Source organism: Propithecus coquereli, unplaced genomic scaffold (assembly GCF_000956105.1).
Source record: "Propithecus coquereli isolate 6110/MARCELLA unplaced genomic scaffold, Pcoq_1.0 Scaffold124, whole genome shotgun sequence".
Taxonomy (NCBI): Eukaryota; Metazoa; Chordata; class Mammalia; order Primates; family Indriidae; genus Propithecus; species Propithecus coquereli.
The window spans coordinates 3,092,612-3,153,474 of NW_012136525.1; the positions used below are offsets into that span (position 1 = coordinate 3,092,612).

General features: G+C 53.8%; 3 protein-coding genes across 3 annotated transcripts in view; 2 read left to right on the top strand and 1 right to left on the bottom strand.

Moving 5' to 3' along the window:
* The window catches only part of SCNN1A (sodium channel, non voltage gated 1 alpha subunit), a 24,862-nt gene extending 19,930 nt beyond the window's left edge, over positions 1 to 4,932 (top strand). The window contains exons 8-12 of the mRNA XM_012637882.1: positions 2,395 to 2,473; positions 2,598 to 2,655; positions 2,810 to 2,865; positions 3,013 to 3,088; positions 3,563 to 4,932. Of these exons, the coding sequence (XP_012493336.1) occupies positions 2,395 to 2,473; positions 2,598 to 2,655; positions 2,810 to 2,865; positions 3,013 to 3,088; positions 3,563 to 3,949 (656 nt within the window). The 3' untranslated portion in view covers positions 3,950 to 4,932. The remainder of the gene's footprint in view (positions 1 to 2,394; positions 2,474 to 2,597; positions 2,656 to 2,809; positions 2,866 to 3,012; positions 3,089 to 3,562) is intronic.
* Positions 4,933 to 9,039: 4,107 nt separating this feature from the next.
* On the top strand, positions 9,040 to 21,064 carry TNFRSF1A (tumor necrosis factor receptor superfamily, member 1A). The gene is made up of 10 exons (XM_012637884.1): positions 9,040 to 9,346; positions 16,453 to 16,606; positions 16,819 to 16,947; positions 17,156 to 17,317; positions 17,479 to 17,557; positions 19,077 to 19,150; positions 19,257 to 19,370; positions 19,680 to 19,708; positions 19,870 to 20,125; positions 20,216 to 21,064. The coding sequence occupies exons 1-10, from the start codon at positions 9,308 to 9,310 to the stop codon at positions 20,521 to 20,523; spliced, it is 1,344 nt and encodes a 447-aa protein (XP_012493338.1). The 5' UTR covers positions 9,040 to 9,307; the 3' UTR covers positions 20,524 to 21,064.
* A 217-nt stretch (positions 21,065 to 21,281) lies between these two features.
* PLEKHG6 (pleckstrin homology domain containing, family G (with RhoGef domain) member 6) lies at positions 21,282 to 35,424 on the bottom strand. The gene is made up of 15 exons (XM_012637883.1): positions 35,220 to 35,424; positions 33,838 to 33,993; positions 32,786 to 32,950; positions 32,318 to 32,413; positions 32,011 to 32,061; positions 31,586 to 31,735; positions 30,570 to 30,680; positions 30,286 to 30,435; positions 29,980 to 30,117; positions 29,528 to 29,647; positions 29,072 to 29,204; positions 28,836 to 28,951; positions 22,995 to 23,140; positions 21,655 to 22,371; positions 21,282 to 21,486 (listed from the first exon to the last, which is right to left on the bottom strand). The coding sequence occupies exons 1-15, from the start codon at positions 35,355 to 35,357 to the stop codon at positions 21,477 to 21,479; spliced, it is 2,397 nt and encodes a 798-aa protein (XP_012493337.1). The 5' UTR covers positions 35,358 to 35,424; the 3' UTR covers positions 21,282 to 21,476.
* Between the last annotated feature and the right edge of the window lie 25,439 nt (positions 35,425 to 60,863).

Sequence of the window (60,863 nt, forward strand, 5' to 3'; positions counted from 1 at the left end):
AGCCCAGGAGTTTGAGGTTGCTGTGAGCTAAGATGACGCCACGGCACTCTAGCCCAGGCAACACAGTGAGACTCTGTCTAAAAAAAAAAAAAAAAAACCCTCAAGCCAGACCCAAAGGGTGCAGTCTGCAGGCCTCTGAATTCTTATAGCTTACTCTTACAAGGGTGCAGAATGTCAAACTTGTTTTAACCGGTCCATACTTGAATATCTTTAATCTCACCAATGGGAGCCCGTTTCTATCATTTATCTTATCAAATAACAAGACACATTTTTATCCATAAAAGCCCATTTTTGATACCCAGAATGGTTATTAGAAAAGTCTAGGTTGCTGATGGAGACACAGAGAGCAGAAGGATTGGTCATAGCCACCTGTGGAAGGTGTTCCTTCTTAATCTAATGCCAGCCGACCACTCCTTGACTGTGCAATCTTCTCTCCACCCCAACATTTTATTACAATTGTCGACATACAGAAAACCTGAAAGTATGTACAATGAACACCAATATACCACCAACTACATCAGTAGTTCTCAAGTTTTAGCCACTCTCGGAGTCTCTGATTTAGTGGATCTGGCCTCAAAATGTGAATTTCTAACAAGTTTCCAGGTGACGAAATAGCTGCTGGTTCCTGAACATCACTTTGAGAAACACAGACCTTAGTTCTGCTGTCAGTAGTTTGCTGTATTTATTTTATCACACATCTATCCACTTATTCCTCCCTCCCTCCCTCCGTCCATTCATCCATCTTATTTTTTGATATATTCCTAAGTAAGCTGCAATCGGTACACATTACCCCTGAACCTTGAACATGCATATCAGTAACTAAACTCTAATACTTGTATATGGATTTTATTTTCAGGTCAAATTTACCTATAGTGATGAAATGTGGCACGACAAACCTTCCTAATTTGCAGGCCACTAGATTGGGGCAGCTGTAGCACTTTAAATTCCTATGCAAGCAAATGGAAACCCAGTATAAACAGTAAAATAAAACTGGAGACTTAACCAGTCAGAAACAGCCAACTAACCTCTCACTAAGGGACTTTCCACTTTAAGCCATCGGTACATTGTCCTCGTCTTGCTTCCTGAACCACCTTCTGAAAGCGTCCTCGCCCGGCCTCCCGGGGCGGTGCTCGCCCACTCGCCCTCTGGTGCTACCCAGTTCGCCAATCGCTGAGTGCTCAAATGAACTCTAACATTTCATCGTGCCACTGTTATCTTTTAACAGTGGACTGTGCAGTCTTTTTCTTTTTTAAGTTTGTTGAAATATAATTTACATATGGTAAAATTCATTCTTTTTTGACTTTTGACAAATACATAGTTAGGCACCGCCGTCAAGATACAGAATGTTTCCCTCGATATAAAATGACCCACCACACCCCTTAGTAGTAAACAGCCCCCCTAACTCTCAGTCCCTGGCAACCACCGATCTCTCTTCCACCCTTACAGTTTTTTTTTTTTTTATTTTTTTGAGACAGAGTCTCACTGTGTTGCCCAAGATACAGAATGTTTCCCTCGATATAAAATGACCCACCACACCCCTTAGTAGTAAACAGCCCCCCTAACTCTCAGCCCCTGGCAACCACCGATCTCTCTGTCTCTAGACTTGCCTGTTCCGGACGTGTCGTGTAGATGGAGCCTCACAATATGCGACTGTCTGTGACTGGTTTCTTTCGCTTAGATGGTTCTTCTGGGTTGTAGCAGTATCACCACTGCATTCATTTTTATGGCTGAGTAGTGTTCCATTGTATGGATACGTTTTGTTTGCCCACTTACCAGTTGATGGACATTTGGGTGGTTTGTGCTTTTTGGTTACTGTGGCTAATGCTGCTGTGAATGTTCGTGTACAGGTTTTTTCGTGGATGTATGTTTTCAATTTTCTTGGGCGTATACCTGAGAGTAGAATTGCGGGGTCGTACAGTAACTCTGTGCTTAACCTTTGTGAGGAGCTGCCAGACTGTTTCCCAAAGCGATCGCACGATTGTACGTTCCCAGCAGTAGTGTATGAAGTTTCTGATTTCTCCACATCCTTGCCGGTTCTGATTATTGTCTTTTTTCATAATAGCCATCCTAATGGGGATGAAGTGGTATCTCATTGTGGTTTAATCCTCTTATTCTTACACAACAGTTGTTCCCATTTTGCTTTCTGTCTTTTAAGTGCTTGCCATATCCTACATGTCTTTACATGGGTGTGTCCTGTTCTGTTTTTTTTTTTCTTCCTGGCTTAGCTTAATTTCTTAAACACTTGGTGGAGTTGCTGCTCACGAGGGAGGCACCATGGTAGTGCTACCTGATGCTCTCGTAAAGCGGGGCCCGGGGATCTTGGGAGACCTCTTGGGTGTGGGGTGGAGAAAATCGAGGTGCCCTAGGAGAGCAGGCACCTCTCTGTACCCACAGGCTACTGCTACTATAAGCTTCAGGTTGACTTCTCCTCGGACCGCCTGGGCTGTTTTACCAAGTGTCGGAAGCCATGCAGGTGAGTGTCCCCTTCCCTCAGGCACAGGTTGGGCAGTGGGCTGCTTGGCTGGGTAGAATACAGGGTGCCCAGCTAAGCCTTGGGGGATTTCCACCCCAGCACTGAGTGCCTTTCTTGTCCCCAGTGTGACCAGCTACCAGCTCTCTGCTGGTTACTCACGATGGCCCTCGGTGACATCCCAGGTAAAGGGGGAAGGGAGGGGTGGGGGACGCAGGTGTGCATGTAGTGCTGCGCCCTTCTCTGGGTAGGATGTGTATGGGTGTGTTTGCCCTGATCCCATCCCTGTAAGCCTGAAGAATATGGGGGTGACCTTGGTGACACCCCATTCTTTCCCAGGAATGGGTCTTCCAGATGCTATCCAGACAGAACAATTACACCATCAACAACAAAAGGTCAGTCCTGCCCTGGTCCCATTCCCAGGAAAGGAATCCTTGGGAGGGAAAACAGATCTGGGGAGAGGAATTGATGCAGTTGATTGGAGGATGGTCTCAGACGTTAATTCTCCTCCCTTTCTTCCCACTCTCCTCTCTGTGCCAAAGAGACGGAGTTGCCAAACTCAACATCTTCTTCAAGGAGCTGAAATACAAAACCAATTCCGAGTCTCCCTCTGTCACGGTACGTCCTGCCTCATGGAGGCTGTGATTCTCTGGGGGTCTTAGCGGGGTGGCTGTCAGGGAAAACTAGGGGTGGCCCCTGTGGGGCCAGAGCATTTGGGCCTCAAATGTAGGGGGCCAAGGACGAGGGGAGGGGGTCACCGGCGAGGGTGGAGTGTTGAAAGGAGGACCTTGGCTGGGGCATGAGGTCTTGAGGGTGGTGGGAGGGAGGGGTGTGCCAGATGCCGGCAGAAGGCCCTTGAGACATGCTCCTGGCTGTGGCCCAGTTGTCTGCGCTCTCTGAGTGACACCAGTCAGGAGCTATGTGCTCCCAAGGGAAAGGAGCAAGGCAAGGAGCCCGGGCTGCCGGGGGGCTGAGAGGGGTGGGGCCCTTGGGGCGAAAGGGAGATGGCTTGGTCAGGAGGGATGGACGCTCCTCTGCCAGAGCCCACCCAGGTTCCTCTGCCCTGTGGTCATGTGACGGTCTCCCTCACAGATGGTCACCCTCCTGTCCAACTTGGGCAGCCAGTGGAGCCTGTGGTTTGGCTCCTCGGTGCTGTCTGTGGTGGAAATGGCCGAGCTCATCTTTGACCTCCTGGGCATCACCTTCCTCATGCTGCTCCGGAGGTTCCGAAGCCGATACTGGTCTCCAGGCCGAGGGGGCAGGGGTGCTCGGGAGGTGGCCTCCACTCCACCATCCTCCTTCCCCTCCCGCTTCTGCCCCCACCCCACATCCCCATCCTTGGCCCAGCCTGGCCCTGCTCCCTTACCGGCCTTGGCAGCCCCTCCCCCTGCCTATGCCACCCTGGGCCCCTGCCTATCCCCAGGGGGCTCAGGCTCTGCAGGGCCCAGCTCCTCTGCCTGTCCTCTGGGGGAGCCCTGAGAGGGGACAGTGCTCCTCCCACCAAGGCAGGTGCTCCCCCTGGAGGGAGGAGCCCACCTTGGCAGGATTAAAGGATGTTAGGGACTTGCTCTCAGAGCCACCAACTGCCTTTGGTGTGGGAGGGAAGCAGGATGGGTGAGGGGCTCCGGAAGTTGCCCAGAGGACAGTGGCCAATGGAGCTGCCCAGAATTTGCTTGGCTCCTGCCTGCACCCCTTGGTCCTGCCTCCGAACAGGATTTCCCCACCCAAGTGCAGACCAGTCTCCTTTTCCCTTGGATCAGCCAAGCCAAACTTGGAACTTTGACAAGGAACTTTCCTAGGAAACGACCGATGACCTGAGCAAAACACAAACAAGAATACACAAAGGCATGCGCAGGTTTCCTACCCAATGATGACTAAAGCCAGCCCCAGATTGGCCTGGACACACTGCTTTCCAGTGACACGGATGTCTGCTCCTCTTCTTGAACTTGGGTGGGGAACCCCACCCAAAAGCCCCCTTTGTTAGTTCTTGGGCAATTCCCCTTCCCTCACTCCCTAGCGCCGGGGCTGCAGCAGACCAATGTGGTAAAGGCTTGGCTATTCCCAGTCGGTCCCAGGATTCCTCTAGCCTCATACCCCATCCCCCACAGAGCCATACCCCAGTGCCTCTGCTCTGTGGTATGTCTGCTCAAGCTATTTCTTCAGCCTGGAAGCTTCCCCAGCTATCTGCTGGAGAACTCCTATGCATCCCTCAGAACCCTCCTTAGACACCACAACTTTTGTGAAGGCTTCTGCCCCAGAACTAATCACTCCCCTCCCCTGGGCTCCCACAGCACACTACATAACATATACAGGAGTGCTGATGTCACCTTATACCTTCTTGTTCATTTGTGTGTGCCTTCCCAATTAGACTGTGAGCTCCTTATGGTCAGGGTCTGAGTCTTGTTCATTTATGTATGCTCCAGGTCTAGCCTAGCATCTCGCTTGGAGCAAGTAGGCAGGTGTTCAATAAATGTTTGTTGCACAAAAGCATGTCTGGAGAGCTGGATGGGACACGGTGAGGGGATGCATGTCCCTGCGTCACTGCCCAAATTGCTGGGAGGTCCTGGGCTGGGGGTAGGGGACGGACTCCCATGCCCCTTGGCTTCCCTGTGGAAGTGACCATGCTGCAAGGGCCTTGGGAGAGATCAACGGTCCTGCAAGGTCCCCCATGGGCGTCACTGAGCATCTACTCTGTGCCTGTCACCGTGTTAGGGTGGAAGGGGGAAGACAGTGCCCTCCTCTCAGGCAACCTATCTTGTACTGTTGGGGAGACTTGCCTTCTCCCATGTCTGAACCTTCTTTTCCTTCCCAACTTTAGTTACCATCATCATTTTTCTTTTCCTTTTTTGAGACAGGGTCTCACTCTGTCGCCCAGGCTAGAGTGCAGTGGCGTCGTCATAGCTCACTGCAACCTCACACTCCTGGGCTCAAGCGATCCTCCTGCCTCAGCCTCCCGGGTAGCTGGGACTACAGGTGTGTACCACCACACCGGGCATCACTGTCACCATTAATCCTCCACTCCATTTGCTGAGGCCCAGTCACCACCAGCTGCAGTGTGACTGTCATCTGTCACCCCCATCAGCCGCCCCCTAGTGGTGGGGGAGGAGGAGGCTCAGGCAGTCTCTTCTGGAAACTGGAAGCCTTCTATAGTCCTGTTTGTACTTCATCACAGAGAGGGGAACAGAGGGAATCCTCCCAGCTTTAATAAGGGAGGAACCGAGGTCCAAGGAGAGGCTAAAAGATGTCTGAGTGGAACCCCAATTTGGCCCCCACTCCAGCTGGATCCCAGAAGTGACCTTTTCTCATTGTCTCTGGGGAGTCTTCCCCTGTGGGCTTGGTCTTATTCCTCCTGCTTATGTCTCCCTGTCCTGAAGGAGAAAGGGATTCTCGGGGAAAGAGGAAAGAGAAGGAACTGGTGATGGGGGGGGCGGGGGACAGGGTCATGACCAGGAACGACGTGATGTGACCACTGCTGACTTCCCCTTCCTAGACTCAAGCTGATGAGGGGAAAACTGGTGTCTGGTGTCGCAAGTGTCTTCTGTCAGAGCCCTCAGGTGCAGCCTGCCCTTGGCTGCCCCTGCCACAGCCTCGGCCTCTCCCGGCTCCCCCCGCCACCGGTCCCCAGCACCCTCTCCCCTGGCTGGGGTGGGAGGACCTGCGGGACAAGGCCAGATGTCTCATGGAGGACTACAGCTGCCTCACCCCATGCTCCTTTCTCCTTGCCTGCAGGTGTTTCCTGATCTCCACCCCCTCGGCTATGGGTTACTCCTGGACCCTGGGGTTAGGAGTTGGAATCTGGGTGTTGCAGATAAAAGCATTTAAGTTGCCTCATTTTCCTTGTCAGGCTCAGTAAGGCGAAGTGACTTACTCAAGTTCCTAATTCTTACAGAACCAGTCTTGAACCCAGGGCTCCTTCTGTGACTCACCTTGCCTCCCTCTGACACACGCAGTCTGAAAGGCAGGGCCGGGGCTAGAGCCCACGTCACCTGGACTTTGAGTCCAGTGCCCGTTTGGGTTAAGCGCGTGCCTGTGTGTGTGCGCGTGTGTGTGTGCGTGCGTGTGTGTGTGTGTGTGTGTGTGTGTGGTGTGTGTGCGCGCGCGTGCGCGTGCATGTGTGAAACGTGGTGGGGGAAGGAGGTCACCACTATCTGAAGCTCTTTTCTTCACCTTTTGCCCCACAAACCCTAACGGCCAATTCTGTCACCCCCAGTCTGCCCCTCTCCCGTTTCTGTCTCTCCCTTCTCTTTCACCAGGAGTTTTCTCCCCCTGGAGGGATGATGGTCGCATTCTCACCTCCTCCTGCAAACTAGTTAGCTTTGCTAGTCCTAGATTCACCCACTTCTCAGCGTGTTTTCTTTTTTTTTTTTTTTTTTGAGACAGAGTCTCACTCTGTTGACCTGACTAGAGTGAGTGCCGTGGCGTCAGCCTAGCTCACAGCAACCTCAGACTCCTGGGCTCAGGTGATCCTACTGCCTCAGCCTCCCGAGTAGCTGGGACTACAGGCATGCGCCACCATGCCCGGCTAATTTTTTCTATATATTTTTAGTTGGCCGATTAATTTCTTTCTAATTTTAGTAGAGACGGGGTCTTGCTCTTGCTCAGGCTGGTTTCGAACTCCTGAGCTCAAACAATCCGCCCGCCTTGGCCTCCCAGAGTGCTAGGATTACAGGCGTGAGCCACCGCCCCCGGCCCAGCATGTTTTCTTTTTTAAAAAAAGCAATTTTATTGAATAATTTAATACCACATGTCTCAAAGCTTTAAACTTATTGAGTAAATAAGCATTTATCCTAAATATTGAAAAAATTCTCCTTTTGTGTCGGGCTATGTGTAATGGCTTTGGCAGTTTGCACAGACTATTAGAAATTCCTTGTAACATTAAAAATAGGACATTGAAGCTGTTATTAATTATTAATACAGTGATTAATATTGCTACCACTTGTCGAATGCTTCGCATATGGCAAACACTTGCTAAACACTTTACATGCATTTAGTTATCAAACCAGCTCTGTGAGGGGCTCCAGCACATGTCCCAATTTTCAGATGAGGAGGCTGAGGCTGTCCTCTCTTCTTCGTGTTGGAAACTTGCACTTTTTTCTAAAGACCCTGCATCTTCAAGAGCCCTGCTTCGAGCCCACCCCTGCTGTAGCCGGGCCTCCCTGTGCGCTGGTGGTGAGCTCTGTGGTCCTGCTTTAGCCCCCAGTTCCCCAGAAGTGGAAGATGGGGTGAGGTCAGCTCCCGCTCTGCCCTCAGGATGAGAGGGGGAGGCCAGGAAGAGCCAGGGAGCGGGGATGTGGGGCTGGGAGGCCACCTCCGAGGGAGAAGCCCTAGGACCTCAGCCTTCTCTGATCTCCCTGCATTTCCGGCAGCCTCGGCTGCTGGAGGCCCTCAGGCTGGGCTGGGTGTAGGAAGGTCCTTGTGCCCAGAAGGTACAAGTGAACATTATACCCTTGCTGCAGGATTCGCTTGGGAGATGTCCTGCACAAATGGGGATGGCGTAAAGTACCCAGAGTCAGGGTGTGCGGTTTGAGTCCAAGGGACAGAGAGAAAGGTGGCAGTGCATCTCTCATAGCCCAGGCAGCCCTCGGACCGCAAGGCGGGGGTCTGGGGTTCTCTGCCGGCTCTGCCTCCTGCTTGCACGTGTCTCTGGGTCTCAGTTTTCCCATCTATAAAACCAGGGGCTGGTAGACCATCTCTGAAGTCAGTTCTGACTGATGTATCAGAGTATCTGGGGAGAGGGCAATGGGAACGGACAGTGATACCTGATGAAGATATCTTTATTTCCAAAGCGTTTTCATGGATGTGGTCTCATTGATCCTCGGGGCACCACTCCCCCCATGTACGTGGGCAGACATTGTTGCCTCCATTTAATAAATGAGGAACTAACCAATGTTGCCCGATGTCCCACGATTGGCAGCAGAGCCAGGATCAGCAGGTGGGGACCAAGCCAGGCAGAGACTAGATGAGAACCAGGTGGGGGCGTGTGTGGCCAGGGCCCCAGTCAGGGCAGAAAGGCTTAGCACTTACTCTCAGGTTTGGGTTGGACAATTAAATTCCCACGAAGTGGAAGGTTAGGGGCCCCCGTGGAACTCTGGGGTAAAGGGAGAGTTACGGAGGAACGCTGAGTACTGCTGTGTTGGAGACTTATCCGTCCTGTCTCAACAAATCCTTACAGCAACCCCCTGAGACAGGTAATCTCCACTTTGCAAATCAGAAAACAGAGAGGTTGGGTTATGTGTCCAAGACCACCCAGCTAAAAAGTGGAGCATCCTGAACTGGAACCCAGTAAAGTTGACTCCAAACCTCTGGGTCTTTCCATTTGCTGTTCCACGTGGGCAAGGCCAGTGATGGGGGAGCAGGCAGGGGGCTTACTGCACCTTGGTGCTTGGTGGGATGTGGTCAGATTGGTGGGCTGGGGGCACCAGGCGGCTGATCTGGGAGTCCCGTGCCTCTGACTGGGCTACAGAGAGTTAAAGAAGCTTGGCCCCCTCCTCCTGCCCGCCTCTTCTGGCCTCCTCCTCTGGCTCTTCCTGTCCCGCTGCTGTTGCAACATCAGCCTCTGCCACTCTCTCTCTTCCCCTCCCACCTCCTCTCTCCTCTGTTTAATTCTCTCTGAGTACCCGGGACTCAGGCTCCAGTTCTGGCCTTTGGGGTTCGAGGTCACTGGGACTGGGTTGTGAGCTCCACCCCTGAATCTCAACCCCCAACCCCCTAACCCAAGGCACTCGGGACCTCCCGGACGGACGGACCTGAGCTTCCTAGGACGCCCGCCCGGCTGACGCTGCTGCTGCCACTGCCCTGAGCCCAGATGGGGGAGTGAGAGGCCACAGGTGGCCGGACATGGGCCTCCCCACCGTGCCTGACCTCCTGCTGCCACTGGTGAGTACAGGGGCAAGGGGAAGAGTGGGCTGGTGGGCGAGGTGCCACCTGGTGTGGTAGGCCCCCCAGGAGGCCGAGACTCCCTGCCGGGCCTGGCCTTGGCGCAGGCCTCAGGCCTGAACTGCCTGGGCGGGGAAAGGAGAAGTTTGAAAGGGAGAAAGTAAAAGGAAGCCCTGGCCCCTGACAGCCATGGAAGTTTGCGAGGTGTCTGCGATGTGGGGGCCGGCGATGGGCCCAGGATGGGGCAGATGTGGTGGGCAAGGAAAGCAGTGGGAGAAGGAAGGTCGGTCCTCTGGAAGCCCAGACGATTCAGCATTCCGTGCCCTGCTCAGCTGGCTGGCCTGGAGTGTGTTGGGGACGAGAGGCTGCCCGTGGAATCTGGCCGATAAGCCCTGGAGGGGTGGCAGTTGGACGGCTAGTGAAGTGGGGAAACTGAGTCCAGGAGAGGGGTGGGTTGGTGGGGTAGGTGTGAGATGCTATGTGGCGGGGGTATTTGGGAGTGGAGTGGGCAACTGGATGAGGACAGGGCAACCAAGTGGAGAGCGTCCCCAGTGCCCTGGCCAGGCCCAGGGCCTCCTGCCTGGGACTTTCTTCTGCCCCCTTTTGCCTCTCGCCCCGCTGCTAGGCAGGTGGCCTCTGTGAGGCTGACCCTTGCTAGGTAGCTAGCACCACCCCCACCTGGTCAGTGTCCCTCTGCCTGTCCTCCAGCTCCCCCAAGCCCCCACTGACCTAAACACGGATTCCTTAGTTTCTTATTCTACAGCTCAGTTTGGGGAAGTTGGTAGAGTTGTTTTCGTCACTGGAAAATGTCCCTTTCTCTGGCTTCAGCCTTGTTTCAGTGTATCCTTGATCCTCCTCTATGTCCTGGAATCATCCTGTCCAGATGCCCTGAGCCCACCTAGTTGGGTGGATTTTCCCTGCCCGTGTTGGCTGCTGAAGGCTGCGCCTGCCTCCTCCTCCCACCACTCCTTTCTTCCCCAATCATCTCGAACCCTTTCTCTCTAGTCCCCTTGTGCCTCCTCTCTTCTCTGCTCTGGCCTGTCAGTTCCCAGGCAGCACTTCTGTCTGTCTGTCATGGTCTCACTCTTCTCCTTCTCTCACCTCCTGCCTCCCCAGCCCCACCCCCTCTTCCCTCCCCCAGGCCCTCAACACCCGGCTGCCCTGGCATCTGGGGCCTCTGTTCTGTCTTTGGGAGTAGATCACCTGGATTCAAGCCCCCCCCTCATGTCACAGCTGCATGAACTTGAGCAGGTTATGTAACCCCTCCATGCCTTTGTTTCTTTATCTCTAAAATGGACATCATAGTCTATTGTTCTGAAGATTAAATAGATTGATATATGTTAAGTATTCTTTCAGTTTATTAAGTGCCTACTCTGGGCTAGACATTGTTAGGTGCTGGGATTACAGCAGTGAGCAAGATCCCTGCTCAGAGAGTTTACAGGCCATAGGAGAGTAGGGGACAGCAAACAGAAAGCACTCAGTAAATGGTTAGCCTTTATATTGTTGCTAGCAGTAGTCACAGTGGTAATTACTGGGTGGCTACCTGTGTTTGGAAAGCAGAGGGTAAAGGTAGCCTGAACAGGCAAAGGAAAGTGTCTGGGGACAGGGGTGCTTCAGCCTAGGTGGGGATGTGACTCCTAAGGGACAGAGCCCAGCCTGGAGCTGGGGGAGGGGAGAACAGGGGAGTGCATTGCCTGGATAGGGCTGTCCAGGAGGTTTTCAATTTCTCACCATCCAGTGGGCGATACCGAGCACACAGTGTGCGTGTTGGGGGAATGGGAGGTGGCGGGGGGAGTAGGGAAGGATGATACAGGAGAGAGTGTGACAAAGCAAACAGGATTTTGCTGCTTTCAAAGAACTTACAGTCTAGGAACCAAGACAGCATACAGCAAAAAATGATTTCACAACAGTCTGGAGGAGAATATCCATAAATGCATTGTGGCTCAGGCCTGTAATCCCAGCACATTGGGAGGCTGAGACGGGAGGATCACTTGAGGCCAGGAGTTCAAGACCAGCCTGAGCAACATAGTGAGACCCTTTCTTTACAAAACAGAAAAATTAGCCAGGTGTGGTGGTGCGTCCCACTAGTCGCAGCTACTCTGGAGGCTGAGGCAGGAGGACCTCTTAAGCCCAGGAGTTTGAGGTTGCTGTGAGCTACGGTGATGCCACTGCACTCTAACCTGAGCAACAGAGTGACACTCTGCAGGCGCTTCCCCATGCTGTTTCAGGTGACCTTAGCCACGAGCCCAGAGCACTCCCTGCATAGATCTTAGGGATCTTAGGGTCTGCAAATGACTGTCTTGGACCTAAGTAAGAACTCTTGAGAGCACAAGGAGTGTGTTATCCATCTTGGCATCCCCAGCACCCATATGGGACCTGGCACATAGACTGTGCCCCTTAACTATTTGTTGAATGAAATAAGGAACAAGGTCAGATGGCATGAGGAAGGGAAAGCCTCATAGAAAAGTGGATTTGGAACTGACATCTGAAGTCACTGCCTGGCAGGGAGGCTAGAAAGGAGGGAGGCAGAAGAGACTGTAGACTGATTTGAGGGAGAGGAAAGGAATGCAGAGATGGGATTTTGTGTTGATCGGTGGGGGTGGCAGGAAGCAGAGCACCTTGGCAGGAGTGGAAAGACCACGTTGAGGAACACTAAGAAATGGGAATGTGAAAATTGGAGGGAGTTGGGAGGGGATGGAGAAAGAATCTTGAATATGGTTCCAGGTAGAGGAATTCATTCATTAATTCACTCAGAAACTATCCTCCGAGGGCCCGCTCTGTGCCTGGACTGTGTCCAGAAGAGAAACGAGGTATCTCTGTAAGTGCTCCTTTGGGTCATTTCCATGACCCATGGAAATGATGTTTGAAGTCAGGGCCTGGAGATGGAGAGGCAGATTCACACACCTGTGGGTGCAAGTCGAAGCCTGAACGCAGATAAGAAAGTACGTAGGATGGATTGGGACGGGAAGGAGTCTGGAAGGCACTTGCAATATTGCAGGTGTGAGGTAAGCCAGGGACGTGGAGAGATCACAGGGGAAGGATTGGCAAGATGAACCGGCAGACAGGTTGGCTCCGAGGAGAGAGGGTGGCAAAAGTCTTGGCATTGAGCCGAGCTCTGTGGCTTGAGCCTGTAGTCCCAGCTACTTGGGAGGCTGAGGCGGGAAGATCGCTTGAGCCCAGGAGTTTGAGAGCAGCCTGGGCAACACAGCGAGACCCTGTCTCAAAAGACAAGGAAAAAAAGATATGCTTTGGCGTGGATTTTTAATACTAAAAAAAGAAGTAAAATTAAAGAAAAAAGGTCTTGGTGTTGGTGCTAAGAAGTTGGTGGTGTTACATTTGTCTGGGCGAGGAGATTGATCAATTCTATTTGGGACGTGTCAAGGGCCCGGGGAATAGCCACCTGGAAGTGTGTCTCGCAGAGACCCTCAGGCTGCGTTCTGCCTTGCTCACTTGCTGTGCTGCCTTCACTCCTCCGTGGTTTACAAAAGGAGGGGATCACATGTCAGAATCTTCAGAAAGGGCATGTGTGTGTATGTGCATGTGTGTGGGAGGTGGTGGATAGTTTGAAACCTCTTCTCTGGAGATAAATGTATTCCTAAAGGGCATGGTGCAGTGGGAGGTGCTGTCTCCCCACCTCCCCCTTTGGGAATCATTGGCTGCCACTGGAGTGGAAGACAGGTCAGTCATTAGATCAAGCGATCAAATCATACACATTTTTTAAGAGGTGGGGTCTCGCTATGTTGCCCAGGCTGGAATGCAGTGGCTTTTCTTAGGTGCTACCATAGCTTACTGTAGCCTGGAACTCCTGGGCTCACGCCATCTTCCTGCTTCAGCCTCCAGAGTAGCAGGGACTACAGGTTTGCGCCACCATGCCCGGCTAAATCAATTCGTGTTTATCTGCTCCTTCAGTTCTGGAGGCCTCGTTCTGGGTACTGAGAGAAGACCAGGGAAGGATGAGACACTGTCAGATCAAGACACTCTCTGATCTCTCATCTCATAGAGTTCATGGTCAACTTGGGGAGATCATATCTACTCATTCAAAATAACCATATTATGATAACAGCCCAAAGTAGATAGGGTCAATTCATGTGATTCAAGTTCACCCAGGGCCCAGCGGTCTAATGAGCTTGGGGGAAGGCGGGTCATCACTGGAGGGCTTCCTGGGAGGGGGCTGGGGACTCAGCTGGGCCCTTGAGGAGAGGCTGTCCTGAGCTGCCCGAAGATCTTGACATTAAATGAGCAAACACATTTTAACTTAGTGAACACATTCACGCAGGGAAGGGAACAGCTTAGTGGGTCCATGCGAGGTGGCTGGGTCAGGGTTAGACCACAGGGTCGTCTTAGCTTCTCCACCCAACTCAGCAGCCCCAGCACAGGAAGTCACACTTTAAAGCCTCCCCTGGCGGAAGTTGTGGGGGAGTTGGAGGTGTACTGGGCCGCCCCCTCAACAGTCTCTCCACAGGCACCCCTGGCTTCCTGCCCTTCCTCTGCTCCAGGCTGCGGTCTGGGCTCCAGAGCTCACCTCCTGTTTCTGCTGGTCTGCTGCACAATGCCACCCTCCCACCCTGGTGCCCACTGGTGGGGAGCCCGAGGGCCCTGGCTCCCAGCGGTCAGAGAGGGCTGGGGAACGGTGCTGGGCCCGGCTGACAGCCCTCTTGCCTGCCCTCTCATTCCTGGAAGTGGGTGTTCAGGGCTTCGCAGATTTTCCTGTGCTGCAGAGAGCTTGGGGGAGGGCTGTGGAGACTCAGAACTGGCCTTATTTCCTAAGGATTGTCTGGGGACCCCAGGGAGGCCCTCAGACCAGCCAGGCTGTGGGAATGCGGTGAACCCAGGGTGGGAGGGCGGCCTTGGTTTGCTTCCTGCTGGAACTGGGGAGTGCTGGGGGCTGGAGGGAGAGCCCAGGGAAGGGGTTAGCAATAGACTTGCTGAACCGAGAGGAGGAGCCAGGCGGCTGTTCTAAAGGAAGGATGCTCTGGGGCCAGGAGCTGAGAGGCCCTCAGGGAGGGGTGGGTACTGACTTGGTGTCGGAAGCCAGGGTCGAGGGAGACTTCCTTTGGGATGGAGCGGGCAGAGGGAGGCATTTCCTGGAATACGAAATATGTGGGCCTAGTGGGACAGGGGTCCACGTCCACCACCTGGCTCTTTTAGGGGGAAGGGGATGGAAGGGGGCCCTGAGAGGGGATGGAGGGAGGGACCGGCCCACAGGAGGAAGGGATCAGATGGGGTCCCACTGCTGGCTGGGCCCTTCTGCCTTTCTGCTGACTCATGACCCTTGAGGAGCTGGGGAAGCTGCTAGTTCCCGCTCCCTCCCTGAGATCTGCCTCCCTCTGGCCTGAGTCACTGGGGCGGAGCTGCTGGGAAAAGATTTCCCTTTCCCGGATCTGACTTAACCCCCACAGTGCTGGAGAGGGCGGGGACCACATGGCCTGTGAAAGCCTCTCTCCCCACCTCCCTGCAGGGAGGCTGTCCCTCACTGGTCAGAGGCCCCTGAAAATCTCCCTCCAAGGCTGTCCTGCGACTGGAGCCCCCGGTTCTTCCTGACTCTGTCTCTACCCGTTGGCTCTGCTCCAAGCCCCCTGCAGGGGATTCAAAGTGCCAATGACCTTAGGTGCTCCAAGTTCCTCTTCTTCAGGGAAAGGATTCCCACTTTCAGGATTGGGATGTTCTTCCCATAATCACCCCAAACCTTCCTGTTGCCCTGGAAGCCCCGGTCCTGTTCTCAGGGGAGGTAGCACAGTGCTGGCTGGCGTGGGCTGGGGAAGGTCGCTGCCCTCAGAGCGGGGAGCACACCCTGCCCTCGGGGGCTGCTGCTCCTTTCTGTGTGCAGCTTCCCTTGTTTGTGGCTGAGGCCGGGGCTTCTGTGCCTGCCCAGCTGCAGCTGCAGCGGCTCCCAGTGGGTGACTCAGGGTGAGACCAGCCTGCCTGTCCTTGTGGGCTGCCTGGCCTTCCTTTCCTGCTCTGGGGTTTCTGTGATCTGATTATTCTGTTGCTCCCCAATGTTGAACATACTTTGAGGACATCCTCTTATCCTTATATAAAGTGGCTCTTATAGCAGAGGAAAAAAAAAATCAAGGCCCAGGGAACACCAAAAATGAAGCTGGCAGAGATCAAAGAGCAAAGTCTGAGTTGGAGCTAAATACTCACTCCTGGCTTTGCTATCCCCGTGCTGAAGCCAGAACAGGGCAAGCTATTTAGCTGTTGTGGGCTTGGCCTGAGGCTGTAAGACATGCCTTCCAGAATGCCCTGGGGTGCAGAGAGCTTCAGGACTCCCTGGCACAACCGGAGCTGTGACCTGCAGGTCATTTGCGCCAGGCCACCAGCCTCGGCCAGCTCTAGCTGCGTGTGACCTGCCTGCTTTTACCCTCTCCTGCCCCCACCTCAACTTTGTCACCCACCTACCCCATCCGGGACCCTTGAACTCTCCCTTTTACTCCCCTCCCCATTTGCCCTTGCCAACCTGGGGTGTCTGTGTAAATTTGCAGTGGAAGGGGCTGGGGCACAGAGTGTGAGGGCAGGATCCGGAGTAAGGTTTGACACAAATGTGTAAAGAAACTCTTCCTTTTGCTCCTTCCCAATCCCCAGAATGGTGCCCACAGGAACCTCGGTCTGAGTTTTTCAGAAAACTTTTTAGCGGTAGAACATAACCCAGGGGAGCGCGCAGATCCTAGTTGTTCTCCACTGTGAATGCTCACGAAGCGAACACACTGGGAAGCCAGCACTCGGGTGGAGAAACACCAACCCAACCTTTAGGGCTGTATGTTGGAAGAAAGGGCCATAATCGAAGTCACCTGCCAGTTCCCAATGGAAAAAGCATCCCTTGAACATCCAGCACTGTTAGCTGCCGAGGGGAACTCAGAGTAAGGGGAAAACGCAGCTGGGCCTGGGGCCCAGCGGCCTTGGGACAGCTAGAGAAGAAGCAAGCACGAGATCGTGGTGCCAACTGTCTGAGTTTCAAGGAAGAACTCTGAACTCAGTGAGCAGGGGTGGCCTGAGGAGAGTGTGTCACTCAGGAAGGACTTGCGCTGGGGAAGTTTTAGCTTTGCTGCCTCTGGGACTCCCACCCCTGCCTCTCCTGACGGTGTCCCCTTTATCTGGTTCCTCCCCAGGTGCTCCTGGCTCTGCTGGTGGGAATCCACCCCTCGGGGGTCATTGGACTGGTCCCTCACCTCGGGGACCGGGAGAAGAGAGATAGTCTGTGTCCCCAGGGAAAATACAGCCACCCTCGTAATAATTCCATTTGCTGTACCAAGTGCCACAAAGGTAGGAGAAAGCAGAGACCCCAAACACCCTGGGTTACGGGCCCTGATTCTCCCTTCGCTTGTTCGAGATGTCGTTTCCTAGCTTTGCTGCCACTGCTGGGCTGAGGTTTTCTCCCTCCTTCCTCTCCTAGAGCCTCGGGGAGTTGGTTCTCCCCGGCGAGGGGCTCCTCCCTTGAGCTCTCACCTGAGCCTAGCCTGCTCCCCGATTCACAGGAACCTACCTGCACGATGACTGCCCAGGCCCGGGGCTGGACACGGACTGCAGGGAGTGTGAAGACGGCTCCTTCACCGCGTCAGAGAACCACCTCAGACACTGCCTCAGCTGCTCCAACTGCCGAAAAGGTGAGCGTGCGTGGTCTGGAGGGTCAGGTGGGTCTTAAGGGGTGTGTGTGTGCAAATCGGTGCGTACGTGGGGCAGCGTGCTACACTGTGCGTGCTGCAGAGACACACACGGCGGGGGCGGATCCGGAGGGGACACAGGGGAAAGGTAAGCGGAGTGAATGTGGAGAGGGGCACGCAGGACTCACACCCCATCTCCTCCCCTCACCAGAAATGGGCCAGGTGGAGCTTTCTCCCTGCACTGTGGACCGGGACACCGTGTGCGGCTGCAGGAAAAACCAGTACCGGAGGACTTACGGGAATTCCAGGAGCGAAAGCCTGTTCCAGTGCCTCAACTGCAGCCTCTGCCTCAACGGCACCGTGCATCTCCCCTGTGAGCATGGCTCTCCCACCCTGGGTCGGCCCATCTCTCAGGAGGAGGTCTCCACCTTTCTGCGCGCCTCTCCTTGAGGCAGTCCTCCTGTTCCTTCCCACTCCTGGTGCCCCCCGCCCCTTCCTCAGTCCTTTAGCTGGGCTGCGCTTCTCTCCCCCCAGGCCAGGAGAGACAGAACACCGTGTGCACCTGCCATGCAGGGTTCTTCCTGCGAGGAGACGAGTGTGTCTCCTGCAGTAAGTGAGTATCTCTGCCAGCTTCTGGGCACTGCGTGGGGGGCGAGGGGCGGGATGGGGTGGCTGTGGCCAGGAGCAGGGCAAAGGAAACACCCCAGGGTGCTCAGGCACCTACTGGCCGAGTGGGAGACACTTCATTAAGATACCAGACAGTCTCTCCCCCTCCCCCTCAACTTGTTCCTCAAATCTTAAGAAGTCTTTGGGGACTAAAGATCACACCCCGAGGACCTGCAGTCCTTCTAACTTAGATATTCAGATTCTTGGGCGACAGGGTCTAATATAGTTCATTGATTCTAGGACACACACTTTCACATCTCTGAAATGAGACCACATCTTCCAACAATTGATGATCTGTCATGGTTTAATTGGCAGCTTTGTGTGTGTCTATGTGATATGTAAACAATGGTGCCTTCTGTTACTGACGGCATCTGAGGTTGGATGCGATATGATATTTCCTCCCCAGCCCCTTTGACCAGGCCTCCTCACTCCTGGCTCTGCACAGGCTGTTCTGGTACATTCACTTGCAGAGAAACTCTGAGGGCTCTTAGAGTTGAACTGACCTGGGTTTGAAGCCCAGCCTAGCCACTGTGTGACCTTGGGCAAATTCCTCAACATCTCTGAGCCTTATTACCCTTACTTTTAAAGTAAGGATAGTCACATTCATTTGGTGAAGTTTTGAGAACCACAAAAAATACCTACGATAGTGTCTGACACAAAAGCTATTTATTTTCTAGTTTTTCCACCAAGCTTCATTTCTTCTTGAAAGTGCTTTTACGTCCATCCCATGTGGTTCTCTTCATGAACTTGGGAGGTGGGCGGAAGTGCCCCTTCCTGCTTTCAGTTGCTGTTGAGAACTCCCCTTCTCAAGGTCCTTCCAGCCGCAACCCCCGCCCCCCGCCCCTGCATGTAGTTCTCACCCCCCCACATCTGGAAGATGGGCTGGTTCCAGAGTGCTCTCTGGCTGCCCCTAGTGACAGGTGTTTTTATTAATAACATGTTCACATGCATGTTTGACCCGTCCCCAAAGTCAGGTACTGTAACTAGCAGTGTCCTTTGAGAAAAAGCCCTTTAGCCTCTTTGCCACAGGATTCTCATCAGTAGACAATGATAAAATAATTCAATAACAGCTACCATCTGTGGAACACTTACTATGTCAGGCATAATTATGTTACTTAATGATCTTTGTTGTACTGATGAGAAAACTGAGGCTTAGAGGTTAAATGCCTTCCTTAGAGCCAGACTGCTAGCCAATGAATGGGCTGGAATTTTTTCCTTGACTTGACTGCTTTTAACTTTTTGCTATACAGCCTTTGAAAAAGTCCTTCCAATTCTAAAATTAAATGATTCTGTGATTAACTGTGTTTCATTTTCTTTTGCATCAGTTCCTGGGATAGGTTAAATTTCATTATATGGAGAGACAGTAAAAACATTTGTAAAGCAAAGGATGTCCAACAATCTGTGTTCTTTGTCTGTGTTCCTCCAGTGGTAGGGCCTCTGCTCACCAATGCCATCTCTTCTTTTAGCTGTAAGAAAAACCCGGAGTGCACGAAGTTGTGCCTGCCCCTAACTGAAAATGTTACGGGCCATCAGGACCCAGGTGAGGAAACATGACTGGGTGCCTGTGCCTGCCGACACCCTGCCTCACCACCCTCCCCTCCGCCTACCCACCCCTGTCCTCTGACGGCCATCTGCTTGGTCTCCAGGCACCACAGTGCTGTTGCCTCTCGTGATCTTCTTTGGTCTTTGCCTTTTATCCTTCCTCTTCATCGGTTTAATGTGCCGCTACCCGCGGTGGAAGCCCAAGCTCTACGGCATTAGTGAGTGGGGCCCTTGGGAGGGGAAAGGTGCTGGCGGGGATGTGGGAGGAGGTGGGTGGGTGAGGTGGACACCGTGGAGGGAGGTGAGGAGTGTCCCCTTCGTTCCCTGCTGAGGACCCTGTGGGCAGGAGGTGGCCTGGGCAGCTGGTGCGAAGTCATGCTGCATCAGTAGTTCTCTCGTCCCTGGGGCCACATAGGCCCTGAGGCATGTCACCACAAGTCCCCATTGCCTGCCCCAGTACCCCGTGCCAGGGCTGAGAAGGGAAGTGAAATTTACCATGTCTTGCTTTTTGTCCCCCTCCCCCTCAGTTTGTGGGAAATCGGCACCTGAAAAAGAGGTAAGAGTGAAACCAGGCACCTGTCCCAAGTCCCCTGCCTGTTCCTTATAACCTTGTAATACCAAAATCGCTTGGAATCACCCTTCATCTGCGCAGCTCCCCGAATTCCCTCTAACCCAACCCCCGCTTCCCCCACTAATGCTGTGCCGTCTCTCTTTCAGGGGGAGCTTGAAGGAATTACGACTAAGCCCCTAGCCCCAGCCCCGGGCTTCACTCCCATCCCCTGTTCCACCTTCACCTCCAGCTCCACCTTCACCCCCAGTGACTATTCCAACTTCACGGCTGCGTCACTCCCTAAAGAGGTGGCCCCGCCCCACTTGGGGGCTGACCCCATCCTCGCCACCGTTCTCGCCCCCACCCCGATCCCCACCCCCCTTCAGAAGCCGGAGGACTCCACGCCGCCGCCGCGCGCAGACGGTGAGTTCCCCGCACCGACGCGCTGGGGGTGCGGGGCGCGCGTGGGGGTGCGGCCGCCGCCCGCGGCTCACCAACGCGCGTCCTCCGCAGCCGACCCCGCGACGCTGTATGCCGTGGTGGACGGCGTGCCCCCGTCGCGCTGGAAGGAGTTCGTGCGGCGCCTGGGGCTGAGCGAGCACGAGATCGAGCGGCTGGAGATGCAGCACGGCCGCTGCCTGCGCGAGGCGCACTACAGCATGCTGGCGGCCTGGCGGCGGCGCACGCCGCGGCGCGAGGCCACGCTGGAGCTGCTGGGCGGCGTGCTCCGCGACATGGACCTGCGCGGCTGCCTGGAGGACATCGAGGAGGCGCTGTGCGGGCCCGCCTCCCTGTCGCCCGCGCCCCGCCTCGCCCGGTGAGGGCGCGCTCCCACGGGCGGCCGGAAGGACGGTCCTGCCGGATGTCCCCGGGACCCCGTCGTCTCCTGGAGAGGAAGAGTCTCGGAGGGGCAGGCATGAGCCGGCAGCCGCTTACTTGGCGCTACCCCCGCGGCGTACATAGCTCTTTTCAGCTGCCCGAGCACCGCCGAGAGTCAGCGGGTGCGCGGGAGAGAGGCGCGCTGCGGGCCGTGTGTGCGGAGACGCGGAGTGTGCTAGCTGCCCGAGCGGGTGGCTGCGGGGACAAGGGGCGCTATGCCTCGTACCCATCTTGGGTGTGAGGGCCCAGCAAGGCTGCTGGGGGGGACCCTGGCTCGTCCCTGACCTTTTTCACAGTAGATAAGCAATCTTTTTTTAAAAAAATCAATTATGTTACACTAATAGAAACTTGGCACCCCTTTGGCCCTTGCCTGGACGAGCACAGAACAAGCTGAACTGTCCTAAGGCGGGGGCAAGCACGGAACAATCGGGCCCCGGCTGGAGCTGTGGACTTTTGTAAATACACTAAAACTCTGGAATTAAAGCTCTGTCCGTGGAGGGAGCGGTCTGTCGGTGGGAGGCTGGGGCAGAGGCAGGGATCCGCAGCGGTGGGATGGGAAGAGCCCTGCGCTAGGGCAGGCAGCCCACCACCAACACGCCAGCTGACAGAGGTGGCCCCTGGGAACCCAGGTGCTCATTCTTCCCACCCTCCTCCCACACTGGGCAGTCATTTTTATGCACAACTTTATGTAGGGCTCAGGGGTGTCTATGGTACATAAATTTACATAAATTTACAGTTCTTGATCCCCGAAGTCTGGGGCAGGAGGCAGGGTGCCTGGGCCAGGCTTCTTGGTGGGAAATGTGGTCTTTGAGGTAGAGTCTGGGGTGGGGGTGGTGACCAGCACTCCTAGGGGGCGATTTCCTCCGGGAGAAAAGCCGGAGGTCCTCAGCGTTCCTCACACCTCTCTGAAAAGACAGGACACAGGTGTTAGGCAAAGGGCGACAGCAAGGAGGGAGAGACACTGAGGGCCCTCCCCTGCCTGGGCCCTGCTCTGGCATAGCCCTCCTTCTACACCGCCCCCCAGACAGCCTCCCTCGCACCCCGTCCTTCTCCAGTGTCCCTTCGGCACTTACGACGTGGAGAGGGGAGTGTCCAGCTGTACGACGTCGGGCCCCCGCATCCTCTGCAGCTGGGCCCAGGTCAGCTTCCGAGGCCTGCTGTCCCTGGGCTCTGGGGCCCCCTGGATCCTTTGGGTGGCCAGCTCCTCGCGGATCTCTCTGAGCATGTCCTCTCTGAGCATGTCCACCTCCTGGGCCCGCAGCGGGTGTGGGGAGGGGGTGCGGCCTTGTCCCAGGAAGAGAGGCCCCTCATTTTCCTCGTCCCCTGAGGACTCCCAGGGGCTTTCCCCGGCAGAGTCAGTGTGGGCTGGAGAGTGGGGGAGCTGCCCCCGAAGTCGGGCCCGGTGCAGGGTTTCCACCACCACGTTCCCTCCCACCGAGGCCCCATCTTCTTCCTCGGACCAGGCCGGTGGGTCTACCCTGGAAAGACTCCCCCCTCTTCGGATCCCTTCGGGCAGTTCGGGCACACTTCGGCGTTGAGGAGCTTGGGGGTCCGGAGGTTGGGGGCGCAAAGGAACATCTCGGAGGTCCAGGGTGGAGAAGGTGAGGCGAGGGTCCCGCCGAAGGGCCCTCTGGCGTAGACGACTCAGTGGGGAGGGCGACCCCTTGGGGGAGCCTGGGATCAGAGTGCCGTAGCCAGAGTCTGAGGTGTCATCTGGTACAGAGGGAGCGTCTTCATCTGTGTCTTCCGTCACCACCAGGTGGGGGATGATAGCCGAAAACACAGAAGTCCTACGATTAACAGCAAATAGTGTCAGATGCTTCAGGTTCAAGTTCAAGTCCAGGAGTCTCCCTTCCCTGTATCTCCTTCCCATTGCCCTGGGATTGTTGTTCTCATCTGGCTGGCTATGCTGCAAGCTCCTAGAAGAGCTCAGGCTGCCTCTAAGCCATTTTATCCACAGCACCTGGTCCAGGACCTTGTATCCGGTAGCTGGGCAGGCATTTGCTGAGTGGTTCCTGAGCTCCCTTGAGGTCAGCCCCCGTGACAGATTCTTCTTTTCTCCTTAACCATCCTGCTGAGCAGCTGTGTTGTCATGGATGAACAGCTCACACTCTGGGGATCTGGACTAGCTGGATCCTGGCAGCTCTGATACTCTACAAGGCCATACCCCACTTCGCTGTCCAGCCTGCTCCTCAGGGAGGTCACATGTTCCCCGAGGCTGGCCGGCCCTGTAGCCTGTCCCACATACCCCTTCACATGGCTGGTGCCAACCTGCAGCCTGCGTTGCTCTGCGTATTGCCAATTCCTCCCAAAAACCGTAGTGCCATTTCTCAGCCTTTTGTGTTCCTCCTCTCCTCCTCCCTGCCTGCGGGCCCCCTACTTTGGGAGACCGAGTGGTCCGTGTGGGTCTTACCTGCCCTCTGCGCTGCTCTGAGAGCCCTCCGGGGAAGGCGTGGAGGGCCGGGTGCTGGGGCACTCCCTGTCCTGGTCCCGAAAGAGGGCCAGGAGCTCCCTCTTCTGTTGGACGTACTCCTCTGCTTTCAGCTTCTGTAGGGTGACCTGGGGCAGGGACACTTTCATTATTAAGAGCTCTTATTTATTGAGCACTTGCTGTATGCTAGGCACCATGCTAAGTGCTTACATACATTATCTTATTTAATCTTCACAACAACTCTGTGAGGCAGGTATTTTTACCCCTGCTTTACTACTGAGAAATGGAGTCTCTAAGGTTACATAACTGCCCAGGGGTACTTCTTACAGTAAGAAAGTGGGGTGGTGCCAGGATTTGGTGGAGCCAAACTCTAGAGCTGGTGTCAGGGCTGGGTGGGATGAACAGAATGCCCCTTTTCCTACCTATACAGTTCTTCCTGCTCCTCATGCCCCCTTGGCAAACCCTCTATCAGCTCTGCCCCCTCCTTCAGGAAGCCCTCCTGGATTGGTGGTGATGGTGGTGTAAGTGCTCTGGACTCGTACTGGGTCCTCAGGTTGCCCCTTCAAGAGCATCCCTCTCCTACCACCTGGGTCTCTGCCCTGAAGGTGGGAGGAGAGGAAGGTAGGTGGGCAGGAGCAGGCTTTGTCTTGGGCTGAGGACTCTGCTGTCCTTCAGAGGGACAGGATTGCTGTCCCTAGAAGGATGAGGAGAGGACACATTATATCGTCTGTTTTCCTCCCTCAACATCTTCATGCAGGTGCCAGCAGAATAAAATAGTGCCATCTGAGTAGTGCTTTTCAAAGCACCTTCACATGCGTGTGGTCACTGAATACACGCCATTGCCCTGCAGTGTGCAAAGCGTGGATCTTCGCCCGCTTTACAGATGAGAAAAGTAGACTTAGAGCGATAAAGTGACTTGCTCAGGCTCCAACAGGCAGAGAGAAGCAGAGCTGGGACTGGGCCTTGCTCTTTGAGTCCCAGTTCAGCAACCACACCGCTTTTGAAGGGCAGCCCTGCAGGGTAAAGGGTTCCTGAAGGACAATAGCTTGGGGAGGGGAGAGAAGGCTGTGGAACCCGAGGAGAGGAGGTAGGTGGAGGCTTGGCAAGGGGAGGCAGAGGGGGCTGCTGTGGGCAGCACTGTTACCGGTCCTCACTGCTATGGCCGTATCATCGTTAAAGTATTGAAATGCTTCCATGCTGGCCAGGACATGGCTGCTGCCTGGGCCTCCCCACTTCCCGGCCATCCCCCACCCCCACCCAGTAATCTAGCAGCTAGAGGGCTGACACCTGGCACAGCAGAGGACCTCTAGCAGCCCGCCCCTGCACGGCGCTGGATTCTGACTGGCTGGCGCTCAGGCCGTCCTAGTCAGATATGTTTAACCTCTGCCCAGCTTGACGGATACAATCCAGCAACTGCTGGCACCTGACTTTCCCAGAAACACTGGGGCAGCCGGGTCAGGACAGCAGACGTGCTGGGGAAGTGCGCGGACAGGGATAGGAAGATGACATCAGTTCTCCCTCCCAGGCTCTCCAGTCACTCATCTTGGGAGTGGTGGTAGCACGAGGGTCCTCAGCAGCCTCAGAAGATGTGGTCTGTTGGCTGGAGCAGGGGGTGGAGCTGGGGGCAGGAAACCAGCAGGCCAGGGCCAGGCCCCGACTCCCCTTCCCTAGGCTGCATCTCCCAGCTCAGTGTGGAGCAAGAAAGGGGGGTGAGCAGCTGGAGTGGCCTGCTCGTCCTGCCGACGTGCCCTGCCCTGTTGCCCCCCAGGGCCCAAGTGCAGCCCCGTGTTTGGGATGCCCAGGACGGAGCTAGTGTGCGGAAGAAAAGAACGGGAAGGCTGGGGGCTTTCTGTGAGGACCAGCAGTGCCAGCATCTCCACTAAACTTGTCACATGCCACCCTACCCGGGAAGGGGCGGGGAGGTTGGGGGAGCCTTGTGCTCTGGGGGCCTGTTTGAAGTGCCCCCAGCCACCCCAGAGCCTCTCCAGCAACCCTGGGGAATCTTCTCAGCTCAGATGGGTAAGACGAGAGAGGCACATGGGGGAGGACGCCAGAAAAGGAAGAGGAAATTGGTGCCTGAGCTGGAACGCGATCCCCCCTTGAAGCTGGGAAGAGGAAGGGAGGCAGGATCCTTCTTCCTTTGTTTGGTGACAAGGAAATGCCTCCTCTCCCTCCTGCCCTTGGGGCAGTGCCCAGAGTCACTCGCTCTCCCCGAAGAGCTCCCCAGTGCTGAACTAAAACTGATCTCTAGAAGGTGCCCCCTGAGTTCCTGAGCGACAGACCCTATGCCCTTCCCCAGTCAGCCTTGGGCCCTGCCCAGGAACCATCGGCCACTCAGTCCAATGATGACAAGGTCGAACATTTGTGGGGTGTCCATGAAGTGCTGAGCGTTGTGCCAAGCCGTTCACCAACACTATCCTCCCGTCTGTGTGGCATGGCAGTTACCCTCAGCACTGAAATTCCCCGGACAAGGCCAGATTCAAAGAAGGGAAGTAACCCCGCCGGGAACGCGGATTACACGGGCCACAGCCCCGCGGCTCAGACCCTGGCTCTTACTCTGGGCTGTCCGAAGAAGACTCGCCTGCTTTAATGTCTTGGCTTCTGTCTCTGACAGCTCTTTCTGTTCCCATCAGTGGTTCCTTTTCCTCTTCCCAGCCCACCCACGTGGGCGTTCCCCAAGATTCAGTCTCTTCCCCCTAGAGAAGCTCATTTTCTCTGAAAGAGCAACCCATGGCAGCTAGACCCACCAGAAACAAATCTACAGGGCAGCATTTCTGCAAGGGGAGAAAACAGTGGTCTGACCCTGGGGATTGCTCTATGGAGGGGCCCAGTGGATATGACTGACGGCTCTACAGAGAAGATCCCCTAAGCATGTGGTACGAGACAATGGCAGGAAAACTAATTGCAAAGTTGCAGGCCTCTTTGTTTTACTGGCTGGGGAGCCTCCATGTACATCTTGGTTATAGATTTCTTTAGACCTTTCCTGTTCACCTGGGGCTGGGCGGGTTGTGCTAAATTATTTTGCATAGGCAATTTTTAGTGGCCGCTGGGGGTTCTAAAGGGAGAAGGTGAAGTGGGGGTTTGTCGTGGGAATCTAAGGGAGAGGAGAAAGTTCTGAGGGTGCCTGCCAGTAATGGGCTCTAGGAACACTGATGCTACTAGCTTCCGCTTTTGTCCTCGAGCCCCGGCCTTCAGGAAATTCGATGAATCACGAGGATGGTGTTAGTTGACAGTCAGTCGAGGCTGGGGAAAGTGTGTTCAGACTTGGGCAGGGGTGGTGGAGAGAGGCCTCTGCCATGCAGAGAGGGGATCAGGAACTGAGCCGGGAGCAGTGCTCAGGCCAGATGGGACCACCCTCTCCACAAAACCCACAGGCCTCCCCTGCTCGCCCCCTACCTTTGGCTTCCTGGGGACTGTCACCATCCTGCTTAGGTATTCAAGGAAGCTGAAGCCCTGCAGGGCTGGAAGACACAAGACCTTGAGGTTCCGGCTTCCATCCTTACTTCTCACCTGAACTGCAGGCCTGTTTCCATAGTTCCCAAAGCCGCTAAGACATCTCCACTTGCCTGTCTCCTGCTGCCTCAATTTCCCAGTGCTTCTGTTTAAAATGAAATATTCCTACCCCGGTCCCACCCTTCCCAGGAAGTAGTGACTAAACCAACAGGTTTCCTTTTCTGTCAGGGGTCCCCTTGGCGATGCAGACTTCCACCCAGAGACTTCAGGAGGCCACTCATCCCCTCCGTCCTCCCGCCGCTGAGCCCCTGAGCACGTGCGAGCGCTGGCTCGGGCTGTGTGCCTGGTCGGGATGGTTTCTTAGAGTCTCCCCTATGGGGCAGGGGATGGTTTCTTAGAGTCTCCCCTATGGGGCAGGCGCTGTTATTGTTTGTATCTGCTTTGCAGCCGGAGAAACTGAAGCTGAGGGAGGCCGCATAATGTACCCAAGGTCACACAGCCAGCACCTGGTGGGACTGGCGTCTAAACTCAGATTTTTCTTTTTTTTTTTTTGAGACAGAGTCTCACTCTCTTGCCTGGGCTAGAGTGCCGTGGCGTCATCCTAGCTCACAGCAACTTCAAACTCCTGGGCTCAAGCGATCTTCCTGCCTCAGCCTCCCGAGTAGCTGGGACTACAGGCATGCGCCACTATGCCCGGCTAATTTTTTCTATATATTTTTAGTTGTCCAATTAATTTCTTTCTAATTTTAGTAGAGACGGGGTCTCGCTCTTGCTCAGGCTGGTCTTGAACTCCTGAGCTCAAAGAATCCGCCCGCCTCGGCCTCCCAGAGTGCTAGGATTACAGGCATGAGCCACCGCGCCCGGCCTAAACTCAGATTTTTCTGAATTCAGTGTAGGCTCTAACCGCAGTCTCACCCCCATCTCTTCCCTCTCCTTTATTTCTTCTTTCCCCCCTCTTTTTTTTTTGGATGTCTCCCTAAGGTACCAAACCTTCAATGTTTCACACAGAAACTAGTACAACAAGCTGCCACCAATCTCTCCCTCCTCCAGCCCACCTATGCACGGCTACCAGATTCCCTGAAAACCCAGTTCAAGACAAAATACGCTGATTTCACCGTGTCATTCCCTGCTCAAGCGTTCACGGCGACTCTCTCTTGTCCGCCTTATTCAACATGTAGGCCACGCGCCACTGCAGCTCTGAGGTCCTATGGGACCTGGCCTCTCCCCACTTGAGCACACAGACCCTGTGCTCCGGACTCACACAGATGTGGTCACTGTCCCCAGAATAAATCCAGCCCAACTGTGCCTCTGATTCCTCTGCTCTTGGTCCTTCCCATCCTTAAAAGTCCAGTTCAAATCTTCACCCTTCGTAGGCCATGCTGCTCCTGTAGTGGCCTGCACAGTGGCCCGCAAAAAGATATGTCCAACTCCTAACCCCTGGAACCTGTCAATGTGACCTTATTTGGAAAAAAAGGGTCTTTGTAGATGGGCAAAAATCCTGAGTTAAGGATCTCAAGATGAGGTCTTCCTGGATTTAGGGTGGGCTCTAAGTCTAATACTGGTGTCTTCATAAGAGAAAGGAGAAGGAGATTTGGACACAGAGACACAGAGAGGAAGGCCATGTGGAGACAGAGGCAGAGATTGGAGTTTTGCTACCACATGCCAAGGAACAGCTGGAGCCACCAGAAGCTGGCAGAGGCAAGGAAGGACCCTCCCCAGAGCCTGGGAGGAAGCTCGGCTCTGCCAACACCTTGATTTCGAACTTCCAGCCTCCAGAACTTCAAGAGAATTCATTTCTATTGTGTTTTAAGCCAACAAGTGTGTGGTATCCGATACAGCTCCATTTGGCTCTCTCTTCTTTTGAACTCCTCCTGCCTTTATCACATAGATCTGCCCATGTCATTGCCCTGCCTAACGCCTCCAGTGACTCGGTCATCTGTAGGACAAAGTTCACATTCTTCAGCGTGGTGTCCCGAGGTGGGCATGATTTGGTGGTACCTACCTGCCAGCCTCTCTCCTGCTGCATCTGCCCTTGTACTTTATGCCCTAGTGATACGGAACTGCCATGTGGCGGTTCTGTCAACACGCACAACTGTTTCACATTTCTGGCCTTTGCACGTTCTGCTCCTCCATGGGGAATGTCCTTCCCTCCCGCTCTTGTCCCCCTGACATACTTGCAAGTATCCCCCAAATGGTGCTCAGACATCAGCTCCTGTGCGGCGGCTTCTATCTCCCTCCCGAGGGCACGCCTGATGGTCCAGTGCAAACCTGAATCCACGGAGCCTCTCTCTCCCCGTCCCCTCCCCCCGGTGCTCTGTCCCTGCACTGCAGGGGCCCTGCCCATCCCTCCCCATGCCGGCCTTCCCATACCTGGGCCTGCTGGGTCTTATCCAGCCACCGGGCACGGTCTGTAGAGCTGGGACAGTGCACGATGAGGGCACTAGACACGCACTGGAATTCAGTGAGGTGGATCACCAGGAAGCTGTCTGAGTGGAGGAGAAGGTCTGCTTCAAGGGCTGGGCCTTATTTGATCCCCATCCCGACCCCTCCTTCCCCTCGCCAAGAGGCAGGGAGAAGGAGAAGGCTCTCCCCGGGGAGCGACCTACGAGGGTCACGCAGGGGTCGGAATACAAGCTTCTCCAGCATCAGAGGGGGCCGGATGACCTTGGCCTTGTCTGCCTTGCGCTGGGGCTTAGTCACCAGCAGCATGTCAGAGAAGAGGAACAGGTACACGTCCAGCTGCAGGGGGAGGCAATGGGAGAAAGAGATGGGGTCGGCTGGGGCCGGCGGAAGGGCTGGTTGGGCTCGTGCAGGCGGGGGCATGCGCAGAGCTGGGGCTCTAGGCGGGAAGGGTGTCCGTTTGGTGCTCTCTTGCTTTGCAGGCCGGGGAGGTGGCTGGCTCAGGGCCATACGAGCAGCCAGAGCTCAGCCAGAACCACCTGCCCTTCCCAACACACGCGCAGCACTCCTCTGCCGTTTCCAGTGTTTCTGATGCCCCTGTGTCCCCCTCCCCCCTCTTCAGTTCGGCTCCCACCTCCTGCACTGTGCCCACGGCGCCTCACCTTCCCTTCCCGGCCCTCCTTCACTCGCACGGGTCCCTCCAGCAGCAGCTGTCTGGTGTGCTCAGGGGCAACCCCCAGCATGGGGGACGTCAGGTCCAGGGTGGAGAATGGACGCAGGTTCTGAGGGACACAGGTAGGGGAGGGGACAGACAGGGTGCCGGCAGGCTGTCTCTACATCCCAGCCAAGGGTGGCTCTGTGTTCTGCCACCAGCGCCACCTTTCTCTCTCCGTCCTCCCCCAGGGGCTGAGCAAGCATCCCAGTGCCTCCTTTTTGCTCTTCCGACCTCTGTCCCTTAGACCCTCACCGCCAGGAAGGAATGATGGATGCATCCCTTCTGTGGCACCCCCGCACAGAGTCTTCCGGCCTCTGCCCCCCATCCCCCAGGCCTCCCTTTCACCCGCATTCCCAGCCCCTTACTTCTTCTGAGCCCCTTCCCTCTGCCCCCTCTCACCTTCTCCACCTCCTCACTTGGCGGCTCCAGCACCTCGTAGGGCCCGATGCGCTGGGCCGCAGCCACCAAGCTCTCCTGCTCCTCGCCCTGGCGGACCTGCCCGTTGATGTGTCGCAGGAACGACTCCACAGCTGCAATCTAGGTGGGGGGTTGGGAGTGAAGGAGGAGGGACAGCTCAGCATCCTTCCCAACCAACGACAACCACAGCAGGCCGACCCGGTCAGGGCCACACTCCCACACACAGGGATCAGTGCCCACTCACCAGCCCCCAAGTCCCCAGGGTCCTGGCCCTGCCGGGGCACCTACCATGGCATTCAGGGCCTCTTGGGCTTGTGTCCCTGGGCTCCTCTTGAGCACGGCCTGGAGCAGCAGTGGGTACTTGGTGACGCGCTGGTGGGGCTTGATGAGCAAGTCCCCGAGCATCTGCCTCCCCGAGCTCTTGTGCTTCTCACACCACTGCCGGGAGGCGAGCGGGGCTCAGGCATCTGCTGGCCCACCTGCCCTACCTGGTGATGAACCCGGCCCAGCGGAGATTGGGATGACCTGGCTGGCCAAGACGCACCCGCCCCTCCCCGGCACCCCCCTCCCACCTGCACGAAGGCGTGGAAGAGAGGGTTACTGTCTTGCTGCTCCCGGGCGTAAGCCATCGTCTGCTTCACTCGCAGGCAGTACTGGACGTAGGGCTGGAACCGCTGACCAAACTGGAGGGACAGATACGGGGCGCGGGGAGCAGGCAGGGGAGGAAGGTCATTAATACGGGCTCCGGCTGCAGACCATGGGAGCAGGGCAGCAGAGCCTCGCACAGGCCTTAGCCCAGCTCCTGCCAGGCCCTACCTCCCTGATGGCCCTCACAGCTGGCTCTCCCTCGGCATTCCAGGGAGGAGCCTGAGGTTCCGAGACAGACCCACGGCTGCCCTCTGAGCTCCCTCTGGCCACTGTGCTGCTGCTCTGGCTAACTCTCCCACCATCAATAATTCAGCCAGACCGTCTTCAGGACGCTGCAGATCCCATTTCACCCCAGGCGCGGGGTGGTGACCTGAGGGTTTGCCCAGAGGACCTGCTCCTGTGGAAGGGCTTACAGGAGACCGTCCCCCACCTCTCCACCCACTGCCACATTTTCCTGCAGGGCTCACGCTTGCCTGGCCGGGTAAAATTGTGGAAGCAAGTCTGACCCTCTGCTCTCTTGCTTTCTCCTAGCTCTCTTCTCCACTCTGGATGCCCCCTGCGGCCTTTTGCACCCACCTCCCAAGTCATCCCAAGGGTCCTAAGGGTCCCCTCACTTAGGCCCCATTCTTGCACCCAGCTGTTTGTTGATAGAGCTCTAAGAATTAAGCTTTTACAGTTGATACGTGCTTAGATGTAGCCCTTCCCTGAGACAGCTCACTTCCACTTGTAATGGCCTCCAGAAGCCCACAGGACCTTTGACGCAGAGGCCAAACTTGTGGGACAGAGGGCAGGAGGTGAGGTGATATTTGGGGTAAGGGATACGCCCTGCAGGCCCAGCCAATCACACAAGGATTCAAGTCCTGTGGGCACGCCCTACAGACAGGACCCCTCTGGGTCTCCCAGTCCTGCCCCATTCGATGTGGCCTGCCCCAGGCCTCACCGTAAGGAAGCCGCTTTGCAGGCTGAGGGGGTCCAGAGGCTGGCCTGAGGCACGCGTCTCCTCCAGGGCGGGCCCCAGCACCTCCTCCCAAAAGCTCCGATGGGCTCGGATCAGGCTGGGGACATTTCCAAACAGGGTCTCAGCTGACACCTGGAGGAGGGAGCAGAATTTAGCAACATACCTTCGGCAGGCCCGTCTGGTAGCACCGGCTGTGGGAGGGCGGGGTCGGGGCTCCGGCCTTCCCTCCACCTCTGTGGCCTCAAAAGGCCAAGTACTGGGAGATGGGGGGACCTGCGGCCTGCTCAGGGTCTAGAGCAGAAGGGGAGCAGCGTGGGCAGGAGCACTTAGGAAATGGGGCAGCCTGGAGGGCTCTCTGTGCTGCCCCCACCCTTACCCCCAGGCTCCCCTCCCCAGCTCCCACTCACGTCCATCAGCAGTCCCACTCGCTGCAGGTTCAGCAAGCCAGCAGCTAGGAGCTAGATGCAGGGAGAGGGGTGAGGGTCTCAGTGCCTGACCGCCCTCCTCCTGGGACCCCAGCCTAGCCCTTTAGCGCCACTCCCCACCTCCTACCAACTTCAGTGCTGCCGACCCCTCTCCCCAGATCCTGGGCAGGTCACGAGATCAGGAGATCTCTTGGTGTCCTGCCCCTCTGGTCTGGGAGATTGGGGGTAATGCACCGGAGATGGGCGAATGGCTGCGGACGGGGCCAGGGCAGGGCTGAGGGAGGCTCACATCGGTCATGATCTTGAGCTTTCTCACGAAGATCAGCTCGGTGGTCAGCAGCTCCCACAGTGCTTCCTGCTGGTGGCAAAGCTCCCGGCTCATCTCCTGTGGTGGGGACAGTGCTGCTTCAGCAGGCATCGCTGATCAGAATGGCAGGTACCATTTATTAAGTGCTACTGGATCCATGTCACAGGTTCTAGGTACTATGTACGTGACCTCTCGGTCCTCAAACCACCCCTCCAGTGTATAGATGGTGTTAGCCCCATTTTACGTATGAGGCAACTGAGGCTCACAGAGTTGGCTGTCTTGGCCAAGATCTCACCAGTAAGTGGCAGAACTAGGATCTGAACCAAGATCAAGGTGTCTCCAAATGCTTTTCCCCATGACCCGACCTCCCGAGGCCTTTCCCTCCTCCTCGGCAGAAAGTGTGTCTGCATGTCTGTAGTGCCATGGGGACAGACACTGCTTCAGGCCCACCTTGTGCCCAGGCACCAGCTCCCTCCAGGACTTCTCGATAGCCAGGCCGCTGTCACCGCCCTCTCCTATTTCCCAGCGCCGCCGGTCCTCAGGGGGCAGGCGGGGCATCCCAAACATGCTGAACGTGTGCAGCCTCACCTCCAGCTCGTGGGCCTTGGTGACGTCCTATGGGAGCCGAGAAGGGGATCAGTCCTGGCCACTTCCTTGGTACCCAGCCCACAGGGCTCCCGGAGGGCTGTGTGTGTGCATGCATGTGTGTGCACGCGCGTGTGTGTGTGTGTGCGTGGTGGGAGGTGGCAGGCAGCACCGAGTTAGAGTCGGGGCATAGAAGCGTGGGGTCAGGGATCGGCCCCGGCTGCTGGCCAGAATGACACGGCAGAAGGCATTGCTGGATCCTGGTTGGAGAAGCACCTTGGTCTGAAGAAAAGTCCCAGGACACAGGGATCAGACCTGGGCTCCCTGACCAGAAGGATACCTTCCAGGGGTCTCCTGGTTCAGAATGGGGTGGGGGAGGGACAGAATCAGAGCCTTCAGAGGGACCTTCAAGTGGAGATCAGAGCAGGACATAGGGAACCAGTGGTCTCGGGCAATGTTTTGACATTTGCCCACAAAATGGACATTTTCACGAAGCAGCATGGCTTACATTTTACAATTTTTTGATACCAAGTAAGGTGGGCAACAGATATTCCCAACCCCCCTCCATCCCAAATGCAGCTTGAGAGGAGGGGTGAGGCTCACAGCTGGGGTGCAGGATGATGTGGGGCTTGGGGTTGGAGGGAGCATGTCCAGCTCTCACATTACTTGGTAATTTTCAAAAGCTGAGGGTTTAATATTAATAGCTTATCCTTCACATCTTATCAAAATGTCTTGAGTCAAAGTCACTGGGTCCAATGCATGGACCAAGTACACATATATCCCCAAGCGGGTCTCTGGACAGAGCCGTGCCTGACTTCTTGGAGGGGCTGCAGGCAAAAGCCTCCTCGACCCTGCCCCAGCCCCTGCAGTTTACTGGGCCTGGGTGCATGGGGGTGGGAGGAGAGAGAGCCCCTTACCTTGAGTTTGGGGGAGTGAGGTGGGCCAACCCCAAAATGGCCTCCATGCCTCTTCTCGGGTTCTGGTTCTCGCAACCTCATGGGAGACAGGCCTCGGGCCTGGCCAGAACCCTTGGCAAAGGGGACATAGTGCTGGCGGTATCGGCGACTGGGATCCTGGGAGGGGAGCAGGGAAAGTTCTGGGGGTTCCTCCCTTTTCCCAGCAGTCCCAGACAGGTAGTGGGGCCCAGGCTTGGCTCTAGACATCAGCCCCCACCCCTATCTATAGTTGGGCTGGCCCCCTCTCCCCTCAAACCAGTGTGGTGTAGGCTGCCCCTGCCCTGGGTAGCGGCTGCTGCCAGGGAAGCCAAGCTGAGTGGGCAGGGGCACGCGGCCTGGCCTGCCCGTGGGCCTGGGGGCAGGAGCGCAGGCACACACATGCCTGAGCTCTGGTGTGTGTATCCCCAGTGTCTCTTGCTCACACTTGTGCTTTCTGTGTCATGGGCTTGCACAGACAACACGTGGGCACACTGCAGTCTGGGTCCCCACAGCTCTCCTTGTCTGTGACCAGCCTTCCGCGCACATGGGGACGAGAGCACACACATGTGCGGCCTCCTCCCTAGGGGCGTGCAGCCTGTGTTCTATCCAGCTGGGAGTGGCTGCCCTTCCGTGTGAGAGGCTGAGGCCACAGAAGTCTCCTCCCAGGGCAGGCCTGGTCACATTCCTTGATTTGCCTGTGGCCCGAATTACCCCACGTACTTCCTAGTTTCCCTTCCCACCCATGGCCTGTGAGAGTCCCCATCTCCAAGGGCCAAATCCTCCTCCAGTGAGGCAGGGGATACCCCCACTCAGAAGCAGAACTGTCCTGAAGGGAAGCCTGGAGGCAGAGGGACAGACGGGAGCCCTGGCTGCCACACCCCTTTCTTTGGTCGGGACTGGAGGAGGGCCAGGCAGGTGGAGCCAGGGGTGGAGCTGAGGCGGGCACCCCACACCCTCCTTCACCTGGGGCGTAGGGACACCCTGAACCTTTGCTCTTCCTCAGTTCTGACTCAGAGGGAGGCAGGTCACAGGGAGCCCTCAAACTCCTGCTGTGTAGAGGCAGGAACCTGGGAGGTGCCAGCTCCAGAGTTTGGTGACCTTACCTGCAGCTCTGTGCCTCAGACCTGTCTAACAGCACCTCCTCTGCAGGCCTGGCTTCTCCTGGCTCTCTGCCTCTCCTGCCCCGGCTGTCTAGGAGCCTGGCCCAGGCACTGCCCTCCTCTCCCCAGCAACCCAGGAAAGAAGAGTAGGATAAGGGACAGCAAAAGGGAGCCTATGAACCTGTAGGGGGACAGAGACTCCAAAGCCTGGGCATCCTCCCTCCTGCCCCACCCGGGTCACCTTCAGGCAGAGCCTGGACTCACCAGCACGGGGACTCCTTGGGGATAGAGACCGACAGCAGTGATCTGGGCACGGGCTCGATGCCCGCCCCCGTAAGTCTTAATGCGGGAGGCCACGAGTCCATGCAGGGGGCCCTCATCTGGAGGACTGAGGGCATGCATCCCTTCTCTCCTGGGTCACCTCCAAAGGGTCATAGCTCCAATGTACAGGAGAGGAGTCCCCTGAGGCCGCGAGAGAGAAGAGAAAGGAATGGGAGGACCAGCCTTGATCAGTGAGTGGCACCAGGCTGGAGACCAAGGGAGGAGGGAAAGAGAGTGGAGCAGGGGAGGAGAGGGCCAAGGGCTTGGTCATTTGTTGGCGGAGGGTTGGGGAGGTGGCCTCATCTATGACTTGGTAGGGTAGAGTAGGTCTAGGCACAGGCCATGTAGAAAGCCCCTTGGAGATCTATCTCCTTCCTCACATGCATGCACATTTGGGATACAAACTCCTACGCTAGCCTCAAAGGATGCTGTTGTTCTAAGAGTAGCTGGGGGCAAGGGTCACAGACAGGTCTCTGGCTTTCTGGATACCGCCAGGTGGAAGGATTCCCCTTCTACCTAGATACATCCCCTTGCCCCCTGTCCACGCGCAGCCTGGGAAGAGCTGCAGGGAGGCAGTGGGTGGGGAGGCGACTGCAGGTGGCTGGAGACAGCCCAGGCAGCTGCCCATTTCTGTACAACCTGCAAGCTAAGAATGGTCTTTACATATTGAAATAGTTGAAACAAACCAAAGAAAACAGTATTTCGGGACAAGTGAAAATTATATGATATTCAAATTCAGTGTTCACAAATGCAGTTTTATTGGAGTACAGCTTTGCTTATTTACTAATTGTCTATGTCTGCCTTCCTGCTGGTTGTGACACATGCACAGGCCACAAAGTCCATACTATTTACTGTCTGGCCCTTTACTGAAAAGTTTGCTCACCCCTTAGCTGGCTCCTCCTGGCCACAGACAAGGAGGTGACTGGGGACAGATATCAGGCCACTGGCCTTTACAGGTCAGCCAAGTGGAGGAAGAGTCTCTCCCAGCCTCGGAGAATACCACCATGGAGCCGGAGCCAGGCCCGGGCTCCATCCCTCGCCCCTAAACCCTGAGGGAGGACCCACCTGCTGAGTGGGCAGGGTCTGGAGAGGACAGGGGAGGTGGGTTCAAGAACACTGTGCAGGTGCTTGTCCCCCGACCAGGGGGGCTGAGGCCCCTGCTCAGCCCTCCCCTTACTTTCTCTCTGATTTATGAGCAGAGGAGGAAAACGTTCATTGTCTCCCCTGCCCCTCCCAACAATCCTCCCTGTGAGGGCTCTGTCTCCCTCTTGATCCCCCACCCAGGGTCCCTTCTCAGCTCGGGCCCAGCTTCCCTTCCTCCCTCCAGTCGGACTCGAGGCCTTCCCCCGCCCCCGCCCCAGTTCCCAGGCCCCGTGTCCCCTGCCCGCCCCGCCCCCGTCAGCCCGGCCCTCCCGCCGCTCACCTCCCGCAGGTGTCCCGGCGCCCGCCGCCCGCGCTGCCGCCCCCCGCCCGCGGGGCTCTCTGTCGCCGTCGGCTGCCCCGGCGATGCCGGCCGCGCTGCCCAGCCTGGGACTGGGACGCAGCGGCCCGCGGGACCGGGCAGCGCTGGGCCGGGCGGGGAGGGACGGTGGCGGGAGGGGGCGGGGACGCGGGCGGCACCGCCCCCAGCCGTGCGCGCCGCGGGCCGCTCAGTGGGGCCCTGGGGACATAGGAACCCCTGCCCCATGCAGCCGCCACCCCTGACAAGGACTGCTCACTTCGCAGTGCCCTCCTCCCCTTTCCCTCCGCACTTGAACCAACCACCCACCCGGCCGGCGCCGCGGGGCTGGGACCGCGCGCCACCCGCGCCCTGCGCTCGGCCAGACCCCGCGAGGCGCCAGGGTAATGAGCGGCAGCGAGAGGCGGCGCCGGCCGCAGGGGGCGGCGAGGGCGATGACCCAGTGACTTGTGGCGGGTGCCCACCTCCCTTTCGGAGCGCAGCGAATGACCAGCTGTCCCGGTGTGCCAGCGGGAGGGGCGTGCGCCGGGGACCGCGCAGAGCGCGCTGCCCTGGCTGCGGAGTACAAAGGGTGACCCTTATCTCTTAGCGGGCCCCGCTTGCCGGCCATGGCAGCGCGTGGAGGCTGTCTCTGGACTTTGCCTTCGCTCCAGGGATGAGGCCAGGTGCCAGGCTGAGGCCGAGCCGACTCTCCTCCCATTGCCTGTGACGGAGGTGGGAGGAGAGGGGTATCAGATGGGGACACCTTCCCGCTTCACTGCCGGGTGGGCTCCACAGGGGCCACCCAGCACCCACAGTGGCTGCTACAATAGAAACTGCAGAAGGAAGGGCACTTGCTGGGCATTCCACGAAAGGACCACATTTCCAAATCTCCAAATTATGCCACTCGGTCTGACAGAAGTGCTGGGTGTTTGAAATCAGAAGTGTCCTACGGATGTGTGATCGTTATAATCACCAAGCCCAAGGCCCTGCAGTGGGGATGGGGCAGGTCCAAGGCCCCCACCTCTCCATCCTGCCTGTGGTCTCGTTCCTGCCAATGGCGTCTCCGTGGGTGACTGATACAACTCCTTACAGCTGTAGCGCATCCCGGAATTCATGAACCATTTTCAGAAGCAGACTCTTCCTGGGGTCCCCAGGGAAAAGAGTCTCCATTCCCCTCTCCTGCCTAGCATATTAAACACATAAATGGTCAGTGTGACTCTGATGACTGTTCAGTTTGGGAGAGGAATTTTTATCACTGGGTGCTTTCTAATTGTGCATTCCCCGTCCCCATCCTCAAACTTGCCCTCAGTGTTCCCTTTTCCTGAGCTTGCTTTGTGTGATTGCTTTGTTGGTTTAGAAGAGTCCCGTGTACCTCTGTTCCTGAATCACCCTGCCTCCTGCATCCTGCCTCCCAGTTGGCGGTGGGACCAGTTTTAAGGGTAGAAGTCTGGTGGGACAGGAACTGCAGTGGCAAGAAACCAGTGTGTGCCTTGTCCTAGCCCTTGCTCTTCTCCTTCACAGTGTGCGTGTATGCATGTTGTGAGAGCTAGACAGACAGACGGACGGACAGAGAGATCCAGGATGACAAGAATAGCCATAAGGGAAAGAGAGTTAATAAACAGGGAGATGGTGATTACTGGCAGTATTAAATGACACCCCAGAGACAGCTGGTGCCAAGGGCCCCTAGCTTCTCCTCCCAGTGTGTCCCAGAAGGAGGTGGAAGGAGTAAGAGGGAAATTGAAATTCAGAGAGCACCAAGGACAAGCTTGGACTTACAGTGCTCTGGGGTGAGCCGGCTAGACTGGACCAGGGGACCCGGGAGAATTAACCCTTTCACTTCCCTCAAGGCTGAGGTCCAATCTCCGCCTGCCACTGCCCGAGGGCCTGTCTTCAGGAGAGGTTCCCAGGGAGTCTAGAAACCAGAGGTGTGGCTGGGCATAGGTGTGTGGGCTGGGAGGCGGGACTCCCATGTTTTTTGTTTGTTCTACTCTGGCCTTGTCTGATCATCACTGTCACAACCTCTGCTTTGCACAACCCCTGCTGTGCTTCGGAGAGCAGACTACTCCCCCCCCACCCCCGCAGGCTCAGGGAGCTGAATGAAGTCTGAAGAGTTGGGAAGCTGGAGGCTTGCCGGCTACTGAGTGGGGCCGTGGACATCTGTATATTTGTCTTTCTTCCTGGTTGCCCTAGACCTTCCTCACATCTCTAGCTGGAGTCATATCACTCCTCTGTGCCTCAGTTTCTCCCCCAGTGTAGATACTCCTTGTCAGGCCCCCAGCTTGACCCCAGAGCTGATGAGAAGGTATCTGTCTGTCCAGTGGCGTATCGAACGCTTCTGTCGGAGAGCAGCCTGAGGGTAGCTTTCTGCGGTTGGGTGAGGGCAGGAAGTTCAGGGAGACTCCCTGGAGCCCTGAGCTCTGCCCAGCCTGTACTCAGGGCCAGGGTGGGGACCATCTGGGCTAAGGAGGTGCTGGCAGGCACTAGCAGTCGGAGGCAGCTGGTGGGGGCTTGTGTCCTCCCTGCCCAGAGTGGGGGAGAAACTGAGGGCTTGAGCTGGGAGGTGCCAGGTCATGTGAGGCAGATAAACACCAGGAGGCCAGGCCACCAGGCACAGCTGCCAGTGCCCTAGACCAGGACTGGTGACCCTCTTTCCTCCTCCCTCCCTCTCTTCCTTCCACATTTATTGGCAGTGTTTACTCGTGCAAGGTACTAGGAAAATAGGGATGAATAAGAGATATTTTCTAGTCTGGGCAACATAGCAAGACCCCATCTCTACAAAAATAAAAATTTTAAAAATTACTAATGGTGTACAATGTACTCTATTTGGATGATGGGTACACTAAAAGCCCAGACTTCACCGCCGTACAATGTATACATGTAATTCAACTGTACCACCTAAATCAGTGAAAATAAAAAAAAAAGAAACAAATTAGCCAGCTGTGATGGCTCGGGAGGCCGAGTCAGGAGTTTGAGGCTGCTTTGAGCTATGATTGCATCGAAGCACTCCAGCCGGGGCAACACAGGGAGACCCTGTCTCTAAAAAAAAAAAAAATAAAAAGAAATTGAGGAAAGGCAGGCTTTCCCAAAGGCCTCCTGAGAGTCTGCCCTGATGGCTCCCTGGGGACATCCCACCCTCCAAGTAGATGATCTCTGGGTCCTGGCTTAGGAGGACAAACCCTCTTCCTGGACTTGGAACACCTCCACAATTTGACCCCAATTATACTTCCCACCTTTCACCTGCTGATCACTTCCCTCCCTGCTTCTGCCTGCCCTGGCCACTGTGTTTCTTTGAAAGGCACCACCCTTAATCTGCCTGATCTTATTGGTCTCTGCATAACACTGGCCCATGAGGGCAGGGACCAGCCCCTACTAGCACAGGCCTGGCACAGGACTGGTATCAGTGTTTGGGAATTGACCGTGAGAGGACCCAGACAGAATCGACTTGTAGGGAGACTCATCTACACTGTCCCCTCCTTCCCTGCCCAAAGGAACCGCCTTTGTTTTTTAGATACCTGGAATTTTCCCATAACTTCAGTTTGACATGCCTGGTTCATTACTGTAGCTTCAGCATTTCCTTTATGCTCCTTCTAAAGGTTCCTGACCCCTTAAGGTTTACCTTGCAGGCCGATTCTGACAGGTAGCTAGTGGCTTCCTAGAGCATGATGTTAAGAAGGATTCCGTGGGGGGTGGTGGCTCAGGGGAAAGAATGCTGTGACGGCTTAGCAGTGTCTGTCTTGGGGAGGGGAGGGCTGCTTCTGCCTTAGCGTGAGGATGTTAGTTTATGAGTTTACACTGAGCAGAGACCGGGGCACTGAGAGCGTGGGGCCTTTGCCTCCGGTGGAAGCTGATGAAAGCAAAGTGAGGAGAGGAGAGCTGGGGGCTCCAAAGGCAGATTTACCTTCTTGGGGTCTCCTGGGGCACAGCTTGGAGTCAGGTGTCCAGACGTCCAGCTCTGTGCTGTGACCACGCCCCCTCCTGCTCTGACAGGCAGCCGCAGACCAGTAGGGCCGTTGTGGCTCAGAATGCCCAGCAGGGTCCTTATTCCCACCGCCCCCTGTGGGAATGTTCCCCACCCCTCTCCTCCCAGGCAGCTCAGGCCTTCAGGAATGGCAAGAACATATGGAAAGTGAATTTCTTGCCTTTCTAGCTTTGCCCCACTGCACCTGGGAGCCATGGCTTCCCCTAGTGGCATCCCCCGGAAGTTCAATGAGATTTGACGCGGTCTTTGGGGGCAGGAGCGGACAAGCCCCCAGCCCTGGCCTTCTGAGTTGGATGGGACCCATGTGGTCTTGCAGTCCACCATTCCTCCCCACGCAGGAATGCTGGCCGATGCCCATGGCGGCTGGCTCCTGCCTCTGCCCAACCCCTCCGGCAATGCCTCTTTGGAGGCTGTGCCTTTGTTCAGGTGGCTCTGATCAGTGAGCGTGGTCACTTCCTTCAAGCTCCCTTTCTTCAAGCAGTCACTTAATTTCCTCCCTCAGCTCTGCACTGACACTGGGTCTCCGCGGGTTTCTTCAGCCAGAGGGGGACTCAAAAGTAATGCATTCGGGCTCCATCACTGTGGTCGCTTGTCCCCAGGTTTTCAGGCCTCTGAGATCTACGCCATTTGGTGGGACCCTCCCACATGGATTCTGGGACCCTGTGTTTGCTTTGGCCCACAGAATGTGGTAGAAGCGATGACGAGCCCTTTCCAGTCTCAGGACTCAAAGGCTTTGTGCACTTTCATTCTCTTGGCAATTTTTTCTCTTTTCTTTTAGAGACAGGGTCTTGCTATGTTGACCAGGCAGTTTAAGGCTCTGAGTCTGTCCTTGCAAGTGGTTTCAGAGCTAGAACAGCCCCACTTCTCTCATCGTGGTAACTTCTACTACCTAGTAGTAGTGGCCCTTGTCACCTAGTCCAGGGTCACAGCCAGCCCTCGCCGTGGCACGTGTATTTGCCCAGGGTGGCTGACTGTCTCGGCCCGTCTCATTATGACACACCTTGCCCAGCCCAGGAAGATGGGCTGACCTTTTCTCCTTAGATTACACACTAGCACAAAAGTCCTAAATCATTATTTCTGATTTAATTTGACAACCCTGACTTTCAGGAAGTTCTTTCTCATCCCTGACCCAAATACCTCCAGCTTAAGCTTGATTTCCTCGTGCTCTGGGGAATACCCTTCTCTGTATCATGACTCCTCTTTGGATAACTGAACCGCAACTCAGATTATTTTAGCAGGTCCAAAAGCCCCGGATCCTTTCACCTTTCCTTAGAGGCGAGTTCTCAGTTTGGGTTCCTGTGGGCAAGTGACAAGGTCTGAGGACCCCCATCCTGTGCGCCAGGCACTGTGCTGGCTGCTCAGCGCAGACTATTCAATTTCCTCCTCACAGCCATCCAACGAGGCAGGTACTGCTGCTGTTATCCCATTTGGTAGATGCAAGACTGAGTCTCGGGTAAAGCAACTTGGCTGAGGTCACAAAGCCAGGATGTGGAAGAGCTGGGATTCAGGCCCGCCGTCTAACAAGGCTTTGGAGTAGGCTTGGTCCAGCCACCAGCCTCCACACGGGAGATCACAGACGTTCCCCTCTGACTTTGTGTCCATTTTGTGCCGGTCTCTGCTCTAATTTTGCATTAATTCTTTCCATTTGCCTGAATGACCTCTGTCACGGCTCTGTGCGTCCGTTACTGCTCCTGCACATGCTGCTTTGTTGTTTCTGGAGTACAATGTGCGGTGCAGGGCCCACATGTGTAGCCCTCAGAGGCTTGCAGCCACCGCTCTGTCCCATGGCAGGGTCTTTGTTCATACGGAAGCCCTTTAGGCTTTTGAGGCAGCCGAACTTGTCTCTGTCCCCACCCTCACATGGTGAATGAGGATAATTCGCGTTGCCTTTGTTGCTGCCAAACTTTCCATGGTGGGTGTCTCGTGTCCTTATCCAGGCTGTAAGCTCCTTAGAAGTAGGACCTTGTTTTTCCACGGTGCCCCGCAAGGTGCTAGGCACATGAGCCGATGGGACTTGAAACAGATACATGTGAAAATCTAACCAAAGATTTGATGGTGGGATGGCTGTGGAACAGTCGTTGGGAGCAAGGTCTCTGGCGTTCACATTCGGCTCCATCACTGTGGTTGCTTGTCCCCAGGTTTTCAGGCCTCTGAGATCTACGCTATTTGGTGGGATCCTCCCACATGGATTCTGGGACCCTGTGTTTGCTTTGGCCAATAGAATGTGGTAGAAGTGATGATGTGCCCTTTCTAGCCTCAGGACTCAAAGGCTTTGTGCACTTTCATTCTCTTGGCAATTTTTTTTTTTTCTTATTTTTAGAGCTAGTGTCTTGCTATGTTGACCAGGCTGGATTTGAACTCTTGGGCTCAAGTGATCCTCTGGCCTCAGATTCCTGAGTAGCTGGGACTACGGGCGTGCACCACCATGCCTGGCACATCTCTCCTGGAACCTTCTCACCATCATGAGGAACAAGCCCAGGGAACAAGCGCAGGATGAGAGTCCCTGTGAAGGAGAGCCAGGTCACCCCAGCTGAGGCCGTCCTATACCAGGCAGAGTAAAGCTGACTCATGGCCACGAATGCATGAGTGAGCCCAGCTGAAGTCGGTCTAGCCTGGGCCGAATCAACAGAATGACTTAGCCAACCTGCAGATTCATGTGCAAAAGTAAATGCTTGTTGCTATTTGCCTGTTAGTAGAGATTTTGTTGATGTCTGTTATGCAGCACTAATGTGGCAATAGATAATGAATACAACCCTTTAACAGCTCCTTGACCTTGGGAAAGTTATTTAATCTCTATGTACCTCAACTTCCTTGTCTGTAAAATGGGCATGCAGCAGACATTGCTGACAGCTTCAGCTGTCTCCTCTCCCAGTCATTGCTTTAGCTGAAGAGCTGCCTTGCTCGAGGCTCTGACCCCTTCCCGGGGGCAGCCTGCATCCAATGACCAGCCGATGAGGCATACGAAGGTCTGGCCCCCTTGTTCCAGTTTGGGACAACTCTGCAGGGTGATCCTAGCTCCAGAGCTGCTCCTGTGGTGACGGCATCGACTCCCTACTTCCCTCTGCCTAGCCCTGCTTTGTTTCTCCTCCATAGGGGTCAAATCCAGAGACTTCCAAATAACCCTCGAATACCTCCATCTTAGAGTCTTATTTCTTAGAACTAACCTGTTGGGTTGGTGGTGGTAAAAGTGACCATGTGGCAAGTTCCGGCCAATGAAATAAAAGCAAAAGTGTCACATGGCAGTTTCCAGGAATGTTCCTTAAGACTGTTGCCCTCAAACTTTGAACTTGTTACCACTACCAAAAGAATTTTGAAAAACTATGAATATACTTGTATATTTTTTTATCTGAAATTTTTGTTTATATTTTTAAATGTAACTTTTAGCATATTATCAATATTAACACTCTAAAACTATTCACTTTAATTTTAACTTTTTACTTAAAAATTCAAATTTATAAAAAACCTGCATGAATAATATAATGACTTCTTATATACTCTTTACCTGGATTTGTCAATTATTGACACATTGCTCCATTTGCTCTCTCACGCTCTCTCTCTATATCATTAGAATTATTATTAGTGCATAATTGATGAAAACAGAAATATATTTTAAAGATATATTAAACCTAAAAAGAACAATTTTATTCCCTAATGAGATGAGACAAAGCTTCCCCTGCACCCCTCAAATTTTTCACAAAGGGGCAGCATGTGTGGGGTTTAGCTCCTGTGTAGAGTCAGGCAGCCTTGGTTTGAATGCTGGTTCTGCCACTTATTGGTTATGTGGCCTTGGGCAAGTTGTTTAACCTGTCTGTGCCTCGAAATCTTCATGATAATTGTATCTACCTCATCCAGTTGTGGTAAGGACCAAATGATTTAATATCATAAGGTGCTTAGACTATTATCTGATATATTGTAAGCACAGTTTATGTTTACGATAAAAATAGCATTGATTAATGGATGACTGTTTACTGCTAGAATAATTAGGGTTCAGAGCAAATTAACAACAAGATGAGAAGATATTATGTCACTAGTAAGTTGGAGGCTTACCAAAGATGTATTAATGATTATTGTTCAACACACTATTTACAGTAGAATCATATCACAGTGATAAGTTAATCTAAGAACTTGGTAGAAATAAACACATGAGCAGAGAAGTGATTGATAAACGATAGCAAGTCAGAGACACGTATCCAAATTGAAAACAACAGAATGTGACTTTCCATTATCCAATACTTCTGGGGCAAAATGAATGAAGGTTTTTTTTTTCTACAAGTCTCAATAAATGTTTATAAAAATATAGAACACTGCCAGGCATGGAGGCTCATGCCTGTAATCCTTGCACTTTGGGAGGCTGTAGGGAGGATCCCTTGAGGTCAGGAATTTGAGACCAGCCTGAGCAGACCTCGTCTCTATTAAAAATAGGAAAATTAGCTGGGTGAGGTGGCATGAGCCTGTAGTCCCAGCTACTCGGGAGGCTGAGGCAGGAGGATCACCTGAGCCCAGGAGTTTGAGGTTGTAGTGAGCTATAATGATGGCACTGCGCTCTAGCTGGGCCGAGAGAGTGAGACTCAAAAAAAAAAACAAAAAACCAAAAAAACAGAACACTAAAGTGCCTGTGATAGATGTTCCTTTTATTGGAAGATGTAACGTTCATCTGTTGACAGTAAATGCGAAACTTTCACTTCCTCTCTTTGAAGTCATGCAAAATCTGCGGAGAGCAGCCCTAGCCTCGCCAGGGTGGCACACAGGGCAGCCCACGTGCTTTTCCCCTACCCCGAGATACGCGGAGTGTGCTTCTGTGCTTTTTAAGATCACGAGTATCTTCAAGGTAAGGCGTGGAGCCTCCTGCCTTGAGCTGGCGCCATCGTCTGAGTATGTCACTGCGTTGTGCTCGAGGGGCTCTGCCTCAGCACCCAGGCATTCTCGGACAGTCTGGGGGTTTGGAGATTAATGTGGTCCTCACTGCGCTGTCCCGCCACATCTGAATCCAGAATGTGCCAACTCAGATCAACACATTGTCTCCACTTCACATTTTGCCCTTAACAAAAAAAACCAAAACAACAAAATATATATATGACAGAGAAGACTCAAAGACCTGCCACAGGTCTGTGGTGATTTCATTAAAAGAAGATTCACCCAAACCAATATTTTCAAGTGTCTTTTTGTTCAGGGCCGGAAGCTTTTTATACTCCAAGCATTATGTCTTCAAATTTGGGGGTGTGAGCGGCGGTGGTGTACCTAAACTGTTCGACACGGCAGGGATTATTTTTTAACATCCCCTTCTTCCATTAGGCAAAATTATTTTCAGCAATAATCAGGAATTGCAATGATTGTATTTCATGTTGACCTTACTGAACGCAAATAATACAACTTGTACTTTGCTCTCCTTTCCACTGTTTAAAACTTTGACCACAAATAGAAAGTCTGAGTAGAAAGAAGTAAAATAACTTAAGTTATTCCTTTGTCTTCATAACCACGGCGCTATCATGGCAACTTTGGAATGCACTGTTGAGAGGCGCCAGCTGGAAGCTGCAGGGAGGGAGGCGCTGACCTCCCAGAGGGAGCTGGGGGGATTGGGAAGGAAGGAACCCTTAGAAACTCACTCTGGAAAGGAACACATTGTAGCTGAGTCTGCAGGGGTCTGGGCCCACAGTACAACTGCAGTTTCCAGCGTTAAATTCTGTGTGGAATATGATGTTTTTTAAAGACAAATTTCCCTGGGTTACCTTGAAGCTCACACAGCGTCGAAACTCCACGGTAACTACAGCACTTACTTAGATTTAGGACATAGACCAACAGAATACGTTTTCAGGGAGGAACGCTTATCGCTGGCGTTGTTCAGAATTGCTGGCCGACAGGATAACAAAGAGCAGCCGATTTGGGGCCGGCGAGTGTTTTAAAATTCTCTATAGACAGCGCACACTCTATTGCCTGCCCTGGGTGGTGACGGGGACCAGTTCCTGCCACCCTGCTCTTGCACGCCTTTGACGAGAGGTCTACTTTTCTTTCATAATGTTACAGCAAGTGTTACAGCGACCGGTCCCCAAGGAAGAACCGAGCGGCACACGGAGAGTCGGAGAACCAGAATTTATTCGCTGGCGGACTCAGAGGGGACTCACCACCAAATTCTGAGCACCACTTCCCTGTTTTCCCTTAGTTTTATACAGCTTGGGGTAGTAGTCAGCTGCCAATCATGTACAAGCATCAGTAGTCATCCAATCAGCAGCAGGTTTCAAAAAGCAACCAATCAGTAATAAGCATCCAAACATAACCAATCAGTAAAGAGCCCCTTTAGAACCAGTTGGTTTTGGTTTTGTGCCTGGGGTGACTTGGGGAGTTTTGGCAGGGATTCCCCTATTAATAAAGTGGCGGAGGGGTGATTCTTGTCACAGGCAGGTGGGGCGCTAGCCAGCAAGAGCCCTCGCCTCTCTCCTACGTGGCTCCTGTCTCCATCCTGTTCCTGTCTCCATGCTGTTCCTGTCTCCATGCTGCTGTTCCGACTGGCCATGTTGCCATGTGGACCAGACAGTGAGGCTGGAGGCCCCCCAGGGGCTGGCAGATCAGGGAGGAGCCCGGGCCCCTGAGCGCTCCATGGGGAGCGTCCCGGTCTCTAGACTATGTGAGAGCAAAGTAAGATTTCATCTTTTTTGGGGTTTCTGACATTTCCAAGGGTCAGGGAAGGTCCTGACATTTAAGCTGAAATCTCAAGGATGAATAGGTGTTTTCTGAGTAAGAAGAAGGAAAAGAATTTCAGGGAGCGGGAGGCTTGGGTAGGAAAGCCACGAGCCAGGAGACGGCGTGGTGAGTCTGCGGGATGGAAAGAACTCAGAGTTCCAGGCGGTCTTGAGCGGGAACCCGGAAGGATTTCCCTGTGTAAATGATCCATCTGTGCTCCTTGGGACGACCTAACATCCCGTGTGGGAGCGCTAGGGTGGAAGGAGGTTCTCAGAGACCAAACCAAGAAATCCAGGGCCTTGCCCTTGTGGGTTGCCCTTGGCAACTTCTGTCCGTAAAGTCCTGTTTACCACCTCTGACTCACGTCACCTGTGGTTCCTATGGTTCCCATCAACAGTGAAGCGTAAATCCCTCCATAGAGGGTGGGGTCTGCAGGGCAGGGCCGTCCTCTCCCTTTTCTGGCTCGGAACCCAGCACAGCTTGCCGGCCTGCAGCAAGGCTGATGGGAGGGAGAGTGTCTTTGTCTGTGGAGTCTCAGGTGTGGGTTCCTTGGGAGGGGATGAGAGAGAGGCGGAGTCGAGGAGCTGAGTGGAGTTCAGGGACAGAGACCTGCAGTCAGGACTAGGGGTGTATGTGGTGTATGGGGGGGAGTGTGCAGCTCCACGCTGATCAGAAGCCCCACTCCCCCAACATAGTTACAGAAGGAGCCAGGAGATGGAGGGAGAGGCAGAGAAACTCCAGCAACAAAAGAGTTAGTGCAAGATTTAGGAGACCTGACCACTGTCTTCACCCGGGACAAGCACAGGTTGTTCCCCAAAGCGGTGGAAGGTTGATAAATGCATACCTGGAAGGAGCAGATTGCCTGATAACTGGAGACATACATAAAGGAACCCAAAGAAAGGGAAGCCAAAGGGACAGATGGACTTTTGAAAGGTTACCTCATTTCATAGGTTTGCACAAAGTCCTATAGGTTACAAAGCGTTTGTACGTCCATTTTCTCATCTGCTTTTCACAGAAGCCCTGTGAAGAAGCCAGGGCAAGAAACATCAATCCATTCTAAAAAGGGCAAACTATGCCTTATAGAAATCGCTTAACATACATCTCTGGTCAAAAACAGGACTAGAATCTAGGCCTCGTGGCTCAAAGTTCAGTGCTCTTTCTACTAAATCAGTGATTCTTTTCTTTCTGCAGAAGAATGGGCAAGAAAAAAAAAAGAAAAAAGAGAAAAATTAAAAAAAAAAATCAGTGTTTCTCAAACTTTGGCATCCATGGACAATTTGTGTCTAGAACATACAAAGTGCCAACATTTTTGGTTAACTGTAAAAATCGTCACAAATTTTTAAATAATGTGTTAAAACATTAAAATATAACAATGGCTATTTTAAATCAATAAGAAGGATATTATTTGTAATCTTCATTAGGTTATTTATAATTGGCTTGATGTCAGGTAGTTCGTACCATAGCTCAGGTCCCATATTCAGGGTTTTTTTTTGCTATTTCCACTAAATAGGGAAAACTTAATCTTTACTTACAAGACTCTGGGAATGGCATCATGTGCTTTGTGGCTGTCAAACAGTCCTGGATAAGTGGACGAAACTTGAACTCAGACTGTGGAGAACATTCTCAGGAAGATGGTTTGCCAAACTTTGAGGACCTAAGTCTGCAAGTACATTACACTCAAAAGCTGCAAGAGTGGCGGTACTAACCTGGGAAGTGGTGGCAAATGGATTCCTTATCCAACCTTTCGCTTCATCAGAAAGTACTTTTTTCTGTCTAATGTAGATTTTCAAAGTGTTTTTTTTTTTATGGTGGTAAAATATATACAACATGAAGTTTACCTTTTTATCAAAATGATTTTAAAATATATCCAATAATATATTCTTGATTTCTTTCACCAAAAAACCAAATGTTGAGAAATATTAAAACTTTGATGAGGCAACTGTGCCAGAGTTCTAACCTTAAGAAATCCCTCCAGTGTGTGTGTATTCTGGATAAAAAAGAAAGAAAGAAATCCTGATATTTTATCCCGCCCATTACGATTGTGAAAATTTGGTCCTGAGTGACAGGTTCTAACGTATCACTAAGATACACCACTTAAACCACTTGCAATTAGACAGACACTCTTTATTAGCATGATCAATGTCATGAAGTGTCACCTTGCATTTCAAAAAACTCATGTGATGGAAAGAAAGAGGTAAAATTATCTCTCTTTGCAAATGACATAATCTTTTTTTTTTTTTTTGAGACAGAATCTCACTGTGTTGCCTGGGCTAGAGTGCCGTGGCGTCAGCCTAGCTCACAGCAACCTCAAACTCCTGGGCTCAAGCAATCCTCCTGCCTCAGCCTCCCAAGTAGCTGGGACTACAGGCATGCGCCACCATGCCTGGCTAATTTTTTCTATTTGTAGTTGTCTGGCTAATTTCTTTCTATTTTTAGCAGAGATGGGGTCTCGCTCTTGCTTGGGCTGGTCTCGAACTCCTGAGCTCAAGCAATCTTCCCGCCTTGGCCTCCCAGAGTGCTAGGATTACAGGCGTGAGCCACCGCGCTTGGCCTCACGCAATGCATTTTAAAATGGTGAATTTTATATTATGTGAATTACATCTCAATAAAAATGCTAAAACAAAACAAAACAGAATTCATGTGAGTACCTTTGTCCTCTGGGGTCACTGTACTTTATGCTGGGTTGGGGTGGGGAAGCAGTTCCTTGTACATGCCGCCTGTTTCTACATGAACACATTGAAAAGAATGTCTCCTTAGTGACAGCCATTTGAGTCATGTGAAAGCTATTTTGCAGTCTGTACATGGGGATTTTAGCCAAGCCTAAGGAGGACTATGTGCACATACAGGTGACGGTGATTGCTTTTGCCAGTTGTTTGCCATTGTTAGGTGACATCCAACAGTGGCATCTGATGGAACTGTTTCTCTCTGAGTATTATGTCATTAACTTCCCGGCTGGTTTGTCTGGCTTCTTTGCTGCCCAGTGACTTGCAGCCTTTGGGGAGAGGGCAACTTTGAGTGACGTGCTGTACTCTTCATGCCTTTCTTCATCCCGAGCACAAAATTAAAATTTTATTCTGGGAAATATTATCTTGTGCTTATTCTGGAAGAAAAATCAATAGGCTCTGATTGTGACTGATACAAAAGATTTGATGACTTTGGGCCCTGGTCTGACATTTCACACCAGATAATACATTGAGGACAAAGAGTGAATAGCTAATAAAAAAGTTTCCAGATAATCTTTGAGGTAGTTCCTGCCTACAGTTTCTCTTTGGGGCTTGTGCAAAATAATCACTCTTATGTTTTCCTTCTTCCCAGCGCACACAGATACTTTATATTCCTCCTGGAACCCCGTTTATACAGTTAACATTGTTGAGTTGTCAGATCTATGTTACTATCTTCATTGTTATTTTTACAAGTCAATGAAGCACTTTTGAATCATTTGATGATTTTTATAATTTGGAGATATAACACAACACAACCACATGAATGCATAAAGCACATTTTATCTTATTTTTAATTTTTTTTTTTTTTTAGAGACAGGGTCTTCCTCTATTTCTTGAGCTAGAGTACAGTGGCCTCATCACAGTTCGGTGCAACCTCGAACTCCTGGGCTCAAGTAATCCTCCTGTCTCAGCCTACTTCATAGCTGGTACTACAGGCATGAGTCACCACACCTGGGTAATTAAAAAAAAATTTTTTTTGGTAGAGACAAGGTCTCACTGTGTTGCCCAGGCTGGTCTCAAACTCCTGGCCTCAAGCGATCCTCCTGTCTCGACCTCCTAAAGTGCTGGAATTACAGGTGTGAGCCACCACGCCTGGCCATCACATTTTTAAATGTTAACAAAAACATGCATATCCCTGGAAAATAAGATTAGCCAAGGTCATTAATGCAGTTCTGGAAATCCATGTGCAACCTTCAAGATTGTAATAATTATTAAGAATATAATAATTATAAACGACATAGCTATATTTCTGTGATAGCCATAATCAATGTCATATTTAAAATTTGTGAAAAGTAGAGGAATAAAATTGTTTGTCAATTTTTCCCCTGAAACTACCAGTCTACCTGAGGACCTATTGATTAAACTGTCTCTGGGCCTCACTCTGAGAAGCATTTCGCTGAGTCAAGAGGTTTTAAATTTCTAGGAGACGGGCTTCGGGGAAGATGGCTGAAGGACAGCTAGGTGGACAGAGGCCATCTGGAGGCTTGAGGGGAGACTCAGAGGGACGCAGGAGCACTTTGCCACGGAGTCTTGCATTTCCTCCTCTGGCCTGGGAAGCCTTGCAAAATTACCACTCGCCACCAGAGGGCGCTGCGGCACTAGGGATGCCAGCCTTGCGCGCCTGGGAGGAGAGTTCTCGCTCTCTGGGCTACTTGATTGCTACCCGCCCCTCAGCTTTTTAAACGTAGTGATTTTGTTTCTCTCGTTATATTCAAGGTTCTTCACCTGGTGACCATGGTTGGGCTTCTGATGGTCAGTGACCATTAGGAACTTATATATAAAATATGCGTGAGTAGGTGCATTTTTCCATCTCCAGGAAGGTTTTATAGTTTTAATTAAGCTCTCAAAGGCGTATGTAACCCCTCTGCCAAAAGTCAAGAGCTATTGCCTAAGACATAGTATCCCCTTGAAGGTGTAGAAGTCAATGATGGCAAGTACCAATTTGTTGACTGTCTACTAAGTGGTAAGCACTTTATATATACTGTTTAATATAATCCTCAAACTACCCTGCAGGATATAAGATATCCCCATTTTACAGATAAAGAGCCTGAGGCTCAAAGAGGTTAAAGGGGTCAGACATGGTGGCTCACGCCTGGAATCTTAGCATTTTGGGAGGCCCTGGTGGGAGGATAGCTTGAAGCCAGGAGTTCCGGACCAGCCTAGACAACATAGTGAGACCCTGTCTCTGAAAAAAATAAAAATAGCCAGGCGTGGTGCACATGCCTGCAGCCCCAGCTACTCAGGAGGCTGAGGCAGGAGGATTGCTGGAGCCCAGAAGTTTGAAGTTGCAGTGAGCTATGATCACACAAATGCACTCTAGCCTGGGCAGCAGCAAGACCCTGTCTCAAAACAAACAAACAAACAACTCCCCCCCACCAAAAAAACCCCCACAAAGCTCTAAGAGGTTAAAGGACTTTGCCCCAGATCACACGGCTAGGAAGTGGTGAGGCTGGGGTTCGGTTCCAGGAGTGTCCGACTCTCTTCGTGCTGTTACTACACTGAGGAAGAAGGCACGAGAGACTCATTCATTCATCAGCAAGAATGTGGGAGGTACCGGGGACACATCCAGTGCTGTGCTGGGTGCTGGGGACAGAGCGGTGACCACACAGCCGTGCCCCCCGCCTTCACAGAGCTTAGCGCCCAGAGGTGGTGGTGATGGCGGTCATGATGGTGGGAGACAGACACTACACAAGCCAGCATGTAGCTACATTGAGGAAGCAACTAGGGAACGGAAACATAGACTGGTGGGGAGACCCGCAGGCAGGTCGGCCAGCGGAGGCCTGCCGGGGGAGACAGCATGTTAGCTGAGAGGACGGGGCAGGAAGGAGCCTGCCCAGGAAGAGGCAGGGGGCAGGCCCTGGCCTGGCTGGGCAGGGGAGCCCAGGTTAGCTGGGCTTTCTAGGCCGGGTCAGGAATGCAGATTTTATTCTAAGTGAAATGGGAAGCCAATGAGGAGTTTAAAGCAGAGGAGAAAGAAACTCGAGCTAATTTATGATTTTCTTTTCTTTCTATTGTGGTAAAAAACACATCACATAAAATTTGCCATCTTAGCCATTTTTTTTTTTTTTTTTGAACTGTGTTGCCCGGGCTAGAGTGAGTGCCGTGGCGTCAGCCTAGCTCACAGCAACCTCAAACTCCTGGGCTCAAGTGATCCTCCTGCCCCAGCCTCCCGAGTAGCTGGGACTACAGGCATGCGCCACTATGCCCGGCTAATTTTTTCTATATGTTTTTAGTTGTCCAATTAATTTCTTTCTAATTTTAGTAGAGACGGGGTCTCGCTCTTGCTCAGGCTGGTTTCGAACTCCTGAGCTCAAACAATCTGCCCGCCTCGGCCTCCCAGAGAGCTAGGATTACAGGCGTGAGCCACCGCGCCTGGCCTATCTTAGCCATTTTTTAAGTGTACACATTGGTCATGTTAAATACACTGACACTACTGTGCAACCCATCTCCAGACCTCTTTTCATCCTGCCAAAGTGAAGCTCTGTACCCATTAACACTAACTCCCTCTCTTCCTCCCCTCCAGCCCCTGGCAACCATTTTACTCCTGTCTCTATGATTTTGATTATTCTAAGTAGAATCATATGGTGTTTGTCCCTTGTGACTGGTTCATTTCACTTAGCTTAAAGTCCTTAAGCTTCATCTATGTTGTAGCATGCGTCAAAATTTACTTTCTTTACATATATTAATATATATAGAGATGAGTCTCACTATGTTGCCCAGGTTGGTCTCAAACTCCTGGGCTCAAGTGATCCCCCTGCCTCAGCCTCCCAAGTAGCTGGGACTACAGGCGTGAACCACCATGATCAGGGAGAATGTCCTTTCTTTTTAAGACTGAATGATATTGCCTTGTACATATAGACCACATTTTATTTATCCATTCATCCGTGGATGGACACTGGGAAGGTTCCATCTTGTGGCTATTGTGAATAACGCTGCTATGAATGTGGATGTATAGATATGTCTTTGAGACTCTGCTTCCATTTTTTTTCTTTTTAATTAATGTTTTGGAAATTATAAAACACATGAACTTGGTGTAAATTCTGAAGTCACTCTGGCTGGGGCTAGAGAGGCTGGGTGCAGTGCAGAGTGCAAGGGTGGTGGTGGGCCTGCTCATGGGGAAGGGAGGCGGCGCCGTCCCATTGCTGAGGTCCGGCAAGGCACCCAAGTGGTGAGGTCAAGCGGACAGTCGGATGTGAGTCTCGAGCTCAGAAAGGAGGCTGTGCCAGAGAGAAAGGTGGAGTCCGAGTGCTGGAGGCCGTATCCCCAGGGCCCTGGGACGGCCTAGAGCCTGGCAGAGTGAACGCAGAGGACCGGCTTAGAGCAGCCCCTGGTGCTTAGGTTGGGTGCGGGCGGGGAAGCCAGGCAGAGCGGGAGGACAGGCAGGGGCTGGGCCCCGGACCACTGGGAGGGGTCCGAGTGCCCACCAGGCTGGGCAGTGTGGAGGCTGTTGGAGACGTGGACAGGAGCAGCTCCTGCGGGGAGGCAGGGGCAGAAGAGAGAATGGAGGGAGGGGGCGCAGACGGCGCAGGCAGACCGCTCTCCGGAGAAGGCAGGCTCTGAAGGACAGCGGAGAAATGGGGGGCAGTCCCGAGCGAGGGGCAGGTGGGCAAAGCGAGGGTGGTTGCTTTGGCTTCTTAAAACCCGTGTGGCACCAAATGCGTGTTTCAACGCTGAAGGGAATGGCCTGGCAGGGAAGAGCACAGACACATCAGAGAGTGGGGGTGACTGGGGGAGGGCGTGGGGGGGCCGGCCTTGTGGGCGAGGGTGCTTCCTCTGGAATAGCAGAGAAAAGGAGGCAGGGGCTGATGTGAATTTGGCCATGGAAAAGTCGAGCAAGTTCTTAGCTGATGGCTCTAGGTTCCCAGTGAAGGGAGAAGTCCGTGGAATGAAATCGGAGGGGCAGCGCAGGGGCCGGAACACTTGGAGGGGGGCGGAGAATGGGCAGCCGTTGCGGGAGTCGGTGGAGAACTTACCTCAAAGACACCTTGAGACCGTGGGCTGCTACCGGGAGCCTACTGGAGGGCGGCGAACCAATCACAGTGCCCTCATCGGCCTGGCTGGTCGTCTCCTCCAGCAACCTTGGCTCTGCTGCTGCAGCCTGGAGCAGTTAGTGGGGCTGAGGCTTTGCTAGGAGGGTGTGATGGAGGGAGAGAGGGAACGGAATTGGGCGCGTTTGCAAAGGAGCGAGTCTCCTGAGGATCGCTCAGCTCTCTGGGGGATGAAAAGCAAGAAGAGACGCCGGAGGAGGCTTTGCTGGCTGAGGTCTCAATGACACCACAGCACGGCTTCACACGTGGTCCATGGGGGCCAGGAGGAGAGGACGGTGAGGGGGATGAGCCAGAGCCTGGGAGGTAGGACAGTTTTAGGTAAATGACAAGATCAGGGTGTGGCCCTGGGAGTGGGTGGCAGAGGCGGAGGACGTGGTCGTTGAGAGGAAGAGGACTAGGAACAAGGGGGCCGTGGTGATGGGTGTGGAGGCTGCCTAGCCTAGAACAACAAGAGCAGTGGGTGCCGAGCAAGATGGGAGCCCGGGCCAGGCCTCTGGGGAGTGAGGGGTGACCGGGAGGCAGAGGATGACAGCAAAGAGGAGGAGAGGGCGCTGGAGCTGGACGCCCTCATTCTCCTTCTTTTTTTTTTTAACATGGTATGTTCTTGCTATGGTCTGAATGTTTGTGTTCTTCCCTAAAATACATATGTTGAAATCCTAATCCCTAATGTGATGGTATTAAATGGAGACTCTGGGGGTGTTGAGGTCATAAGAGTGAGCCCTCATGAATGGGTGATGCCCTCATTCTTAAAGGATGCTCATAAGGAGGGGGCTGCAGTGGTGGTGGGAGTAACTTCTGGAAGCAGCCATGGGGAGCCAGGCGGATGCCAAGCTCACTTCCTGCCCCTAAGGTATGCGGAGAATGTGACAGTAAGAGCAAGCCTAGATTTCCAAATTAAAAAATTTTTTTGTTCATTTACCACTGAGCAGAAGGCGAGGGCTAGATATGAGGAAGAATTTTCTGATCTGACAGGGTATGAAGCATGAAGCCTGGCCGCTAAAGGAACCCAAGGAAGTGTCTTTTTCCTTCCTAATGAGGTTCAGGACCAGACCTGACCCCCCTCCATTCTTGCATTTCCCTATCTTCCAATCTTTTTGAGGCCTGTTAGGAGCTGCAGAGCATCCTCTGGTGTGGAGGTTTCATTCATTCAACAAAGCTATTGAGCCCCAAGACACTTGCCATTCTAGGAACTGGAGCCGGAGCATGAACGAAACAGAGAAGAAATCCCTGCCCCAAGGAACTCACTTCCTAGCAGAGGGATTTGTTTAGGTTTGTTCTCGATGCAAAAGCTGTCAGAAGGGAGAGTTAGTTACTCATGGGGCTGGAATCTGGACGTGGAGTGACTGAAGAGAGTGAGTCCCTTTTGCTGCTTGGGGCGGGGAGAGGTGGGGTGGCAGCGGAGGGAAATGGAAAGAGGCCTGGGGCTGGCTGACCTTGAGTACAGCATTTGATTTTCCTGTTAGCTGACCTGTGAAGGAGGGGAAGACTCCCTCATTCCCCAAATTGTTGTGGAATTAAGAGACAGTGTTGTTCAAATAACTAAGTGCCATGCGAATGATCATTAGGCCATTGCTTAAGTCTTCATTCCCTTCTCTGAGCAGAGGCATGATAATAGCACCTACCTCCCCCAAGACAGTTGTGAGAGTTAAACAAAATAATACGCGTAAAAGGCTTAGCACAGTGTCTGGTGCAAGGTGCTGGGTACGTGTTGGCCACCATCATTTGTCCAGTCCCCTGTTCATCTCCAGTGAATTCTTTGCTGTCTCAGGACCAAGCTCCATGGGAAGAGGAAATGGGTAACTGTCCCAGGCAGAGAGCTGGGGGTCAGGGCGCTTGGGGCCAGGCAAGGAATGGGGCGCAGGCTGGGGGCTCACAGTTAGTGCCCTAGATCCTCGGGGTGAAGGAGGAGGAGGAACCACTGATGAGTAGGTCTTTCTGCCTGCTTCGTTCTCCCCTGCACCCCAAAGTTTCTTAACCTTCCATTCATTCCATACGTTTTTATTGAGGGCCTACTATGTGAAAACACGGGGCACATGAGTGGGGGTGGGGTGGCAAACGAGACAGAGGAGGCCCCTGCTCTCAAGGGCCTACAGACCAGGTGCGGGCAGAGGTGGATGGGGTGGCAGGCCGTGGAGTCAGGTCACTCATCATCTCCCTGGAAGCCAAGGGACATCTCTGGTCTCTCCGGGGCTGGGGTGGGCAAGGAGGCAGTCCCAGCTTCCAGCTCCAATTTAGCCTTGGCTTGGGGTCCCCATGAGAAGGCCCTGAAACTGATCTTTGTTGACCTAAAGGAAAAAACTGAGGCAAAATTGATTTAAGTAGAGAGTTTGTTTCGGCCAAATTTGGGGACTCCAACCTAGAAACATAGTTCAAGCTGCCCTGAGTATACCCGCCCATTAGCAGCAGTTACCAGCGTTAAAAGAAAAAAGAGGCAGTTCCTAAGCTGTTTACCAAGAATTAACTTTAAAATAACATAAGCTACTGATTGGCTACTCATTGTTCTTTGTGTCACAAATTCCAGGAACGTGAAGATAATGGGTGAGGCCGCCAGTCATGACTAAAATACCTTTAAACAATTGCACCCGGGCTTGGTGGGCGGGCAGTGGCTTAAGTCCCCTACCCGTCTCTCGGCCTGATAAATTTTGCATGCTTCATATAGCTCAGCCTGCTCTGAACTATTTTTCTTTTCTCATCTTTTAAAAGCACTGAAGTGCATCTACTATGTGAACTTTTAATTTTGAAAATGTTCATATCTACAAGAAGATGGGGAAAGTACTCCAATGAACCCCACCTGCTGTCCGCGTAGGTTCCCTAACCGTCAGCGTCTTCTCCGGCCGGCGGGCGCGGGGGAGGCCCCGCCGCCGGCCAGGCTGCGCGTCCGGGCGTGGGCGCGAGGGGGCGCAGCCGGCAGGACGGCACGCTCCGCGCGGCGGCGGTGGCTGCGGTGACTCACCGCGGCGGGGGATGAGTCAGCCCTCCGCGGGCTTCCTGCGCCCCCTCTGTCCCTCGCTTCCCTCCGCACGGCCGCGCCCTGGACGCCGGCAAAGCTGACCCTTGGGACCGGCTGGGCGCCGCCGCGCGCCGCCCTGCCCGGGACCAGCTCCCGCGCCCCGCGCCCCGCGCCCCGCGCCGCGCTCTCGGACCCGTTTTGGGCCCAGCCCGGGCGTCCCGGCCTCCCCGGACACCCTCCCGGCGCGCGTCGGCGGCACGCGTCTCCCGGGTCTCGCCGGGCTTCCGGGAGAGGCGCGCGCTCCCCGGGACCCCAGAGCTCCGCCCCGCCCGCGTCCCCGCCCGGGAGCCGCGCCGAGCGCAGGGATCAGAGCGCGGCGAGTGCGGGCCCGCAGCGGGCCGGGGCGCTGCTCCGCGGGGCGGCTCCCGGGGCTGGGCCTGGTGCCTTCTGCCGGGCCCTGAAGTCGCGCCCTTCCCTCGGGCCGGGGACTGCTTCCCCCGCCCAGCGGGTTTCGGGGCCCCGCCCTGGCCCGGCGGCGATGGGCGGGACATCTCCGAGCTACTGCAGGGCTGTGGGCGGCGGGCCGCAGAGGGAAACATGCCCCCTGCCAAAAACCACGCCGGGGAAAAGCCTGCTCTGGTCCTCGGGTGTGGCGGGGTGTTTTGTCTCTTCTCAGAGTAAGTCAGAAAAAATAGGAAGCCCTAGCTGGGTCCTAGCTGCAGGTTGAAGGAGGTGCCGGGACAGGGTCTGGCTCAGAACCTGAGTGTGCTAAAGCCGCAGGAGACCTTGCAAAACCTGAGCCACCGGCCTCGCCTTGGAGAGCCCGCCCAGGGAGGAAGGAACTTGTCCAGAGGCCCCAGAGTTCCTGGGCTTGGCTGGGCCGCGCGCTGACAAGGTGCCTGCGAAGTGCCTACACTAGAGCCTGGCACATAGTCGGCGCTCGGTGAACATCGTACACAGTTGACTCTCGAACGAACACATTTGTACCGTGTGGGTCCACTTAGACCAGGATTTTCTTCCACCTCTGCCGCCCTGGAGACAGCAAGCCCGACCCCTCCTCTCTGTCCTCAGCGGCTCAGCGTGAAGCCCAGGAAGACGAAGACCTTTAGGATGATCCACTTCCCTTCCGCTTAATAAAGAGCGAACTTATTTTCTCTTCCTCGTGATTTTCTTAAAAAACATTTTCTTTTCTCTAACTTACTTCTAAGAATACAGTATATAATACATGCAACATACAAAATGTGTGTTAATCGACTTTTTCTTATTTGTAAGGCTTCAGATAGTATAGGTGAGGCATAGGTACAGTAGGGAAGACGAATAGTCAACAGTAGGCTATAGGCTGGGCACGGTGGCTCACGCCTGTAATCCTAGCACTCTGGGAGGCTGAGGTGGGTGGATCCTTTGAGCTCAGGAGTTTGAGACCAGCCTGAGCAAGAGCGAGACCCTGTCTCTACTACAAATAGAAAGAAATTATCTGGACAACTAAAAATATATATATAGATGGTGGTGCATGCCTGTAGTCCTAGCTGCTTGGGAGGCTGAGGCAGGAGGATCTCTTGAGCCCAGGAGTTTGAGGTTGCTGTGAGCCAGGCTGATGCCACAGCACTCTAGCCTAGACTCTGTCTCAAAAAAAAAAAAACAGTAGGCTATAGAAGTGAAGTTTTTGGGGAGTCAAAAGTTTTTCTCAGATTTTTGACTAGGGTTCGGTGCACCTAACATTCGTGTTGTTCAAGGATTAACTTATTATATATGCATAATTTTAGATATATAATTATGTTGATACATAACAATATATAAGTATATATGCATATACACACACACACATGCCAACCGGTTAAGCTTTACAGAGCACTTACTGTGTGCCAGATATTGTTCCAAGTACTCTTCAGGTATTAAGGATCTTATTTGATTTTCACAACTACACTAAAACATAAGTATTATCAAACATAACTAAAACTAACATAAACAAACTAAACATAACTAAAACATAGCTATTATTTATCCTGATATGGTAGCTGAGGAAGCAGAAGCTCAGAGAGGTGACGTAACTTTCACAAGAGCACACAGCTGGAAAATACGGCGTAGGAGTTAAACCTAGATGCCCTGACTTTGGAGTGTGTTCACTGAAACTTCAAATGTCGGTGGAGTATAGTAACGTACTGTAAATGGCTTGCCTCTTCGGGGTTTCTGGAGAACACCGTGTTAAACTCAGCCCGGGGAGCAGGAGCCCTTTTCCCCACAGAAATGCATTGCCCTGTTAGCTCTGCCCTTCCCCGTGAGGACCAAGCTCTCTAGCTGTCTCCTGGTGTCAAAGTGCCACTCCTGTCTCCTTGTTAGCTATCCCGATGGCCCCAGGACCTGGCCTCTGGCTCCTGCCATTCCACCCTGCTGGTTCTGTAGACCACACCTGCTGCTTTGGGGAGAGTTGCCTTTAGCAAGGTTTCCCAAATGCCTGGCAACAGAGTGGGGCTGGCTTGGGTTTCTTAGCATCTCTTGGGGACATGTTAAGCAGACAGATTCCCTAGCCTGTGGGAGAGCAGTGATTCTCGAACCTTCACTGTACATTGATACAGTGGACTTAAAGAAAATGCTGATGCCTGGGCCCTCCCCACCCCCCGAGATTCTGATTGATAGATCTGGGGTTCAGCCTGGGCGTCAGGATTCCAGTGAGCTTCTAGGTGACTCCAGCGAGCCGCTGAAGCGAGGAACACTGCCTTGAAGATTGAGCCGGTGGGTGGAGGTGGTGCTAGGAATCTGTACTTTGAAGAAAC

What these genes read in the sequence shown, in the direction of transcription:
- TNFRSF1A (XM_012637884.1), top strand. Translation starts at nt 9,308, where the DNA reads ATGGGCCTCCCCACCGTGCCTGACCTCCTGCTGCCACTG. An exon ending in GCCCAAGCTCTACGGCATTA is followed by an intron (nt 19,371 to 19,679) that starts GTGAGTGGGGCC and finishes CCTCCCCCTCAG; the next exon opens with TTTGTGGGAAATCGGCACCT. An exon ending in AATCGGCACCTGAAAAAGAG is followed by an intron (nt 19,709 to 19,869) that starts GTAAGAGTGAAA and finishes TCTCTCTTTCAG; the next exon opens with GGGGAGCTTGAAGGAATTAC.
- PLEKHG6 (XM_012637883.1), bottom strand. Translation starts at nt 35,357, where the DNA reads ATGCATGCCCTCAGTCCTCCAGATGAGGGCCCCCTGCATGGACTCGTG. An exon ending in CTCACTCCCCCAAACTCAAG is followed by an intron (nt 32,951 to 33,837) that starts GTAAGGGGCTCT and finishes CGGCTCCCATAG; the next exon opens with GACGTCACCAAGGCCCACGA. An exon ending in CCGACCCCTGCGTGACCCTC is followed by an intron (nt 28,952 to 29,071) that starts GTAGGTCGCTCC and finishes TCCTCCACTCAG; the next exon opens with ACAGCTTCCTGGTGATCCAC.